At 49.2% G+C, this 71,538-nt stretch overlaps 1 protein-coding gene across 3 annotated transcripts; it reads right to left on the bottom strand.

The window, feature by feature from the left end:
• Positions 1–13,741: 13,741 nt before the first annotated feature.
• Positions 13,742–66,195, bottom strand: PMEPA1 (prostate transmembrane protein, androgen induced 1). 3 transcript variants are annotated; one of them, XM_055814378.1, is made up of 5 exons: positions 65,643–66,195; positions 49,424–49,462; positions 26,319–26,473; positions 19,650–19,703; positions 13,742–19,551 (listed from the first exon to the last, which is right to left on the bottom strand). In XM_055814378.1, the coding sequence occupies exons 1-5, from the start codon at positions 65,743–65,745 to the stop codon at positions 19,003–19,005; spliced, it is 900 nt and encodes a 299-aa protein (XP_055670353.1). In that variant the 5' UTR covers positions 65,746–66,195; the 3' UTR covers positions 13,742–19,002. The 3 variants fall into 3 exon arrangements, with proteins under 3 accessions (XP_055670353.1, XP_055670354.1, XP_055670355.1); XM_055814379.1 differs by having other exon boundaries at positions 13,742–19,548; XM_055814380.1 differs by lacking the exon at positions 49,424–49,462.
• Positions 66,196–71,538: the final 5,343 nt, after the last annotated feature.

Raw genomic sequence — 71,538 nt, 5'->3', positions numbered from 1 at the left:
ACCTCCCCCCAACAACTCAATTAACAAGCTGCCTCATTAGCATCCTATACTTAATTAACAAGTTGAATGAATAAGTAGCCTGGGCTGCTTAATTAATAATTAATTAGTCCTTGGTTAATAAGGACATCAGGAACTAGTTCATAAGGGAATCATTTCAATAGATTAAGGTGAAATAAAGATCTAAGGAGAAGGTGTTAAATGTCTGCACAGAGCTGGTGCTGGATCCCACCCCAAGACCAGGTGTCCCTCCCTGAGCCCCAGCTGTGGGGTGCCCCCTTATCTTCAAAGCCCTTACCTCCCTCCTCCAGCCCTGGATCCAGGTTGGAAACATCAAAATGCTCATTTGGTTCTCACTTCCACCGGTGATGTTCTCCAGTGGCTTGATGGCTTCTCCCCAGCAGGTCCCTGTCCCTGCTGGAAAGGAAGAGCTGGGGCAGGTGTCTCACCTGCTGGCACCGCAGCAATGCAAAAGAGTGGTGCTACTTGAAATAAGCAATAAAAAGGCAGATATAAGTACAAAATAGAATCTAAACCATCCTTTCTCTGCCCTGCAGTGGTGCATTATTTTCCAGGGAAGGACCGTGAATGCATTTTAGTAGTTGAAGTTTAAACCTGCTTTGGCCCAACCAACCAAAATTTGCTGGGGCTGCATGAGAGACCTCACCAAGCCCCTGCCCGTGGTCCCTGAGCACAAGGCAGCTGCGAGGGGTGCTGAGGGTCCTGGTTCCAGGAGAAACCACTGCTCCCTTGGGCTCAGGCAGTGCTGAGCTCAATCATACCCAACTCAATATGTTGCCCACAATTTGACAACACACATTTGTCATTTTTCAGTAGGAAAGTGTGAAGAATTATGTTGATGTTTCCTTCTCATTTTGATACAGTAAGTGTCTTGTTTCCATATTAATATTGATCTCAAGGTGTACATACATATATATATACATACACACACTGCATTAAAAGCATTCATATTATCATATAACATTTCAAATTTAGTTAAATAGAAGCAGCTGATTTTTCCTGATGGTATTGGTTTGAAATTTCCCATCCACAAACCATTTTGAAATCCCAAACAAAGAAAAAATCAGAGTTGTTATTTCCCACACAACAGATGCAGTACAACAATCTCTAGGAAAATGAATTTTTAGTTTATTGTTGGTTATGGTGACTTCTGTTCATGGCTGGTTTTGAAGAAGGTATTGAGTGTAGCAACAAAACACGTTTGCAGAGAGATAATTACCATTGTTTTCAATTATAATGTCATTTCCAATCCAAGTATTTCAAGACTGGGAAATACTAACATTATTGTTATTGTCACATTGATAAATTATGTTGTTGGTTTATTCTGAGAACAACGAATAATGGTGCTCAGCTTTGTCCAAAATTTGTTGGACAACTTGAAAAAAAATACAACATAAATCTGTTACTAACAATGACAGCAAGGAAGGGGAAGGTATTTGTTGGCAAAACACTCTAGACACAGAATCTATGAGCAAAACTGAACTGGAAATTCAGCTTCCTAGTAGAAAGATGTGAGATGGTATTGTACTACCTGATATTGTGGAAGTCAGTGCTCCTCACACCTCTTGTTTAGCTTTTTTTGGTGTCTAGTGTTTCTCTAGTGTCTTGGGGTGCTGTTTGCCCATGCGTCTGTAGGAAGGAGCTGAAAGCAAGTGCAACTTATCAGATAACAGAAGGAAGTTCTAGTTAATTTTGGATTCCTTTTTCTGACATAAATCTGTGTTTTCATAATGTCTCATCCCTACCTAAGAGCAAAAAATGCATAGTGCTGCAGACTTACCCCTGTTTTACAAAGGGTGGAAGGGAGGAGAAGCTCAGGGGTTTTGCCATGTCCTTTCACCCGCTGCCCCCTTCCCTGCCACAGCACAGGTGGCTCAGACGCAGCCCCCGACTCCTGACCAGAAAAAGCATCAGAAAACTGAAGAGTAGTCAGTGGTCTCTAACCCAAAGAGAACTGGGAGGGAACTTTTTGTTGTCTATTTGAAAGTAGCAATTATCAAAAAGACACAGTTCCTTTAAGTGTTACCCAACACCCAATGTAACAACAAAACAAAAATCTCAGAACAATACCTGCTGCACAGTCATTAGGTGACTGCTGTGTGTTCCATCAGAACTCAAGCCTTTCTCTGCAGCGTGTAGAACATGGATTGAAATCCTTCTGCATTGTCTTTCCAACAAGCAGCCCCTAAACAGACCCTCTGAAGTCTGTTTCAATGTAGAAATACAGGCAACTATTCTACCTGAGAAACATCAAGGTTTTTGACTGCCAGAGCTTGACAATGCAGCATAGACCCTGTTCCAGAAGATACAGGTCACAGTGTACAAGTGTTCTAGTGGCTTGAAACCATTTGGGGTTGACAATACTTTTTATAGATGGCAACTGAGTTGTTATGCCTGGTGAGCTTCGTGTGACTAGGATGTAGTATGTGAATGTCTTCCATCACTTTCAAAATATGAGAAAGAGACCTGTGAAGTTTCTTGCTTAAGGATTCTAGCAGGCCAGTAGCAGTAGCAAAGCAGATGTGCAGCCTATCCAGCAGGACATTTCCAATGTAGGACTCTCCTCCACTGGCTGTGGCTTTACAGAGCCCAAAGGTTCCTCTGCCTCTTCCCGCAGACCCCCAGGACACCGTCAGGGCAAAACGCGTCAAATGCTGAATGGGATTTATGCCTTAGCCAAGTTTCAGCTCTGTCACACACCAAGCAAGAAAGGATGGGGAGAAAGAAGAGAACGAAAGAGGCAGTTGACTTCATCCCCACTAGACTTCAACTAATGAATGCAAGTAATTGAGGTCAAGGACTCATCGAGTCAGCAGCACAGTTATAGTCTTGAGAACAAAAGCCTGCTTCCAAATGCTTCCCACGGTCAATATTGCGGTAACAACTTGGAAAGATTTTTGAACTATTCACAAGTTGCTGTATCAGTCACCTGGCATGGAAAGTCCCACTCTGTCATCTGCACAAATCCAATCACGTTTCTCTGCTTGCTTTACCTGCTTCTCATTACAGAGCACACATAACACCCTGGGTTTCTGGCTTTGCAATGCAAACAGCAGCAGCAATCTGGATGGCCATTGGAGCAGTTCTGACTATTCTCAGATGGTCCAAAATCCAGCAGTGATGCTAAAGACAAGCAAAAAGCTATCTACCCCCAAAGCAACTTAACATTTCCTGTAGCTATCATTTCAGGCAGAGATGCCCGTTTCCTAACCATCCTCATCCTGAATTTTGCCTTTGTGTAGTCATATAACAATGATTACAGATTTGGGAGGGACCTGCAGTCAGAAAAAGCACAAAGTAGAGAGTACACACCACTCCCATCACTCTGAGCAGCTGGGAATTGCAAACATAACTAAAAATTCCTGTCCAGTGAAAACTGTATTTACTCATCCAAAACAAATCCACATACGTCACCATTGCCAAGGGCTCTAGGTCCTGGTTTGGACCACAATGGACCACACTGATTCACATGCCTCCTAGATGCCTTGCCAGAAAACTGGGCTTGCTGTGGGTGACTCGCTCTGGCCTTGCAAAGACACAAGCTGACAATTTCAGAACTCAAGCAGGAAACTTTGCACATGCCCAGGAGGGAAGCCCGAGCCTCCTGGCTGGTGCCACCCCACTAGAAGGCCCAGAGCTGCATCTCCATCTCCCATCGGTGACGTCCCACAGGTTAGCACCATCATGCCTAACAAATTGGCACTGCCACATAAAAACAAGCCAGGAAAGGAGCAGATCTCCCAGGTCTTCCTGCAAAAATGTGACAGAACATGACATCCTGTGTGGTCACACTACCTTGTGAAGTTATATCAGCTTCAAAGTTGGGGACACCCAGGAAATCCTATCCTGTTTCTCATAGATGAGCTCTGTCTGTTCCCTGTGACAGGGGATGGACCTGCTTGGAGCTTCCAGCTCTTCTCCAGCTCCAGCAGCTGGATTTCAAGTGATCAACACCTAGGAACTTTTGCTAGTGAATCCCTAGATCAACACATCATCCCCTCTGAGGCTGGTGTCCCTGATCCCAAGATTCCTGCCTTTAGCCAGACATGGCATGTTTTACCCAAATGTAACCTCCCACCGCTGCAGCAGGGCATGCGATAAGGCTTGCAGATTGATTTTTAACCTTCTTGTTCTTCCCAGGCCTGTCTTGACATGTGGTTTTTTTCTCCTATTTTTCATGAAATCCAGGCCAGCAAGGAGGAGGGGAGAGTTCAGTGCATCTGTTCACCACTAACATTGACAAACAGCACAGAAAAGCTTTGCTAACCTGAAATGTATTGGCATATCTAACCAAAACCCACTTGATTTCCCCTGGAAAGCAAAAGCTGTGAAAGGCCATTGCTAGCAGGTTGCCCTTGCATGTGGAGTAATTGAATCAGGAAATGGGAAATGTGAGGCAGGAGAGCTTAGCTGTCATTTTACAAAAACAATTAAATGCATGAAATGTATCTTAATGATATAATTAAGGCAAAATTCCAATCTGCCATTAGTAGTGGCATTAATTATTGCAAGCACATTACATTCAGTATTGTTGGAATGATGAAATCCTTTGTTATGCAGCTTTATTAACAAGCAAAAAAAAAACCCCAGCACGGATTATCTGCTTCTCAAGAGAAGCTCTAACGCAAAATTACTTTTGAACAAACCTTGATTACTTTTGTCTGTTCAGGCTGATAGTAAGAGAGGTCAAAGCAACAGAGGGAAACTGCTGTAAAATACTAAATGACTGCTAGGACCCATCATGGGCTGTTATTGAAGGTGTGTAGTGAGAAAGTTGTATGAAGCAACGTTGACTAGTACCATCACGGACATGATAGGATGTTGCCACACACTTGCAAGAGCTATATCCATCCCATGCACAGCCTGGGACAGTTGTAAACATGGTGTACAGCCCAGTTTGCAAACCCTCCCTGCGGCCACCAGGTAGCTGGGACACTTGCCCTGAGCTGCCCCTGGCTGTGGTCTCACTTTCCTCCACACTCCTGAATTTCAGCATTTCCAAGACTCAGACCTCAGTGATCAGTCAATGGCTGGGAAGTTGCTCCATGTAATCCCCAGCTTTCAAAGGGGCCAAAAACCTGTGTGTGTGTGTAGTCACTCCTGGTGCAAGCCAAGCCCTGTCATCTCATGGCCACTCACAAATGTCATACAGGTAGAATTTGGCCCTCAAGCAGCCACTGAATATAACCATGTCATCTAGTGCTCCGTCCCATCTAAGTATGCTTTCAGCAGCCTCTTAATTCCTGGATTTCACAGCACCTTTCACAGAAAGCCCCAAACATCTTGTAACCCTTTCCATCACACAAGAAATGTAAACAGCTCATGTAAAGAGCTGGCTTCCCTACGTGCAAACCCTGCTTTCCAAATTGCACTGGCCAGGTGCCAGCCTGGTGGGGTCTTTTTTGCCTCAAGGCCCTTTGGAAGGGCCAAGCCACCCACTCAGCTCCCCAGGAGCTGCTGCTCCCCCTCCTGCAGGGACGTGTCAAAGCCAATTTTCTTCTTTTGGTTCAGTTCCCTCCCCAGTCAGGATTTCCTGCCTTCCACTCAGCAGCTACAGACTCAAAATGAAGCACGGCTGTTGCATTTTGACCATTTTCCTACATGTCCTAGAGGAAACCACCCTCCACTGGCAGGAGAGCCCACTGCTGGGCTAAGGCACCCAAAAAAGCAAAAGTGAGGGATGCTCCTGGGCTGGCCACTGACCCTGCAGCTCTCCTTTAACACACTGATCTACGCACCAGCTGGGTGAGGACTTGCTTTTACCCTCCTAAAGCAACTGAAATCTGTTGTCACCTTTGAGACATGGTTTGCAGCAGGGCAAGATCTTACCTGCCTTGTATGGAAAACAATGAATCACAGCTTTTCCGTTTTACAACTCATTTTACACTTATTTTTGTACTCTGCTCCCACCCACTCAGGCTGCCAGTTAGGGTTTGGGGGTTTTGAGGCAGTTGGTTTGGCACTGCAGAGACAAGGGCTTTGGAGCCAAGTACCTTCACTGTGGCGGAGTCACTGGTCAGTTGCTAAAAGGTTCTTGGATGTTGCTCAAAATTGTTTTACATAATGGGACAAATGGTGGAATTACAGATCTCAGAGGCTTGAAGATATCAAATCTACCTTTCCAACCAAAGGAGGAAGCCATCAATAAGATTCCCCATATAGGTACACTTACTTGGGACTATAACCAAGCTTACTAGACATGGAAGCCTGTTCGTAACAATTTTTCAACATTTGGCTCAAGAAACAAACAAAAAAATTAGAAAAATTAACCCCCTCCAGACAGCCACGCAACTTCTAGGTGATAACTGCCGGAGGACAAGCAAATGCATTGGCTGAGTGATTGTGTGGATACTTGCTGAAAGAGGGGGCTTTTCAATTACACATGGTTGATTTTCTACATGTACATCTCCCGTTATACAGGGAAAAATCAATTAGTGAGAGCCATTTGTTTCTGAACACATTGGTTGGAGAGAAACATTAGTTCAGAAACATTAATTTCTGGACAAATGTTTACAATTAAAATGCAATTTTGATTCCACTGAAGTCTTATACTGCCACCCTGTAGCTCAGCCAAATCTGGAGAAGAAACAGGACTATTCAGGAAAGGCAGAGCAGGGGTCGCAGTGGTGGGAAGGGCTGCCCGTCAGTTTGCTGCTGGGAGACTGGGCTCATTCTGCAGCTGAACCTTGTTCCTCAAGCCCTGAGAAAGTTCTGGGTTAACGGGAACCCAGAAGCAGAGAGAAAGACAGTGCACACAGATAGGACATGGGGATAGGCGATGACGTGATGCGGTCCCTGAGGATTTGGAGTTTATTTCTGTGTAGGACTGATAATGCGGAATTTCTTTACAAGCAACAGTATCTGTGCTGGATGACATTTCTGCTGTTTGCCCAAGTCCTAAAGTCAGGCCAGAAGCTGAAGGCCAAGACAGAGCGAGCGATGGGCATAATTCGCTGCAGTGTCAGAACCCCTGTGCACAGGCAGCACACACAGAAGCAGTGACTCATGGCTGTGCTTTTACCCACACATGGCACTGGAAGCTCAAGCAGCAAAGCAAACCCGATGCCTTTTCCTATAAACCAAGATTTTAAGAGAAAAGACAAAGCCTGTTTTCCAAACTCACATTTGGCTCCAGCAATTACTCACAACTAGTTACATTTGCTCATGACTCAGTCTGAGAAGACCTCGATTCAGGGCAGAAACCTCACCAAATCAGAAGAGCTGAGCGAACTTGAGCAATTTTTTTTAAAGTTGCTTCTTTATGGCTTTGCTTTTTGCTTCATAATGTGCTTTTCTACACCACAAGGTATCTTGGGTATATTCCTTGATAGTGTCCCTTTGTTCTGACACAGCTACTCAAACGCCACGCACCCCACAACGGAAGGGTTTCCTTTGAAGCATCGCCAGGCTATAGGCAACAGCGACCACATCCTTATGCGTACATAAATAGCAAGTGTGTGAAGGTGACTCGCCTTCCTTGAGACCTGCTGCACGTAAAGCACCTGCCTGCATCTCCTTCCGTAGGGGTTTTCTGCAATAAAAGTTGCTCTTCCGCCACAGGTTACTCATCGGATCTAAGTTCTCAGCAGCAGGGTGTAAGCACATCCAAGCACTGTGCAAATTTGCAGAAATTGTTTATATAAATAGTTTATTTGGGCATTTACAGTAAAATCTGGCCTGGAGAGGGTAAATAGAGTTTCAGTTTCATGCCACTCTTACAACATTACTATAAATCTAGTCATATTTAGCTTTTGGTTGGGTTTTTTTTCCCTTCAAGTGCAGGAATTATGCACTCAGCTGACCTTGCACTGGCACAGGAGGAAAGGAAGCTTTCCAGACCTCCTGTTTGCAAAGCAATAAAACGTAACAGGGCTCAGAGATCAGAGGGAAAATAAACAGATCCTCCTGCTCACCCTCCTCCACTCCCCTTTTTTTCCCCTCCCCAGCTTATATTTAGCTCCGTCTCCTCCATGCCCATGCGAGGGCTGCCCTGGGAGCAGGGAGGCAGGGCACTAGGGCCAGGCTCTTGGGGAACCTCAAGCTTTCTTCCTTAGAACAGGAAAATCGACAGACCTGCTCAGCAAAGCAGAGAGCAACAGCAGCTCTCACAAGAGGACAACAGGGATGGGAAAAAGAAAGCAGTGGGGCCCATCAGTGTCATGCATCATTTACTTTTTAACCTGATTCTGTTCACCTGAACCTTGTAGAGCATTGGGTTGAGATTCAAGGGGGAGAAGTCTGACTGTGTGCACTGTGTCTGGAGTGAACACATGCTTACAGCTCATCATCTTCCCTGATAAAGACACCGGCGCACTCACCCCGAGTCAAAACTCAGCCCAGCTGCCCCCTTGCACTCACACCAGCTCTACTGACTACCCCAGACCTACACAGACTCTCCTCAAAACACCACAAAGCACCCCAAAGAGGTTGGTCTTGTGTGACTATTTTAAAGCTGCTAAAGCATTTTGGAGCAATTCTTATCTTAATGGCCCCAAGTACTAAACCACTGTAAACACCTCTTGCAAAAAGGTATCTGCCTGCACTTGGTACTGAAGATATTAACGCTACAATACTGGAGCAGAAGCTGTGGCCACAGCCCATCCTCTGCTGGTAACACAAAGGGGACACAGCATGGCAAACTGGGAAAACCCACCTGTGACACTACAGCAACTGCCTGGGACTTAAAGCCACTGTCACATCCTGCTGAGTGACTCAGCAGAGCTGCTGCGGTCCCCAGGACGGCACAGCCATGCCACTCCCCGGGTCAGGTACATCCATTTTAGAGGTGTTCTGAAGTAACCCCACAGCTTCCATGGCATTGGGAAACAAGATACAACATCTATGACAAGCTTCCAGTGCAGCAACCCCCACTTTTAAATCTCCAATTTGTGCCTTGATAATAGTCACAGCAGCCAGGAGCAGGTGGGAGCCTGGTGCAAAGCCACCTGCCTGGGTGCAGCATGCTGCTCAGTGAGCAATGCGGTGGACGTGCTTTATACTTCGGTCTCCAGCCTCTCTTTTTAAAACCAGGCTGCTTATTAGGCTTTGTACTTCAGTTACTCTCTTAATCAAATGCAACTTCACAGAGCCACACTGATCTAATTGTTCCGTGTCCAGGTTCCCTGCCTTTGCAAGAGATAAATCCAAGGAGATGCATTTTGACTGGCATCCAAAACTCGCCACTGGCTGCTGTGATTGTGATTTATTGCTGTTGCTAACAATCAATCTCAAGGCAACTGTGTGCATTTGAACTGAGTCAGGACTGTGCAAGGAGGGAATGAACACCCACCAAGAGCTGACAACTAATGACTCCTGACCAGCAGTCAGCTCTCTCCCACATTTCTGCATTGCAAAACCTGCTCCAAATACACTCTGTAGACTGCTTCACATCACCTGTCCACTGCCTCGTCCAGAGCCATCAGTCTGGTCAGCCAGAGCTCTGAATTTCATTTATGAACCTTTTAATCTTCCCTGACAAGAGGCTCTCCATATGCAGAGCCAGGGAGGAAGCTGGGGAGCGGCACAGCCACCACCCCGCAGCCAAGGGATGCTCTCCAGCACACAGCAAGCCCCGCTCACACATGGGGAACAGCAGGTCATGCTCCCCCCGGGGAGGGCAGCCAGGGAGGAGGCCCCAGAGCTGCAGCAACCAACACACTTTCAGCCACATGGGAAGAAACAGCACACCCACAGCTCCTGCAAACACATGGCTCCAGAACACCCCAAAGCCCAGTTTTGGGTGCCCTAAATCTCAACTTAAAAAGAATAAGCACTGAAGCAGCTGCTTTTTCAGAGGATTTGTCTTTCCTTCTCACTACCCAGGCTGCTTCAGAAACCTCGGGCATCACAGAACCAAAACTCAGTCCCACCTTGCAGAGCTGCAAAAAGCAGTCAGGAAACACCCTCTTCAAAACCTCCTTTAGCTCCTACCTCAGCAAAAGAGCAGGAACAACCCCCAGCCAGCCACCACCCTCCCTGGAGCTGCTTAAATTTGCCCCCTGAGCCATGGCAGGATTGTGCCCACCTGGGTCGAAGCCCCCCAGCTGGGCCAGCTGCCCTGCCTGCCCACCCACCAAGCAAAGCCCCTGGGTCTTCCTTGTGCTGGGTTCCAAGGAGAGGGGTGGGCTCTCTGCAGGGCTTCTGAGAAGGGCAAAGGAGGGGGAAGCAGTTTTGACCCCATCAGACCTTAAACGAAGTGAACCTTGAGCAGTGCTTTTCCAGCCTGATCATGTCTAGGAGGACAAGGCAGGAATTATTTCCTCTTTTCTCCTGCCCAGTCTTTTGCTTTTGCTCCTAATGCCATTACACAGTCCTGTTTCATGCCAAAGCTGTGGAAATTTCTAGACTCTTTTTTAGAGGGAAAAAAGAAAAGGATAGCAGCAAGTGTTTGGAGTAAATTCCCATTACAGTCAGGATAGTTGACTGCAAGGATTCCTGTGAGAGCACGTTATTTTCTTAATAAATCTCAGTATAACCCATCACTGTGACACTCGCCATGAGGGAGAATTTGTGGTCCCAGTCACCTTACTTGGGGGTTTCTGTCCCTGGCCAGGGCTTCCCCACCCTCCACGGTGAGGCAGGTCTCAGCCTGCGCAGGGGCTTCAGGGCAGCACCACGGAGAAAAACAACCTCCAATAAATCAACCCAAGGGAAAAGCAGCCAGAGCAGGTTAAAAAGCAAGAGGCTGACTCTGGGTTTCACACCTTCCCCACCTGAGAGCACCCCAAACCACCTCCTCCATCTCTACTGGGAGGAATCACTGGCAGGGACCATCCCAGGGCACCGGCACTGGAGATGAACAAGCCCTGGGGGGTTCATTCGTGCCCTCCAGGTGCAAACCAGGCACAAGCTGCTGCCCGGAGCACACGAGAAATGAATCATCTGCTGGGGGAGCTGGAGTGGGGTTTAGTGCGGCTCCCAAGGAGGGTGATGGCGGAGAGACAGAGGGGAAGAGTTTGGGTTAGGACAAACAGATAAAATATGGAGACAAAAAGCGAAGGAAAAAAAAAAGCTGCTGTGAAGTTCAGACACTTTGAAGTTTGAATTTGCACCTTCCAGCGAGTGCAGCCAGGGAGGGCCAGCAGCACTGCAAAAAGGGTTTCCATGCTGGAAGCGCAGGGGAGAGCTGAATCTGATTTCTTAAGTCCTATTCAATTTGCAGCACAGAAATCTGTTTAAAATCAAAGGCTTTGCCACTTGTGGTTTCCAAAAGTCACACACACACACACACACACACACACAAAACCCAACCCCCCCCCCAAAAAAAAAAAAAAAAAAGAGAGAGAGAAATTAAAATAAAAGAAAAAGGGTTAAAAATGTGCTTTTGCCAATCAGCCCTGCTTCGGTGTCCCCACATCACCTCATTAGCTGCGGAAAGGTAACTTAGTAACAATATTTCTTTGCCCATTCCCACGCACTGCACTGGTTGAACTTGGCTTATTTTTTTTCCATTTAAAAAAAATTCCCCTTTGGAAAATGTGGTTTCAGCTGAGTTCCCATTTTCTGTGGGAAGATGTTGGTTTCAGCCATGAATCTGAAGATGAAAAATGTCATTTCGAAACAGTGATTCAAACCAAAGCCTGCCCTTTCCCCTGCCTCACCGCGCTCGGAGCAAGGTGGATGTTTCCCACTGGGACACTTGTGATCCTGAGGTTGGGGCAGGGGCATTGACCCCTCTCAGGAATGTAGTATTTCAGTGTTTCTTTCCATGTGGGGCAGAAAAGTGGTTTGGAGCCACTCGAGCCAACGCTGGGACCTTCAGCATCCCGCCACAGTCACCAAGCTCCTTGGGCAGCGGGGCCGTGCTGCCCCTCGCAGACGCAGCATCACCTCGGTCAGCTGCAGCGCTGCGCTGGCACAGCAAATCCACCCCTGCGATGGGGGCTTTCACCTTGCTTCGTCCTGACGGCCCTGATCCCACGAAACTCCCATGCTCACTGTTACATACCGAGGAAGCCATTGGAATTTTTATCCGTGTTATTCACAGTGCATGAAATGAGACATCTGTGTCTGTTCAGGATGGGGGCCTCGGTTTCCATGAGCGCTGTCAGCTCCTGCGGAACTCCCACTGTACCGAGGGTTAATCCTGGCCATGCTCGCACATGTGTGGCAGCTGAGGCAGGAGCAGCGCTAAGGAAAATTGCAATGAAGGCAAAACCCACGTCTTCATTACCTGCTTGAACACATGTAGCAGGGGGAGTTGCTTGTTTTGATCCATGCACTCAGGCTGAAACACAGCTTCTGCTTCCTAAAAGCTATCCTGTAGCATAGCCCCCGCCAGAGCTGCTGCTGGCCTCGTCGCAAGTCTGCTGGAGCTAAGGTACCATCCCACGAGGAAACAAATCCAGCCCTGGAGAGCCTGGCTTTGGGACAAAGCATCACTCTTGATGACCAGGAGGTTAAAAAGTCAGCTCCAAACACTCATGTAGAAGTTGCTTAGTCGCTACAATGGAGCGAGCAGGGTTCTGCTCATCTAAAACACAATTTAAGGAGTAAAGGCTCCTGGCTAACGGCTGCTGGTTTGTAAGTGGACTGGAAGGCACGGAATGCTGGCAGCACGGAGCAGTTCTGCGTACAGCACTCTCTCCAGTGCTTCCAATACACCAGCCTAAGCGCTCTGTGATGCCTCAAGAAGCCCACTCGCACCTCCAGATCATCACTCACCGAGTCACCCTGAGCTGACTGCTGGGGCCGCTGTCCCAGGGTGTAAAGTGGCAATGAGAGTGACAACCCATCATGCTGCTCATGAACCTCACCTGCATGGCAATGCGCTCTTCCTCCAAGCAGGACCTCAGCTCTTCGGGAACCCCTGGCTCCCTCGGGACGTGGGGATGGTACCAGGCTTGAAGCCCCACCGCTTGCCAGGGCCCTGAGCGCAGGTGGGGACAGTCCCCTGCCAAACACCCCCAGCCATGGTACAGCTGCTGGTACCAGGTATGTTGGCTAATCTGGGTCTAAAGGTAGAAGAGCTCCAAACAACTGTGTTGGGTATTTGCCCCACCAGATCCTGTGGTCAGTTACTGGTGAGCATTCCCTGAAGCCAGGAGAGCCCCACCGACGAGTCAGGCAATGGCATGGCATTAAAAGCAGCCGATTGCTTACCATGGGGAAACATCAGTGTTCCAACCCAGGGCAGCTTCTTTCCAGTACTGTATTGCCCTGGTTGTCTTTCCAGCAGCAATGCACAGAGGCCACCAGGCATCCCACAAAACAAACTGCAACTGGGAGGTGAGTGGCACAGTTCCAGAACCACAACCAGAGAGCTGGATTTGGCGTTGCCCTTCCTGGGCTGCAATTAAGCTGTTTTCAGTTATTACTAGTGATGTTTTCCCAACTGGCCATCAGCTTGGGGTTGTGTTCTAAGTAACTGGCCAGGCAGAGCATCCAGACGTCCCACCAAAGTCCAGAGGACCTCTGGGTGCTCACGGTGCCCCCAAATTGAAGCCAAGTGTCCACCACTTGCCCACCCAAATCAACGGGAGGGGCTACTTGTAAAAGCCAGGGGCCACTTTCAAAAATGCTGCCACCTTAAACAGAGGTTTGCGATCAGCCAGAGAGGCGGGGAGGAGGCTGGGGAGACCAAGGGCTTAGGCAGAGCCAACAGCTTCAAGCAAAGCCCGGGATTAATTACTGCACACTCCTTAGTCCCAAGAGGGAACCCAAGGTCTGGGTGAATCTATGGGACACCCTTTAGAAACACCAAAAGAAAACCCCCTGCAAGCAGTTAAGTTTTCAATCATTTTAATGTGATCACTGCAATTTGACCACAGTCTCAGAAAGAAAAAAAGTCACACAAATTATCTGTGCTTAGATTTGGGTCAATCTACGCAGTTCTTGTTGATTGATGGTTATTCAAGTTAAGACCTTCTGACCATCAGTGATGTTCTTGGCTGAAAGGCAGGAGCGCAAGTGTTGGACATATTGGTGCAAACCAGGAATGCTTCTTCTGGGATTAAAGCTGCGACACCTGGTCTACTCAAAAGAAAACAGAATCGTACATGCACACACGGACCGAGCATGCAAATACACCAGGAACCAGCTACAGCTTCATGGGAAAAAACATGTCGTGTCAATATAGAGGTTGGCCTGTTATTCAGAAGGCTACTTAACAAGGAAGGGGGAAACCCACACAAATATAAAAAACTGAGAATATTAATTTTCCAATATTAAAAAAAAATAATTGGAAGAGCTTTTGAAATTACATTGTGTTGGCAAACTTCGATTTTTTGGGTAACAAAGCAAAAGGTGAAGGCAAATTTTCCAAAGTATTGTAAAATTTATTGTATAAGTATTGCAGCTTTTAGAATGACATATAATTGCCACTATCGGTTACTGTTACACAATAAGCGTTTACAACAGATTTTTGTAAATTGGCATCAGAGTACATATTCATACTAAAACAGCAAAATATAGATAAGTACTGCATTGCATGTGCTGTCAATAGTTTACATAAGTTTAAACTTGAACAGAACTCAGGATACAGGACTGCCTATAACAAACTCCAAAGCCAACGCAATGCAACTGGAATTTTAAGAAAATATTAATACAATGAAATGTGTCTATAAGGCAGGCAAATTAGGACTTTAATGTTGTCCTTCATGAGCTTCTATAGTACAGCAAAAATTTGAAGCGCAGTTTCTGGAAAACTTTTTGTTTTTTATAGCTTTGTGTTGTACATAGAAAATCTCTGAGCGATACAGAGACAGAAGAGATTAAAAATTCATTCTGTTATCGCCTAGCATTATTAATGCTACACATCTGGATTCCGTCTTTTCCCAATCCTTAGTAAAAATGTTGGGCTTTTATTTTTCTGGTTTTTAATATAGCAGTTTTAGTGCAATTTTATAGTTCAATACACATAAAAAAGGGTGATTCTCCAGAAAGCAATGAGATTTCCTTATACCCCCACTTAAGACAGAATGAATTTCGTAACACTTGCGGAAATAACACACTAGATTAGTAAAGCTCAATCTTCAAACCGGTGAAATCGAGGGTTGCGAAGGGAACACAAGTTTTACCAGTGTCAGCCCCAAAGGAAACCCATCCCTCCTCACCATCCTGACCCACATTCTCATCCCAGGCCGTTAATATCTGGGGGCACTATAAGGATGCTGTTTGCCGTACTGTATGCCAAGAAACTAAGATTAACAACCCCTTTTAAAGCTAACATGACTTAAACTTTTGAGCAAAAAGGCAGGCTAGGACAAGAGGTTGCTAAGCATTAGCAATGCCTTGTTTTTTCTCTATTTGTTTAAAAATAAATTGTTCTAAAGGGGCCTGAATGTCCCTGCTGGCAGCTGCAAGATGCTAGAGACTCCTACGGAGCAGGACCGCAGCCCAGCTTCCAGCCCAGCCCTCTCCAGAGCTGCACGAAGGCCAGAAGGAAACGAGGAGAGACATCAGCAAGGGTGTGCAACGCAAATCCTCTGCCTCGCTGGCAATACGGGGACATGGGGATTGGGAAGAAATGGACCCCGAGGCCAAAAAGTAACATTAAATAGTAATAATAATAACAACAGCAACAACAACAACAATAATAAAAAAGAACACACCGTTATCTCTAAACACCCATTCAGAACTTGGAGTTGATCGGGGCCCCAGATCTGGTATCTGCACTCGAAATACACAGTTCTTGGGACTGCAAAACAGAGGGATGGGCAGAAGAAAGACAAAAGGTGACAACTTGGCTCCATCGAGGTGGACTCGAGCTGCACCCGCTGCCTGGGACCCCGGCTCCCCCCCCAGGGCACTGCACCGGCAGTGGGAAAGGTGGCAGCCTGGCATGTTTGTGCACGGCGGGGACGGAAAGGCATCCTTTGCAACAGAAATTTGGTGTCAATGAGCCACCTCATTTCATACTCATTAAATCCCCCAAACTTGAGAAAGAGGTAAATGAAACTGGACCCAGGAACTCAACCAACTGACCACTCAACTGCAGATGCTTGGGGTGATGCTTGAGAAATAAAAGCTCTCACTAGGAGTGGGCTGGGGAGAGAGAAAAAAAAAACAGGGAAAAAACCCCAGAGAATCAGTTGAAATATTGAGGATATGAGAGCTGGGTTTAATTGCACTACATTTTTAGATCCTCTCCCACTATCCCTCCGCACCTTTCCAGACCCCCCCACCTCCCGGAGCTCCCCGTGGGGTTTGGTGGCCAGGCAATGCCACACGACAAAGACAATCCGGTTATCAACAAACCTCCGGTCCCCATGACACTGACACCTCCATATTCACTGCTTGGCTTTAAATGTGTGATGCATATTCCACCCAAAACCTGATGAGGTTACCAGTTTTTTTTTGTTGCAAACAAACTAGTTCAGCTCACAGAACAACACCCCCCACCCCCCAAAAAACCCACAACAAACACCCCAACCCCAACAACACTATTCACGCATTTTGGCTCAAGAGGGCAGTAGATATCATATTTGTTTCTCTTTTGGTTGGTACCTCACTTATAATATCCACCACAGCTTCCTACCTCTGCAGGTAGGATAATGTGCATAAACGTGTTCAAGTTCCCTTGGGGACCGGGGGAGCGCGGTGGCAGGGGGAGCAGCCTGCCTGGCCAGGCACATCGAGCTGCTCCGGGGACAGAAGGGACTGGAAAATTGAATGCAAGGTCCAAAGGAGCAAGAGACCAGACGCTGGTTACTTGTGACGCTAAGGATGATTTTGTTTCCCCCTCCCTAAAAAGGGAGGGTTACTGTTTCTTTAATAAGGCACTAAATAGACATGTTACATAAAGGAAAGATACATTTTAAAAACTCGTATAAACTCATCAGTTTTGTACCTTTCGTGACAAACTATTATTCCTTTTCGTGACAAACTATTTATTCCTTTGCACTTTTTTTTTTCTTTTCTTTTTTTTTTTTTAGGTCTTCAAAATTTAGGGTACATGACTGTAAAGCTACGAAGATTTCAAGAGCTGTGGAAAAGCAGTTTGAAATATTGAGAAGGTACACAACTATTTCTAGGCAAAAATAAAAAAAAAGCAAAAATGATGATCAAACTTCAAGTTCAGCTATTCATCATCTTCTTTAAAATATATATAAATATTGTTCAAATGGTCAGAACTTCAAAACCGTTCTCATGGTTTGTTTTTTTTTTTTTTCAAGTAATAGAAAAGTTGCTTAAAAATAATAGTTATTGCCTTTATATCTTTCATTTATGTCACTCTACTAGATAGCATCCTGCAGAAAATGAAATCACACCCCCTTGTAAAATCTTCGCTCTCTGTAGTTCCCCTACCGACCCTTCCCAACATTCGGAGAGATGCTCTCCCAGCCGGGAGACAGGACTGGGAGCAGGTTTTTTCCCTTTTACTTTCTCTCTCTCGTGCTCTCCGGTTTCTCACTCTCTCACTCCATCACATACAAATTCACCATGAGGGTAAAACACCTACCAGACAATATAAAAATGTAAACAATAGCATAGTAAGACAAAATGCTTCCAAAACCAAGATAAATTAAAAGACGCACAACACCCGGCGGGCGGGAGGGCAGGTGGGACCGTGCTGCTGTGGATGAGGGCTCTTCAGAAGAGGTAAAGGGGGGTTGCTTCTAAAGCATTAAGCGTATTTCTTTAGCCTTTAATTAATATATCACAGGAGCAGATTAATTTCCATCTACTGTATCTGATGCCTCTTTAGCTAGGATAGTAAAATAAAAAGTAGTGCTGGCCAGAGGCAGCGAGCTGTGAGACACGGCTGTGCCCGTTTATCCCAAATAGAGGTTTGGGAGGTTAATACAAAATGAAAATTACTTTCACCACCACGACACTTTCCATGAGATATTTAAACCCCCGCTGAAAGGCAGCCAGTGGGTACATTACCATTTACTCCCATTAACTTCCATAATCACCGTTTTAGCTCCAAATAGGGCCCTCCAGTTGAACATTGAAAGAAATAAACCAAAAAACACTTTGTTCCTTCAGACACAGAAGTTTATTCTCATCCCCACCACCCCCCCTCCAAAAAGTTAGAGGTTGTAAAAAAAAAAAAAAAATCAAGTAATTTTTGTCTGCTTCAGCCATTACTGACTCTCAGAAGCAGGGAGTTTTTATTTTACCTTTTTACTCCAATAATCCTACCAGATGACATACAGACACACACCAACTCCTCTTGCTTTGTAGGGAATGTATAAAGCCGTGACTGTCAGCGGCCACGCGCAGGGACTCTGGAAATTAAGGATTTGCATAAGATGCAGTCTTGCTCACCGCTCCTCCCCAGGCTGGCATCTCCACTTCAGCGTTTTTCCACCCCCTCCAGCTACTTTGTTCTTCACTTCGACATATATCCCTTAACAGGTTCATGGTAGACATGATAGAGGCTTTGACCAACACAAGCACTGACGTATTTATATTAAAAAATAGTGCAAAATTTCAACATTTATATAAATAACTCTAAACCCCTGCTTTTGATTTTTTTTGTTTTTTGTTTTTTTACAATGTAATACACGCTTTTTGAGTTGGCACTCAAAAAATTGCCATTTTTCTTCTAGTTCAGAAAACAACTTTTTTTTTTTTGAATAGGCCTCTTCTAATACAAAAATACTCCTGCTCCTTACACATACACTTTCTCTTATTTTTAATATATATTTATATATTTATATTGCAGATCTTTAAACAAAATGTTTTTTGTGCAAATATTTTGTCTTTAAAGATAAGTGAAATAATCAAACAAAAAAAAAGCATTCACACAGCTCAACTAGAAACAAAAAAAAAATGGACTACAGTTGATTTTTTTTTTTCCTTTTTAAACGTCTAGACACAGCTCAATAAAGAAATGTTTTTGCAAGCTTGGTAGGCTTGTGCATTCAGACCAGACATAACAAGTAAATATTTATACATGGAGAGATGGGGAAGGGCTTTTTTTTTTCTTTGCTCATCTTCCTCAACTCTCTCTCTCTCCTTTTTCTTTTACCCAGAAGTGCAGAGTGTTTCATTTACTTTCTTGCTTTTTTTTCTTTTCTTTTTTTTTTTTTTTTTTTAAAAGGGGTGCCCTTTTTGTTTCTCCTTCTCTTTGTTCCACGCGGTTGTGCTCTCAAGGCCATTGATTTGTGAATGATGGAGTCTGCTGCCCTCCAGGATAGAGGGCATCCCGTTGTTGTTCTGCTGGTGCTGGTAAAATGTCGACCCAGGGTAGTGCCCTATCACCTCGCTGTACGTCGGCGGTGGTCCCTCCATCCTACCATTGCTCCCATAGCAGGTCGCACTGATGCCAGAGTTACTGCTCGGGGGGCACGGCCCCCCATACACGGAGTTATCTATCAAGTCACTGTCGAAGATGGTTCTGTTGGGGGGGGCCCGGACCGATTCTCTGTTGAGCTCCATTTGCTGCTCGGGGTCTCGCAGCTGCAGCGTGCAGGGTCCCTGGTATGGGGGGGGCTCCTCGCCGTCCGACAGCGAGATGGTGGGTGGCAGGTCTATCTCGTGCTGCATGTAGGGGTAGGTTGGCTGGAATCTGTTAAATCGGTCCCTCTGCAGAAAGGATGGCACTGCCAGGCGGTCGCTGGGTCTCGGGGTGTAGATTTGCTGCTGGAAGGGAAAGAAAAATGAGAAAAAGGGCAAGAAGCACGAGCCACCGCAAGCTGGGACAGCTGGGAAGGCAGCACTCGCATCCGCATCGCTCTCACCTCTGTTATTCCATTCCCCGAGACGGTGCTTTCTGAAGGCCACAGGCTTCCCTCCTGCATTGGAAAGGAGAAGAGAGCACAGAGTGAGTCTGACTGCGGGCAGCGGTTCAACTCCTTCAAACAGCTCGCGCCAGGTTTCACCCTGCACCAGAGCCCAGGTAAGGCAGGGCCACGGCCGCCAGCAACACACCGGTGCCCTGGCTGCAGCCACGCACAGCACCAGCACCACCCTCCCCACGGCAGGCAGCCAGCTCCAGCGGGGCATCAGCTACTGCTGCCCAGGCTGGGCACCCTATGGCTATATGCTACAGGTACTAGTGTACTGCCACCAAAAACAACACTTCCGATTAAAATTTCCCTCCATTTTCACCTCCATTTACATTTAATAGATCACTTGCAGAATGAATGATGAGAACGGCACCAGCAAACAACACTCTCCCAGTTGCAGACTTCCCCCCTCTCACCCACGCCCACCCAGCATGTTTCTCTCCCTGGTTCAAACATGCCATAGGAGTATTTTTCAATTTGTGATCCATGAGCCGTGGGTGATTCACAAGACATCAGAAAATGCTCCACGAAATAATGACAAGATTATAATTAAAAAAAAAAAAAAAAAAAAGAAAAAAGAAAAAAAGAAAAACCTCACACCCACATTCTGATGCACATAATCAAGGAAATCATGGGAAAATAAAGATAATGAGTGAATAACCAAATGTTAAGTCTAAATCTGATTTGGCTAAAAAAAAAATAAATAGTAATATCTGTAGCAACAGGATGGTTCTAAAGTATTTTTTCCCCAAAAGGGTAACTGGCCCTTGGCTCAGACTGAGAAACCGTGGTCTAGAGGCTTCCTTGCACTGCTGCCAGCATCACCCTGATCCTGCGATCTGAACCCAGGTGCCAACCACCCCAGGCACGATAAAGCCACAAAGCCAATTCCCCCCAGACCATGAGGTTACTGTACAATTCATGATCAAAACAAACAAACAAAGGTTCTTCCCATTTGCTGATGATACTCTGAGTGTACACAGTTCACCCTAGATGCTTCTGCCTTCAGAACTAAAATATTTAAATATTGCTAATATTCACATAGAGCAACATCCCTTCGGTAGGCAGGGCTGGAGGAAAACCAGCCAGAAGGCTCCGAATTACGACCTGGAATAGCTGGCACTGCTCATTTCCTTGCAGGTGAGTCTCCAGTTCTGGCACCAGCGAGTCAGGCAGAAGTATTTACCACCAGTGGAAAAAAAAAAATGCCAAGGGCATTTCTCTTCCCCTTTTTCCCTGTAAAGCATCCCACCCAGAGGCCATCCCCAGGCCCAGCCTAGCAGCAGGGCTCTCCTGAGGAGCAAACCGCAACTGCCGCTGCCATGAAAATGCCCATTTCTACAATAACGGTGCCGGTGGCGCGGACAGCCTGGTGCCGCGGTGAGAGCCTGTGAAGAGCTGCAATGGTACCGCAGCCCCAGGGACACCTTCACCGATAAACTCAGGAGGGATTTTGCCTGCCTGATGCTCCCTGGACCTCACCCAGCTGTGAAGCACATCTGGCCTCGTACTAGGCTGCGGCATGCAATGGGAACTGTTGCCACGCACCTTTGTGGCTACCTCGGTGAGCAGCTGCTTGGCACGGCCGCTGTCCCCAGCAGTGCCCCCACCAGTGGGCAGAGTGGGGGGCCCTGGGGGCAGAGACACCCCAAGCCCTGTGGCAGGAGCCTGCGTACCCACGCATCCCACAACGCAGCACCAGCCCTGCATTACAATCTCCAAAACGTCTGCCCATTATATCCCTCCCCCCTTTTTCTTCTTTATTCTCCCCAACTTTGGAATATATTTTCTCTTGTGGCGTCGCACACGGTATCAGATATGGAGAGAATCCCATCAGGTTCCTGTTTTTGAAGCTCAGTTCTGCACATAAACCTCAAGGCAGTCCTGTTGCCAGTGCAAGGAAAACAGTGATTTATATGGAAATGAGATGGCCCAGATTCTTCCCACTTCTCAGGGTTTTTTAGGGAACATCTCCTTGGAGCAGCAGAGGTTAAGTGCCGCAATACCGGCACCATCCATCCCCCGCTGCAGCTCATGAATGCGCCGGTTGAGCTGTGTGCCGCATAGCCCTTCCTGAGCACCATAGCCCTTCCTGAGCACCGCAAGGCTGCTTTTTATACAGACCTTGAGACTTCACTATGCAACTGTTTACACAGGCATCAACTGTTTAGTCTGCTCCGCTTTACATGTACTTCTTGCCTGCAGGGGTAGTCAACAGTCAAATTCCCCCAGCAGCCAAAAGACCCAAGAGAAACTGCATATGCCACAGACCAAGTCCTTGCTCCTAACCCCCTGCTCAGCCACAGCACCAACACCAAAAGGCACAGGGAGGGTTTCCAGCGTTCCCACGCACACTGCCCTGCCAGCCCTTTGCCTCATCCCCAAGGATGCCGGAGCAGTGGGCAGGAGCGGGAAGCACTCCCAAAATTGTGTTTACTTTGCCATGCCCCCGTGGCAGACTTCCTAAGCAGCGAGTACCCCGCTGCCTTCTGCTAGATGTTTTATATTTAACTTGGCAGTGGGCAGTGCCATGGCAATATCCCATCTGCTTCCCCCTTTCCCGGGAGTGATGTCAGCCAGCTCCCGCGAGGGCGGCTGCAGCCCGGCACTTCCCAGTGTGCGGAGCATCGCTGCGCTCCCCTGGGGCTGCCCGCTGCGGCTGGCGACGGCAAGGGCACGTGCACACCCCGACCCCAGCTGCTCCACACAGGCAGTCCCCTACCCCCATGTACCTGCTGCCCCAAGCCCGCACCCCACATCCCACCCAGGCACGGAGAAGAAAAGCTCTGGCTCACACCAGCGCATCTGTTTGTACAGATGAGGTCCAGGCACGAGGCTCCGGGTGACACGTGGATGCAAGAGAAGCAAACCCCTACAAACACCATTAAAATGAGATCCACAGTGAGACAAGGAGCAGGCGGCAGACCCATTTTCTGCAGGAGCTGTATCTCTGCAGCTGTTATTAATCACTTCTCCCGGGACTGCGGGGTTTGACCCGACAGGCTCACATCCCCACGGCTGACTGACCACAAGTACGCTCGCCGACACAGACCTGCTGCGTCACACGCTACTGTGAAGCCCATCTGGGTAACGGCACATCTCTCCTAAAAACTCGATAGTGGGATTAAAATTGCTGGAAATCGATAGTCAGAGGAGGGCAAAGCCCCGGAGACAGAAAACATACATACGTTTAGCGTTCATGCTTTGGCCATGGGATGGCTACACAGCCCCACTGAGCCATGCAAAACTGCGCTGCACATGAAGGAGCAGTACCGCTGTAAATCCTCATCCTCGGGGTTCTCATTGCTCATCCCTGATTTCCAGAATATTTAGGACTTGAATTCATCTCAACAATAGCTGAGTTTTCTAGACTATGGTTTTCTGAAATGAAAGCTGAGATTCTGCTGTCTGATGAGCAATACGGCTGTAAAAGCCTCCGCAAGTATTCCAGGACTCACTGCAGAACCTAAAATTACTTTTTAATTTCTTTTTACAGATCAATCTTCGACTTTTATAGAACCGCTTGTTTTAGTAATGTCAGAGAATTTTCTCTGTAAAGCTGCATGGTGCAGATTAAGCCTCTGAGCCCTCAGGAGGACTTACATTTTCCATTTTGGGGGCCAAAGGTATGTTTGGAAACTGCATTTAAACCACTTTTTCTTGGGGGAGTGGGATATCACTGTTCCAAAGGTGCAGGGACAGTGGCATTCTTACTGTAAAAAAGTTTAAGTGGCATTTCTTAAGTATTCTTAGTTCTGGAAAAACAAAGTACTTGTTATAAGGAGACAGAGTATGAGAACACTGAGAACAGTGATGGAGAAACACATGACATAATACAAGAATTCCTCGCTAGCAAGAACCGCATTAAAAAAAACCTTTAGGGAAATTAACTTCTCCTTCAGTTGTAATTTTTGAGCTACAACAACAAAGAAGGACAACTCCAGCAGACCTAGCAGCGTCCTGACCATGGGATGAACTACTTTAATATTTCAAAAGATGAAAAGCATGTACACTGCTCCGGTGCCCGCCCATGGCCACAACAGCAAAATGAAGTCTGGGATTTAAAAAGCCCAACACCAGTTCAGTGCAAGTTTAATGGCTTACATGAACTGGTATCCAGCTCGGCACAGCCTCTGCCTGCCAGCCTTCAGTGATTATTTAGACTGGAGCTGTTTTCTACAAAAAGACACGCTGTGCCGAATCTGAAAGGAACTACCTTTAAGATCTTTATTATAACTGATCCCACTGTACCGAGCTCCCACTTAACACACAAGGGGCTTCTCCGTCCCACCGGGAGGGTGCTCAGGCCACAAGGAAGCCCGGCTGCCACCCCATCAACGCTGCGCTGGCAGCACAGACGGCGGCAGGGAGAAGGGGAAGAATTATAAAGAGGAGAGAAAAAAAAGCCCCAGAATGGTATATTCCCGTTTCTCTCCTTAGCTCTGAGGAAGGTTTTGAAGACTCCACATCCCCACTGAGGTCCAGCAGAGGTGCTGAGAGAAACCTTTGCTGAAAAGCCATTTAATTGCTGATGTGTCTGAAGGCTGAGTAAGTAATGAAGCTGTTTCGGTGTGCGGACTGGGCCAAAAAAATGCATGGAAATTTTGACCTGGTGATATTTTATAAAGAAAAAAATAATTAACAAGAAAAAAGTTTTAGAAAGAAAAAAATTTTAGAAGAAAAAAAGGCATTGTTTTTTAAACAGTCAACAGTTATTGATTCGACTTGAAATTTTTGTTCAATCTCCACGTGATTTTCTCTTCTCTTTCCATGTTAGCCTTCTCTCCTCTTTTTAAAGAAAATACAAAACAGGCCACTTCAGAAAACAGAAACTGGTATAACAAAATAAAAAAGGCTTGATCTGATATTTGCTTTGAAAATGTAAAATGAAACAATTTTGTGTTGTTCAAGTAAAACATTCTGAACATGATAAGACAGTGAAAAAAAATCTGAAAGCAGAAAACAATCTTTCTGCTATTTTTAAGAATTCCTGTGCCTGTAACATTCTGCTAGTGTTGGAAGCGGGTGCATGGGGTGGTAAGAAGAGAGAAGATTTCTGTAACTCCGGGAGGAGCTGGGATAGACGCGCGGGGGTTAGCTCTGATCCCCGAAGAGGGCAGGAGCTCGAGCGATCACCACCCTCGCACCGGCTGGTTTAACACAGGATCACGCACTCCCAGCACCTTGACCTTGTTGCACAGCATCAATAGATGACCATGAGCTGAGCTCACTCCAGAGACATGCTCCATCAACCACAAAACAAAGGGTGGTTGAATTGAGCTTGGGGGTTGCACAGCTCTTCTTCCCAAGAGGAGTCTTCCTCACTTTGGCACAGAGCGTTCGATAAGGGACCTTCGCCAGCTTGTGTAAACGTGACAAAAAGAGCAGCTACAGAGCAGAGGGAAAGGCTGCACCCTGGGTGTCTGCTGGCTGGGCAGCCTTCAGCAGTGCTGTACTGAAGACTTATTAAATAAAAGATGCTACATATCTTTCTCTCACAAAAAAAGAAAAAAAAAAAGAAAAGAAAAAATATAAGGAAAAAAAAAAGCAAGCTATCCCAGTATTTCAGCTTTTTCCTGCAGTGAGCATGGATTTGACACAACAGAGCACAGCCCCACTCAGACCACCGCACGGCAGCACCGGTGCGCCCAGCCTGCCATGGAAGCCTGCGGAGGGGAGGGCGTGAGTCAGTGACCTTGAGGAAGCCCTATCGTTTAAAGAGCTTTAAAAGCCTTCAACATGAAAGCTAAAAAACCAAGTATCAGTACGAGATATCCCTGCACTGAAGACAGAGCCATGTAAGCAGCGGTGAACAGTACATGCTAGCCCTCCAAGAAAACGTGATGCCTTTTCTCTGTAGGTTCTGGTCAATCTCTGAGCTGCTGCATTTGAGGAAACTGCATAAACCAACATCTGCCTTAAGGCTGGGGAGGCTTCCCCTTGGGTCCCCATCACAGGTACAATTAACATGTTTCTCCTCAGGCTTTTATGAAGCAGGGAGTCTGGGTTACACAGGGAACCTCTTGAGCATCCCTTTGGAAAGATTTCTGCTTGTCTGGTTGACCAGTGTTTTCTGACTCCTGCATCACAGTAACAGCAGCACTGCTGGTGAAAACTGCAGAAAGCCTTTCAGGATTTCCTGGTCTCTTTGAGGCAGGCAATACATTTTTTATAGTCATTTGAGACACTCCAACTGGAGCCATCAAAGGACTCAATAGTTTGGGGTTGTTAAGGGCAAGGCATACGCACCCGAACCAGCTGAGGGTACGTGGTGGTTTCAGGAACAGGACACACCAAGAACAGCCTCATGTTGTTACTTGACCAATGTGAAATCCAGACTGCAAAGCTCAGGGCAAAGCCAGAGGCTATGGGTGTCCATACATTACAATATACAGCACCCTAAAGAGCCAGAAGCATCCCTGAGACGACCACCCCCAATAACAGAGACAGAATATGATGCCAGACCCAACCTGGAGGGTGCCTTTTTGTGCAGTGCCAAGTGGCACGTGGGCAAACACCACCCCATAAATGAATGCCTTCGGCTCCAATGCTTCCCCAGTGTCACATCACTGAGCAAACGGCGCGGGACAACATGGGTTGGAAGAGCAGAGTGTGACTTACTGATGAGAGGTTCTCGTCCCTCCGCCTGCCCTGGCTGTGCCGGCTGATGAAGGATCGCGCAGAGAGTTTGTAGTGGTTCAGCAGACATGTGATCACCACCACCATCACCATCATCACCACCACGATTATGATTATCTGTACAAACTCCAACTCCGCTGCAAGAGAGAGAGAGACACTTTAAGCCACCAGAAAAAGCAGCATTAATTAAGCACAAGAATTAACGTAGCCAAGACACCAATGACACCTGCATCCTTCCCCCATAAAGCTCTCACATATGCCTATGTGGGCTCTGTATGCTTTGAACCCAACTACTTACTAAAAAACTCATTAATTCACTTCTTCATTGCCACAGAAAAGTCTCTAGGGGGGATCTTTAAAAACAATCTACAAAGCAGGGTGTTTCCATGCTACCGTGCAGCCAGGACATCCCAAAGCCCTCCCAGCTTTAGTCTGCAGGATGCCCCCTCTGCCAGGTACAAAACCAGCAGCATCTCAGTGCTGAGTGTGCCTTGCTCGGGGCCATGGAGCCAGGAACTGGCGTAATTCATCCTGATGAAACAATTTAGCTAAATGCAAGATAAATTTCTGCAATTCTCTTCCCATCACCACCACTCTTTCCTCCATGGAGGACCGGACTGAAATCCTCCTCGGCACACGCTTGCACAGGCACGTGTCCGCTCTGTCACAAGGGTTGGACAGTGGCACAGGGAGCCCATGGCACAGCACAGCAGGCACCAGCGTGGGCAGCCCCCTCCCTCTGACGCCAGCCCATCTGCCACAGGGTGCAGACAGGGAGACCTCCTGCTCTTTGGTGAGATGCCAGACGGGTGCGACATGGCTGCCCATGGGGGCCACATCCCGGAGCTCCAGACATCCCTCGGCTCAGGGCTCGGCCAGCTGACAGTGGCAGCTTGAGTGGCTTGAACTGGCATAAAGGAAAACTGCCAAAAATCCTCCAAACAAACAAGAGCAAGCAAACAGACTGTCCAGTTAACTCCGGAGCCACTTGGCAGGAGGCAGTAAGAAGTCGCTCCTAAAATTTCCTAAGGAAATAATTCCTCACACCTCTCTGAGGCTATGGAAAATTGAGTACTGCAGGCAAACGTAGCACTGGGGTCATTATTTCCATGCACTTGGCACCCAGAGAGCAGATGCCATCCCTGAACCACTCAGTTGCTCCCCTCAAGGCCCCTCTTGCCCAGGACCGGGCAGTAGCAACTCCAGTGCTCATCATAAAGGAGGAGCCAGATCAGCAAAATTCAGTCATGCTGGGGATTTAAACTTTGTTTGCTTCTCAGTAGGGACAACTATAAAATCCAGTTTTGGAAAGCTGTGCCCTCAGCTATCACAGATGCTGCCATCTGTATTTTATCTACACAGACACACACACGTATATATCTGTAGATACATCGGAAGCCACATCATGCCTCAAAGGGCAGCATCACACCGCTCGTACCAGCTGGGGTGGCTTCTGCTGAGTCAGGCAAATTTAATTTTATTTTTTTAATGGAAAGTTTTCTCCTGGCAGGTGGCATTTAAGTGCCAGTAAAAGCAAATAAATGTCAGGACAACAGTCCAGGTGGTGAGCGCTGCCAGTTACCTGGGAGCTCATTCTGCTAAACAGCAGCTATTTCTGCCATTGCCCAAAATGCTTAACCAGCTCTGCCCACCACCTTCAAAAAGCAGAATTATGCCTTGAAAGCAGGAGCCTTGTCTGTCACTTCAAAGTTAGATGTATGAATGACTTGGAGCCCATACCCTTACAGCACCCCTAAAACGCAGCTGCCTCTACACTGTGAGACTGCATGTGGGGTAGGAAACATCGCAAAGGAATTCTGCCTTAAAAATGCCTTTTAGCTAAAGGCATCTTCTTAAAAAGGAGCTTCTGGGTCTTTCCCAGCAATCCCAGCAAGGTGCCCAAATGCCACTGTGAGGGGAAGATCCTGGAAAAAAATATGTTCCCAACAATTTACGATTCAGCTCCAAAGGAGCGGCACAGCTTGCCCGTGGGAACAATGGGTGACCAGACCCAAGAGCTGCCATGGGTGCCCTGTGCTGGAAGAATGGGCTGAAACAGGAGCTCATTCCTTCTAGACACAAATGAGATTGACCAGATACACAAACGCGCCAAAACTTAAAAGGCTGGGAAAAGAGGATGATGCAAAACCATTAAAAAAAGGCACAGTGTCTCTTCCCATGTTGCCCCCACCACGTAGGAGTGTCCCTGCACAGCCCAAAGGCACGTCCAGTTCCAGCTGCACCCAGAGGCACCCAGAGCATCCCTGCTAACCTCCAGCACCCAAGCAGCAGGGTGAAGCCCCAGAACCCCAGCCAGCCATAGCTCCCCTGGGTGCTCTCCAGGCCACCCACAAAGCCAGACCCCAGGGGGGCACCAACCCAGAGCCTCTCTGCCTCACCTACACGTGGGCAGCAGAGCCCACAGACTGGAGAACAGCCACCCAGCTTTTTGCGGAATTAATTACAGAAAAGACAAAACAAAAAACAACCACAGTTTTTTAGGAAGATGAGTCAATTTAGCCTCAAAATGCAGCATGTGCTTTGGCCACGGTAAGAAAACACAAGAAAAAATATAAATTAAGCCAGTGATGGAAAACTTCCTTTTCTGTTGAAAGAGGTTATATTTCTGAAGAAAGCCAGGACCAAGGCAGCTGTAAAGGAAAGTTCCTTTCCTGGGACAAGAGGTCCCTTACATGAACAAACAAGAAAAAACCACTCAACACATTTTGTATTTGGCTTCCTTGCTGAGCTGCGCACGCTGCTTTGTGACAGGTGAGGTTTTGGCCATCAGGAATCGCTGCCCTATTTCCTTCCTAGGAAGGAGCACACACAAGATGGGTCATTTACAAATGACCTAAGCCAAGCTTCCTGCACACATGTACAGGCATATAATGAGCAGTGCCCGAAGCAGAAGAAAGGGTGGGAATTCTGTCAGGATCCAGGACAAAACACCGGCATCACATCCATCCCCATCCAGTCCTGAACGCTGGTTATCCCGGCTCTGGGACTGCTGTAATTGGGTGTTACAGAACAGTTGCCAAGGTAAGTCACAGTACGATTACCAGAACGAAGGGGACACTGCTCTCCCGCAAGGATGCTGCTCCTGCCCTATCTCTCCTGGTCACCTGGACAGGCTGGACCCCCCAGAGACCACAGGGTGAGGCCAGGAGGTGCAGGCAGTGTTTGGCCATGCTTCATGCCTTGCTCTTCAAACTCTAAATTGCGTTACTTCAACACTGAATCTAGTCTAAACATTACAGCCATCACACTGGCGTTGTCAGCAGAGGAGCGATTTTCGTATCTCACTTTGTGGGAGGAGGGAGAACAATTAAGCTGCAAATTAACATTCTGTAAATGCGTTTGGTGAAATGTGTCTGAACGATAAAACCTGATCAGCTCCCCCCACTTGGACCTTGGCCTTTTCATACCAATGGCCTGACTCTTCTTTGATCTCTTTCGTTAGCATGGGGAAGCAAACAGCTCAATCGCTGCAGCGGAGGAGATCTACCCATGTCCTGCAACACAGATGAGGGCCTGAGCATTTAAGTACCATATATGAGAAAGGTATCTGCCCCTGTCTTCTTTGGTGGTGCTGCTGAAATGAGAACTTCTTCCCAATGCTGTACATATACATGAAGTGGCCAAACCCACCAGGAACCTCCGCTCTGCACCAGGAGGAGCGCAGGGAAAAGCAGAGGGCAGCCGGTGCCCAGGGTTCTGCTCTACCCCAAGCCCAGCCTGCGAGGAGCAGCACAGCCTTGCAGCACCTAGAAGCAAACACATCGGGTATGTTGAGGGTTTAATCCCAAGAATGCTCACGTTGCCCAAGCTGGCCTTTGGAAAAATAAAACAAAAAATCAAACCAAACCAAGAGAAGTCCCCACACACTCAATTTGTGCTTTTCAAGTTTCAAGAGACTCATACCCACTCGAGGCATCAAAGCTGCTGCCAACTCTCCCTCTGTTTTAACTTGTCTTCGTGGGCTTTATTTGCAGAAGGGGGAAACAAACCCCAACGCACTGAAAAGCTGGATATACTTGGTAAGATTTTATCCAAGCAGCTCAGTCAAACTAATGAAGAAAGATCATTAAAATCCCAAACTTTCAGTTAATACGTTATTATACAAGTGCAATTCAGCTGCTATGCTAATAAAAAGCCTTTAGGGAATGAAAAACAAGCCAAACTGCAAAGCACATAATTTATAATTCTACTGGTATTCTTAAAAAAAAACAACACACACAACAAAACAAGAAAAAAATACTCAACACATTTTGTATTTGGCTTCCTAATCATTGTCACTTTTCAATTAGAAAAGACCTCATTCCATTTCTCTCTGTAATTTTCCCCAAGGGAAGTGTTATAAATGCACTAGGCTTTACAAGATGGGCATATTCAGCCTCCAAATGCAAAGTAAGGTCACACTAATTTAATTTTGCATAATTCTTATTCCAGAATACATTTCAAACTAACAGGTTCAGACATCACATTGAAGTGACACAACCTGCTTTTCTGTATTTTCTGTCTAGACGCTGCAGCTCTGGGAGTTGGTCAGCATGCGTGCAACTGTTTTGCAACTAAGCATTTTTCCCCCAGATTCTCCTAATCCCGAAACTGGATATTCGTGATCAAGTAAAATCACTTGTCATGTCGTATTCTTCACGTTCGTTACTCACTTGCCACTTTAAACCACATGCGGCCTTGAAAGAGGGTTTCACAGTAGATTATAGCGTTACATTAATGAATGATGGGAGGCTCCGCCACTTCCTGGAGCCTGCGGGCTGTGGCCGCTCTCCTGCTCAGAGGGTTTTTGGGGAAGGCAGGAGGCTGATGACCAGCCACCAAGACGGCGAGGGACTGAAGTGTCTGAAACCTGTTCAAACAGCAGCCGGTGCTGCTGGCGGAGGTGCAGGGGCACCTCGGTGGCACCTCAGTGGCACAGCTCCTGGGGCACACAGCCCCACTCTTCCCACCCAAGACCACACTCAGGGCTTGACAGCGGCAAGGTGCCACCTCGGAGCTTCCTCAAGTGCATACGAACAAAATACTTGGCACTCACGGGTTTAAAATTCATTAGCATTTCTGCAAGGAGGGAGAGCTATTTGAGTCAACGGTGACACGGGGAGCACCGAGCCTCTGCGCACACGCAGGCGGTTCACAGCGGCCCCAGGGGAGGGGAGGCTATGATACACTTCAAATGTATTCCCTTACTTTTTACAGCTAAACTACAGTTCATAAAATGCTTACGATAAACTTTATTAATGCTCTTCCTCCCACATAAGAGTATCACTGCTGAAGATAAATGCTCCAAAGCACTGGCATGTATAAAGAGGGGAAAAAAACCCCAAACACCTGCATTCTGCTGCAATTACAGGTACTCCCGCTGTCATTTAAAGTGGACAGAACAACTTTCAAACAGGATCTCAGCCAAGATGACCTTTGCTTTCAGCTGGGTATAAGACACACCTGCAGATCAAAACAGTTATCTATAAGCTTCAATTACAATTTCTATATATATTGGAACCGCATATCGTGTGAGAAGCAATGAGAAGGAGAAGTGAAATTACTCAGGAGATAATGGCTAAGCTGAACAAATGCACTAGCCACAATTCATAAGAAAAAAAAGTTTAAAAAAAATACGCCAGTCATCATAAATTCTGTGGTACACTGTACTAAAACCTAAGCCTGTTTTGCTGAGACAAAATTAAAGCAAGCGGAGAATCCCCTGCAGAAACTTTGCTTCTCCTATGTTCGGTTTCATTTCCTCTGGGTATTTTTACCATTAAAGCCCCCCTTAGTTCTGACTCAAAACATTGCTGGGACACTTCAAGCACGATGAGGCCAATCACAAGCTCACACAGAGTATCAAAAATATGCTTTTCGGGGTGTGGAAGAAAAACTGCTGTTGCTTTCACACTCCGGTGGACATCAGCCTGGTGTGAGGCAACCCAATGCCCTGCTTCACACCAGACGAGGAGATAGCTCCCAAGCAAGCCTCGCTGCTGAGAGTTCCTGAGCCACCAGTTAACCTTTACCCAGGACAGATGGGATATGCACTTCAGCTTCTGGATTCTCCTGTGACAGTCCCTCAGCATCACAGCCCCATTATCACTCATTCCATTAGCATTCTTTGGGAAAATACATCTAGAACTGTGTTTTGAGGTTGCTCCACATGCCTGACAGAAAGGAGAGCTGGTAAGAGGCAGGCAAATCCCTCACCAGGCTTCGGGAGGGTTGGGCACAGCCTGCTGCTATGGGGGAACTTCCAGTGTTGCTCCAACATCCGCAACAGCACAGGTCACAGAAAAGGCAAAATATTGGGTTTAAAATGAAAGGTAACTCCAGTGGTTTCCCCCAGTCTAGAAACTAATGTGAACTTGAAAAGCAGAAAAATCTAAAAGGAAGTGAGTAAGAGTCAGGGAGACTAAAAAGGGGCTGAGAACAATGCAGACCGTGCCATTTCAGAAGTTTCAGAGAACTGTGGAAATAGTATTTCCCCCTAAATCTCTGCTGTGCCACCACCACCCACACGGACCTTTGCTCCCAACAGCCCAGCTCCTGGCTGGGCAGGAGGGGTGCTGACCCAGCCCCGGGTTTTAGCCCACAGCAGCGCAGGGACTGTCTTGTTGAAGACCCTCCACAAACACCTGCAATCCAAACTAAGAGAGTTCTTGTCTATGCTGGGACATTACTCTGCAACCCAGCTGTATGGAAATTTCCAGATTGGCCATTTTCCACCATACATAGAGACTATTTTTAATTAAATGTCACTTACGTTCCCAGAGAAACATCCTGTAAGCGCTTAACACAAGAGCCAAGGAACCCCGCCGCGCATTGTGCCTTCATCTCTGGTCTTCACTTTCCCCAAGACACTTACAACGTTTACACCAAGACCGAATGGGATCGTTTTGTACAGAGATTCCTCCTGCTGCCTAACAAGCCTCAATAAAACACGCAGAAACAGAGTGAGACTTTTCTAACTTTCCTCTTCAAGTACAAAGAGATGTAATGAGGTCTCGCACAAATCTGGGCAAACCTGGTCTTGTGCATCCTCCAGAAGACCCAGGCTAAGGATGACTTTTAATGGCAGGTACCTTGAGCTCCCTGGCCCCATCCTGCCCCTGCAGCATCCCGACCACCCCAGCGAGGTCTTAGAGCCAAGCTTTGGCCACAGCAGTAGAGCCATTATAGCCTCAGGCAGCAGAGCCACAGCCTGCGGATGAAGTCAATGCACAGATATAGGGGGCTGGCGTGGGGAACGATGTAAAGGTCCCTAGGAAGCCAAAGAAGGTAAGCAGCTGGAGCACAGCTTGTCACAGGAGATGCACCATAGCAAGGCAGAGGATTGCTCACCCTGACCCCAGGCACCTAGCTCAGCTGCCAAGCAGTGAGCCCAGGCTCCCAGCCCTCCACCGCAGAGGGACAAAGTCTTTCCCTGGGTCACTCAGCCCAGGAACAAGACCCTGTTCTGACTCTGCCTTGGCTGAGGAACACAGTTCCTCCCGGGACTGCAGAAGAAGCATGGCCCTTGGTGCAGGCATGGAGCCAAAGAGCTCATCAGGGTACAATTACTGGGCACAAACCTATTGTCATGACTGGGGAACCCACAGCACAGGGGATGTGACCCCTCTGCCAGCGAGCAGCCCTTGGGTGAACACCTGCCTCCTGTGGGGTGACAGCAGGAGACCTACTGACACCGTGCAAAGAGCTAGGTGATGCTCAAGAGAAAGTGAGAAAAGCATCTTCCTTTCTGCCCCCAAAGCCTTGCTCCAACTGCGAGGCAGCACCTTCTGCCCCTCAGTGCGCACGGCCACCTCATGAAGCGCCTGTGGTTAATTAGGGAGCCTGGTTCACGCAGGTGACTCAACACTGTGATTCAACAGATTCCGGTCGAGAGCCTGCAAATGACGTGGCGTGGGGCACCTTGGTGGGGACAATCCCGCAGCAGTGCCTGGTGAGCAGCACCAGCCTCCGGCACAGCCCCCGGGGACTGGAGACAGTCGGGCCATGTCTGCTTCTGAAGCTTATGAGGTCTGTAAATGAACTGCTGCCTACCGTTAGCTAAATATGGTGTCACTGTAATGTCACGCCGCATGTCCCAGCTTCTTCCATAATCCTTGGGGATTTAGGATAAGTTCAACTGACTGCAACGCCCGGTCCTCCATGCATACCCTTCACTCACCAGAAAGGAAGGTCTCTATACACACACACACACACGCACGAGCCTTTCCAGACACAGCAAAATTAACCAGATGAATTAATGAAAAGCGTTCACAAATCTGCAGCGAGCCCTTTCATCCCCAATTTTCCATTAACACCTCTGATATCCACAGAGCTGCCCTGGCTGCATGACTCAGAGCAAGACACAGCAGAGCTGTACACAGCCCCAACCGCAGTTCCCTCTCCTCCCAATTTTCTCATCTTTTCATCCACCCCCACCCTTGGGTATCTTCTGTTTGAACAGGTTCCTTGTAGCCCTTGATGGCAGCACTCTAGTTACATAAAAAAAGCATGTAAAAGACAAATAAGGGTGCCGCTACTTTTCGACTGAGCACGTGCAGATGAGTTTATTCAAGAGTAATCAGGAAGGTGGTGGGGAGAAGTGTCCAAATCAGACTGGCACTGGCAATAACTTGAAGCTTGGTGATGAAAAGCATCCATGTATCCTTCCTCCCTGTCTGTGATTCCCCAAATTCTGCACTTAGAAGCTTCGTGGGATGCCAAGCAGGGATGTCGAAGGATTTCAGCCAAGAACAGTTTCAGGCTAGTAACCTTAAAGGCTTCTCAACAAGTCTGCGCAGCTCCTCAAAGAGCAAATAGAAAACTAGTCTTGGAATAGGGGTGGACCAAGGTCCCCTTCTTTCAGCATCAGTAAATATCTGTCAGCACCCAAAACCTGGGCTGTTTCATTAGCATTCTATAGCGAGCATCCTTCTCGGCCACTGGTCCAGAGGTCCCTGCCTGCTCCCCTACGAACCCAGGGGCTTTGACAGGCAGGAGGATACGACCCAGCATTTTCTCCAACAGACCTGGGCTGCCGTCTTTGCACGAAACTCATTGCCAATGGGTAGGCAGAGACACTGCCTTAAACTAGAAGTGATGGGTCTGACTTTCAGCAGTTCTCAGCACCCACATCTCCGGCCGAAGGCAGCAACAAGGGCAGGGGCTTGGGCACCAGCAGTGCTGCAGAGGAGGCGGAGGAGGAGAGACACCCTTATCCATTCTGTCAGCTACTTGACAGCCTGGCCTGCTCCCCTCCCCAGTCTTTGCTGACATTTCAGAGCACCACAGCTTCAGCAGTGCCCAGAGGCACCACTGAGAACAAGGAGACGCACAAGGACAGTCCTTGCCATGCACAGCTGAGAGCCTACCGCTACCTTGCATGCCCCGATAATTAGGGCACAACACAAGTCCTAATCACTTTTGGAAAATGAAAGCTGAGGACACCCTGTACTGCCTCACTTTACACATACCGACACGCCGTCTTTTGCAAGCAGAGAACCAGAAAGGCCAGAGCTGACATTACTGAACCGGTCTGCAGCAGGCTTGGACCAAAGCAAGGTCCACAGAACTGGGCTGATGTCTACCCAGTCCTTGTGCTCCGTTTAGAGCCCTGCCTGCCCCAGGAGCATGCATTTTTGCCTGCTGGCTTCAAGCATACTTTCAGAGAGTAGAGGATAGAAGTTACAGCAAAATTTGGGCACACTCTGGAGCAACATGTGGCTCCCTGGAAGGACCCAAGGGTTAAAGTCAGCAGAATCAAGTCCAGCCAAATCGTGGTCATTATGCCAGATGCTCATCAAAGCCTCTGTAAAAGGATGTGGGTTAAGCAACGTAGCCAAAGAGTGGACCTCATTTTTTCTACTCAAGGCTAAAGAATGTGAATTTGAGAAGAGCCATCTGAATCTACTCACCCTTCTCAGCTATGATTTTACAGCAGGGAATAAACTCAACTCCTCAGTGAGCAGCTGCAGGGGCTCGGACTCTGCAGCATCCCACAGCAGAGGCAGCAGGGTCAGCACTTGGGACATGTCTGACAACAGTTCCTCGTCCTCTCCTGTCCATACATACGGCATGGAGGAAAATACCTTGGTACAGCAGCAACACAGCCCAGTGCAAGCAGCTCTACCCTGGCACATCCTTCCCACCCTGCTTGGAAAAGGGACATGCCCATTATGCTAAACATTACATCTGCACTGCTCTAATTTAAGCAAGAACCAAAACAGCTCCAGGCAACAGCTGGAATCCAAAGGCTGCCAGAGAGGGTGCAGCACCGAACACTGCTCCTGGTTTACAGAGGCCATTTCATCCACCAGATGCTGAGCTCCACTCGTTAAAGAGACCAATGTTCTCTCTCTCATAGGCCGTGGTCAGGGAAGAAGAGATAAAAGAGCAAAGAACTTCAGATGGCAAATTACTCACCCTCCGCCGCTTGTCTGTTAGGTCATCTTAGAAACAATCAGACCAGGCGAAGTCATTACTGCAATATTCCTGCATTAGCATCTGCTACATTTATCTTCTAAATAATACCTCCATAAAACCACAAGCCCATCAGATTGTCAACAACTGTATTTGTTTACAAGGCAGCACGGAAAGTACTGGAGATAGACACAGAATATGATCTTGATACTGATATTGCCACTGCTAGCACGCAGCAGCATCATCTTGAAGCTGGAGCTGCAGCAGCAACGCGAAGGCATCAAAGAGAGCAGGATCAGGCCTGTGACCACAGGCAGCTGGGAAGAGCCCATTGGATATGGTCCTGCTTCATGCATCATCAGTAAACGCTGAACTGCATTTCCAGGTTCAACATGGCCTGTTCTGATGCAGCAAGCAGAAGTAACGCTGTGCAAGCTAGCGATGGCAGGCTGCGAAGGGGGCAGGAGGGCAGTGAGCAAGTGGGACTCAGAAAAGGAGCCAGTTTGAGCAAAAAAACTGCTGGAAAATGGGTGATGGGGCCCCAAGAAGTCACGTTCATAGCGTCAATCCGTGGGCCATAACTGTGCATTTCATATAGTTAGTTTTCTTCATTTGCCACCCCGGGTAATCAAGCATCACATCCTCTGAGTCACTGGCAAAGGATGGCCTCATCCCGCACCCCCACCCCCTTTTTTTGTGTGTTTTAAAGGAAATGCCCCCATATCATGCTTGCAGCAACGAAGTATCAGACTGGTCAGCCCTCAGAAAATACTTCAGTCCTTCCAACACAGTAACTGCCCTGATCACACCACCACGCCTGTTTTTAAAAGGTGACCTTCCCGAGCTAGCACGGCCATGGTGGCAGCTGTGGGGACCGGGACCTGCATTCAAAAGCCAGAAGGGCAGGATCAGCACAGCAGCACTCAACTTTTACATGGAAATTGCAAACGTGAGAGCTGGAGTCAGCAGCTCTCTCAGCTGGGACACCTCCCGGCTCTGAGCAGAGACCTACCAACTGGAGACTGGTTCAGAGAAACTCCTGAAGACATTAACCAGCTCCCTCAGAGCAACGAGAGCTAACGAGGTTCTTTGGGACACTCAGACTCTATAAAATCTTGCACGAGCCAACCCCTCCGCTCCCTTTTTGTGCCTATTTCTCTCACCCTCCCCTTTTCCAGGATTTTGCGACCACGTATTTTATACACAGTCAGCCTGATCCCAGCCTGCTGAGATGACTGGAAGGAGTACATTGCTTTTGAAGTTACTCCCAAGGGTAAGAACAGCTAAAATGGATTAAAAGAATAAAGTAATTCTGATTTTGCACTTAAAAGATAGGCAAATTTGCTTGCTGACTAGAAAATGCCGAGCAAGGCTCATGGCCCACCAAGCTGAGAACAACCAGAGTATCTCCTGCTCCCCAAGAGGCAGCACCACGGTGTCTGGCCAAGACAACGTTTGGGGCTGGGGTGAGGGCAGCACGTCACCTGCCACCTGGAACACAAGCATCCAGAGAGGGACACAGGAGCAAGAGTTTACCATTTGCAATCGCATATAGCATGAGCAAGAAAAAAAATTTAGAAAAAAGCGAGTGAAAAAACACCGTACACACTATCCAGACCAAACCCTGCCAGCCGACCCGGAAAGACCAAAGAGGTTTTGTTTGTCAGGGGTATTTCTACAGCTAGTAAAAATAAGCACATTAATAAGTAAGTATTTTCGTATACCCTGGAAACGCTCCTGATCAATATGTGGCTTGCTACTGTAGAGGTTGTTTTTTTTCCTTCCACCCAGCAGAAACTCATGACAAAGGAAAGCACATCTCATTTATGAACTTAGCTATAAATACTTTTGCTAACTGCCATTTAGGAATTTCATTTCCTGCTTGAGCAAGTCCTGTTGAAAGAGGCAATTACCAAATTTGTTTCTAGTTATAGAAATAGATGTTTGTCGCTGCCCACATCTGTTTCGACAGACAAATTGCCAGTTGCGGACGCTCCAAGGAGAGCAAGTGCTCCATCCAGGGAGGGCTTTGCCACCTCTCCAGAAAGCTAACAGCAATTACAGGGATTGGGTTTCCGAATCCAGCGCTGTCTGAGCCCTGTCTCCCACTGCAACGGAGCTGCCTCGCACTGACAGGGCACCTGCAGCTTCACAGTCAGCCACAGCCAGCCGCCCGCACCGCGTCACCTGGTGCACACCACCGACCTGCCCACCCTGCTGTACCTGCTCCCCCCTCCTGCTGCTGCGGAGGCACTAAGGAATATGCGTTTCATTAGTCACCAGGCCCATCAGAACAAGGCAACTTCAATTCTGCAGGTCACAAGGATCCCATACGCTGTATTTGTTGTGCACACAGAGAGGAAGGCAGCAGCAAAGCATCCTCCTCGCTTGCAAAGCAGTGAGATGGCGCAGGTTCTCCCGCTCTGTGTGGGACACCCCACTGTGAAACAGCCAGCAGTGCTGGCACAGTGGCACAGGGATGGAGGTCTATGGCTGTCATCGGCACGGACTACAGTCTCTCCCAACTGAACACAGTATATACCGAGTTCTACCAGGTCTCCCTCCCCAGTGTCCTCCCTTTCCACTTCCCTCCACCCTGGCTGTCTAGAAAGTTTCCATTTCCACATATTCATGGGAAAACCATCCATCAGCCAATTCCCAGCGTGGTGAGCCACAGCCCCGCCAGAGCCAGCTGCGGCTCAGGTGCCCCAGTGCCAGCACCCAAACCCTGGCATAGTGCCCAGCAAGTCCTGCGGGACCCGCGCTCCAGCAGCAGCACCCCGAGAGGGAGACAGGGACAAGCAGCAGTGCCCATGCCATCTTGCCCCAAGCACGACACCCACGGACTCACACCCAGTGCCAGGATGTGGCAGCAGCACAGCGAAGCCACTAAACGTCACAAGCCGTGGCTGGGGAACCTCTGCTCCTCTGGCATTTTTCCTGTGTGAATCAATACGTGGCTCCCCCCACACCACCTCGCTTACCAACTCTCCTTGCAATTTGGGAGGGATGCGGGGGGACCCAGCCGTGCCCCCAGCCCCAGGCCACGGCGCTGCAGCTCCCCCGGGGTCTCTGGGCCACGTGCTCCGGGCAGCAGCGCCAGGGGCTGCCCGGACACAACACGCCACTTGCAGACGGGTGTCGAAACACAGGTTAAGCAAGTTGGCCAAAGCCACACAGGTCACCGATGGGGCTGTAACTGCCACCGGATTTCCTCAGCCCTGCCCAGGGCCCATCAGCAGGACACCTCTCCCTTCTCCGCCTATTCTTAAGTGCCATTATCATCCGTATGATTTCGCAGCTTTTGCTTACAAAAGGAGCGACCTTTCACAAGACAGATTACTCCCATGGAATGAGGACAGTCTTAAGTTACAGAGATAATTATGCATTGCAGAAACAAATATGCAAAACGCATGCAAATGCAGAGACACGCACACCGTGTTTGGTCACTGCAATATTCCAGTTCAGTTCTTGCCCCGGTCCGAGCACCACCAGATGGGAGTGAGTTCATGTGCGTGCTCACACAGAGACGTGAAAAAAAATATTTATATTTATACACGCGCACACAGCAGAGCGAATGGGGGAGGTGAGTAAAAACGCCCCAAATCTGACAAAAGCAGAAGCAATAAATGTACTTGCACCTCAGCTGCAGCAACAGCCTGAGGAAGGTCTAACTCCCACAGCAGGTCGCCGGGAAGGCACCGTGTTGCGGTAGTTTTGCGGTAGTTTTGCGGTAGTGCGCGTCCAAGCCCGCACCAGGCCGCTCCGCCCGGCTGCCCTGGCTCAGCACTGTCGGGTTCGGAGCGCAGCACGGGGCCGGGTTCCCACCCCCACCCCCCCAATCCCCGTCCCCTGGCCCATCTGCGGCCCCTCCCGCCCGCCCCATCGTGCCCCGCACCCCGTCCCCACGCAGCCCCGCGACGGCAGATTGATGGCGCGGGGCGGAGGCGCAGAGCCGCCCCCCGGGTCAGCGGCCACAATGGGGCCGGGGGCGGCCCGGGGAAGGGGCGGCCGGGGGCAGAGCCCCCCAGCTGGCCCAGCCCCGCGGAGGCGGCTCCTGGCCCGGGCCGGGGCTGCGCGGCGGCGGGAGGAGCGCGGCAGCTGCCCCCGCACCGGGCCGCAGGGCGGCTCCGGGGGGGACGGGGATTGGGGGGGGGGGGGGGGGGGGGGCGGGGGGGGCACGGAGGGGCGGATTATCCACGGACACCGCCTGTCCCCTTTTCACTGCATTTAACAATAAAGCAGTAGCTATAGCAACGGGGTTAATTAATGCATCTCATTTGCATAACTAAAACTCCGAACCCATTCAAACCTTGCTGATATTTTCATTCTTAAACCCGGCCCGCAAGTCTGCGCTCCCCCGGCCCGGGGACCCCCGGGCACGCAGCCCCCCGCCCGCCTCCTGCCCCACATACCTCCAGCCCCCCGACAGCATCAGCGCTTGCCAACATGCAGGGGGAAGAGAACAGAAACACGGGGGCTGAAGCGCCCTTCAAAAAATAAAACGGGGGGAAAAAAGTGATTTTCGGAGATGGAGGAAGCAAAGCGCATTCCGAGACAGGGGGGTAAGGAGATAGGCAATGTGGAGGTTTCAGACTATCGTATAACCAGAGGGGGGAAATGTCTTCTCACCACAAACATGCATCTGCATGATGTCTAGACAGTCATAAAAAGGGCAATTAAAGTACTGCAGGCTGCAGTAAGCTAATGTCTCCTCTCCCAGTCTAAACAGTTGAAACATACTGTACTAACTTCGGAAAAAAATATATATAGGATAGAGAAAGACAAGTTTGTAAGGAAAAATGTTTTGAAATTCAGTTCTAAATAAGCCAGTAAATTAATTCAACCTTGTCACATCTTTGCCTTATAACATATCAAATATTCCGCCTGCGTCCTGTCTAGACTGCGATAACAAAGGGCATTTAAAGCCCTGCAAGATGCGCTGACAGAGTAGCCATTTAAAGATGCAGTATTGCTTTCTCCATCTAAAACGATTTGTCAGATGGAGTTAAAATGAAAATGATAAGTAATCACTCTGGTTCACAACCATTTCAAAAGACAAAAACCACAAAAACCTCACAGCTCATAGATATAAATCCCACTAAAATCATTCCAATGTATCATTCCAGTGGGATTTGTTTGGCCTCTTTTTTTTTTTAAATGGCATTTGCTTATTTTTTTTTATTTTGTTAATCTGAGATGTCACTAGCTTTTTGCAGCACATGCATTTCTAAACAGCAGTGTATTAAGTTCGAAAAAGCCAGCTCCAAGTATTAATTGATTTATCGATATAAAGTGATGACCTGTGGAGAGACACTATTATAACTCCAAGGGTTAATAATGAAAATGATTTTTTTTTATTTTTACTTAAAAGCAAAAGCATAAACTATCTCACATGAGAGAACTAGCTGGTCTCCATCACTGAGACACAGTTCAGCCTGGTCAGTCACTGTACTCGGGAGAGCAAGACAGAAAGTTAAAGCAAACTGCGCGTGTGCACAGCATGGGTTTTTTACTGAGAAAGGAGTTTTCTGGAAAAAGCAAAACCAGGTGTAATCCTGTCTAACACAAGAAAAATTCTCCTCCCTTCCTGAGCTTTATCCTTGGAGAACATAAATCTCCAAAAAACCCAAATACACAAAATAACTGATCTGGCTTCACAGGAGAGCGAACGCTGCCCACAACAGAGCAAGCGCCCGCAGGCCTACAGCCAGCCTACAAACAGCCACGTTCAACGAAGTGCAAGACAGGCTCTTAAAGATTGTTTTGTTGTGACATGGCAGCATCAGATGCCCAGGTGAGGGAGGGGGACCAGGGTGTGCCCAGCCCCGGGTCCCCCCGCACCATCCAGTCCTTCCCAGGGGCTGGGGGCACAGTGTGGAGTCAGCCCTGGAAGTTCAAAACCAGGTTGACTGCAGCTCCTCTCCACTCCTCACCCTACAGCATCCCACCACCACCACCTCGTTTGCACCTCCCTCTGTCTCCCCACCCTTGTTTCTTAATTATTATTTTAATAAGACTGTTTCCAACTTCACTGTTCATTCCGCAATAGCCCAAGGGCTACAACTGTTCATTAGACAGAATTTCTGCTTTAATTGCACTGACACAGATGTGTAGGTTATCTGGAAGAAATTACTAAAATGAGCAGTAAAGAATGGGGCTGGATGCTTTTCCTCCCTTATGGAGAGTGTAATTTAACATTATTCCATCCCACGCCCCATACAAGCAGCATCATTCGGAGCACTGCGGGTTTGCAGAATTAACCCTACATTGCTCCCGTGGCCACGGTGCGTACAGGTGTGCTTTGCTCTCCACGCCGCGCTAGGGTTTCCACAGGGCAAAAAGCGCAGGTTTGCCTCTGGGGGCTGCAGAGCTGGCACCAAGGGTGTCCCACACCCCCCCGACCCACTGGGCTCCGCAGCGCAGCCCCTCCACAGATGCAGGCAGCAGAGTTCTGCAGCAGCCCCACTGTCCTAGGAGAGGTTAGCCCAGCTAACCTGGCTCTCCACCACCACCAGTGGGATGGCCCACGTCCCCCCTGCATCCTCCAGGCAGTGCAAGTCGGTGATGTTCACCCGGGAGTGGAAGTATCCAAGACCCAACAAAGCTCTAGGGAAGAAGTTCAAGCCTTGACCTGACCATAACTCATGGGTTTTGCCATAAGGATAGAACAAGGCCCCAGGAACGCTCAGCTGTGGGCACCCTGCGTGCCTCTGTTGTCACGGCTTTTGGCGACTCCAGAATCACAGCGGCTCGGTGAGATATGGAGCACCAAACGCTGGTGCTGCCCGCAGTGCCACCACTGCCCAACAGCCCCTGCCCATCCCAGCACCACAGGTGCCAGGACTGGGGTGTAAAACGGGCTCCCTTGGTCCCCCCTTACCCTCTGCAAAGAGATAAATCACCAGGCATAGAAAAACGTCACTGCTTCTGCTCAACAGCATCCAGGCTTTGAACCCGCCACGGTTCTGCGGCTGTCAAATCAGCCATGGCGTTTACATGAACTTCCTCTGCAATTCACGTTGGCCAGAGCCAGACACATAATGGCCTTGGAGTCACGGAGAAGGAGCCGCCAGTGTCACCTCTACTTAAAAGCTCTATTTGAGCTTCATACACTCATTCTTTACACAGACTACGTAAGCACACACAAAATGCAGAAGCAAACCAGATCCAGAAGCATTTCACTTTACCAAGAGCGCTGCCTAATAACGATTTCAGGTTTTGGCTCACTGTTGTTACTTAACAGATTTTAATTCAATAATAAAAAGTATGACCCTGCCAATTTTTTGTTAAGCCTTCTTGCCTGGAAGAAAAAAAAAGAAAAGTAAAAAAGAAAAAAAAGAAGACGAAACCATGCATGAAACTTGCTACCAGCTTATTTACTGCACCATTCCCCGCCCCCCCCCGCCCCCCCCCCCCCCAGCAAGGGGTCACAGCACGCAGGCACCCTGCAGACCTGGCAAGGGTGAGGCTGCGGGAGCCCCCAGCCAGCCGGGGTGGGCTGCAGCAGGGGAACAAGCAGATGCACATCAAGGGTTCAAGTCCCATCTCTGAATATGTCTAAAAGCCATTAAAAATGTCTCCTTCAGCAAAACTTATCTTTGATTTAAGGGGGAGGGGGAGGATTTCACAAATGTTTCATGTCAAAAAAGTCTGCATTAAGGGAAAAAATGTTTCCTTTGTTGCTAGGGGACTTATTTGCTTTGTATCTGCTGAAAACCTTTAAAATTCCACCGTTGCATTTTAACAAAACCCCAAGACTGAAGCATCTAACGTACTAAAAAAAAAAATCAAGAGACAGAGCACATCAGTTCCATCCTTCATTTTTAAGTACTTTGCTCAGGCCTGACTTCGTTTTGTATCTTGGTCCTCGATGCTTTTTGGCAGTTTGCTCTAGACTTACTGGCAAGGGCTAAAAGGTTTCTATTTAGCTGGTGTCAGCTGAGCATCTGTGCCTGCAAGAACTGGAGTGGCAGTGATCCTGACTGCATTTCAAAAGCACATTTCCTTTTGGGAGCTGCCACAATAATTTTAAATTTGGGGAGTCGAGTGACTCCTTCCAGGAGGCTCTGCCGCAGTCCCAAGGGGAGTGCCCAATTCCAGAAAGGATTCCTGACCAGTGGAGGGAAAAGGAGCTGGGAACGCTCCCTAACCTGTGACCCTGATAACAAAAGGCAGGGAGAGCGTCTAGACCTTCAGTCTGACGGCGAGTGAAGGCGAGTATTGTGCTGCCGGCACAGAGGGGCTGCCTCAGACAAGGCAGGCACACAGGCGCTGCGGGACAGGAGCAGCGATGCAAACCCAGCTGCAGCCATCGCCCCCCAAACGCACCAGGCTGCTGAGGGAGCGAGGCCACGGGCAGCCCACCCTCCCTAGCCAGCGCTGGGGTTAGCCACGGCTCTTGGGGCAGCTCCCAGTTCCCAGTGCAGCTGGACCCAGTGGAGACGAAGGAGCTCATTGGATTTCCAGCATGACTGGCCCTGGCTTTCCCTTTGCTTCCATGTATCCTCACACTCCCAAATGCAGCCATCCTGCAATTCCAGCTCCATGAAGCTTGCTAACAGGAGACAGCAAAAAAAATATGCTTCCTTCCATGGAGCCTTTATTTTCTGCTTTCTCTGTCTGTCTTGCTTAAAAGGGGGCAAACCAAGACGTTCCATCTCCGCTAAACCTATAGATCAGCTCAACAGTCAGAAAAGTTGAAGCCAAAACTCAGCTCTGCCACGTATTCCTTGTGTGACCCTGGACGAGCCCCTTGGTTTCTCAGCCTTGTAGGTCCCCACAGATGAAAATGCAAATACCCCAAATAAATGCTAGAGCTAATGGCAGGTTACTGCCAGGGAACTGCACGGAGAGAAAACAAAAGACCTATTAAAAGCTCTCCTTCCTTTCTGCCAGAACGAAAACACTATTACCCAGTACTTAGAAAGATGCATTAAAGGAGAAAGATCAGCCGGGGGTTTAAGGACACCGCTGGCAGAGCAGCAAGGGGAAGCGCTCCTGGCCAGCCACCCGCCATGCACCCCGTGCACCCTCAGGACAAGGTTTCCCCGGGGGTGCTCCCATGCCCCAGCCATGCCCTTGGCCATGCCCTGCCTGTGCCGCTGCGGACAGTGGGAGCAGCACCTGCCCCGAGCAGTGCCGGCAGGCAGCGGGGCCGGTCCCACACCGAAACACACCAACCCGTAGGTCAGAACTTCTGGCAAAACAAAAATAATCAGTTTCGCTCTTCCCAAAGGAAAGGCAACTACCTCTTAGAAACCAGGTTTTCTGCCAGATGTGCTCCAGCCCAGATGTACAGACAGCAAAATCAGAGTGACCCACGTGTACAAAGCTGGTGGCACTGCTGTGGTACCACCCCAGCCATCAGCATCACTCCACAGGGACCCACAACCCTGGGCACAACCAGCAGCCACCTCAGCCAGCTGCAGGGGATCCTCCTTCCTTGTGCCACCCCCCAGGCTGGACCTGTGGAGTTATAGCCTGAAGCCAAGCAAAACCAGCCCCGGCAGCTGAGATAGTTTATATCACCATTAAAAGCCCACTCTCTTCTGATGAGAGAAGTATTAGCAGCTGGTGGCAAAACCACAGCACTAAGAACAAGCCAGGAGATACGTCATCTTGGTAGCCACTTGATACCAATCCTTCACCAACGCACCCTGCCTCATCCATACCTTTCTACCTGTAAAGCAGGTGAGGGACAGGGAGCTGCATCTCCCCTGCCTCCATCACTTCTTACCCCATTTCCAAACATCACCCCTCCTGCAGCAACTCCTTCCCCGGGGCACCCTGGCACCAATGCTGCCTGCAGAGCTGGGAGCTGCAGCAGGACGCTGCGTGGTGGCACCAGGGCGAGATGCCATGCACCTGCAGTCTCAGCGAGGTTGAGCCCGAACTTCCTCGCAGCTTGGCACCCGCCATGGCAGCAGCTCATCTTCTGACAACTGCATGTGATTTATTTTTGGTACACAGGCACTGGGAGACTGAGAGATCCTACATTGGGATTTTATCAGCAGAATGCAGCTATGGAAACAAACCCATTTAGACTAATATAACAAAATGCCCACAACATAAAAATAAAAGAACGATGCACATGGGCATTTTCCCAGGGGAGCACTGCAGTGAACACAGAGCCTGACCCAGCTTCTGGGAAATGGGGGAGGTCTGTGTGTCCACCCCAACAGAATTCCCTCAGACCTCTACGAAATCAGCAGACCACGCATTTTCATCTAGTTATGTATTTTGCCTTATGAATTTTGTTTTGTGAAAACCCTCTACCCTGCCCTTTAATTTTAAAGAGTTCAAGGACGACTCCTACATCAGATGAGTGGCTCCTTGCTGAGGGCATCTCCCCTTCACCCTCCGTACTCATTCCCAGCCACCCCCTGCAAAAAGCAGGACAGCCACCACAAAACCTGGCAGAAATCGCAGCCTCCCTTTTTGCTCCCCGTGGGGACAGCAGTGCCTAACCATGCCCTGGTGCACAGCTCTGGGCAGAGGCTGTGCTCAGCCAAACCGATCCCCTCTCAGCAGGCAAGAGAGATCCACAAGTCATTTATAGATATTCAAGAGTCTGGCATCCACACCAGAGACATCTAGGAGTTACCTGGAAGATGCTGGAACAGTTTAAAAACCCAAGGAAAAAAAAAAACCCACAATGAAAGCTAAACCTGCCTTGCTGTGGTCTCGGATGGTGCTCCCTGCCCAGGGTTTGTGTTTTGATCCCTGTGTGCAGGACTTCAGCCCAGGCAGCATAGGGATGGGCAGGGACATCTCTCCCCAAGGGTCCTGACTCCGCAGGCAGCACCCGGGCATTCCGCGAGGAAGCGGGTGGTGGAGGTGGCGATGTCTGGCAATACTGGCCCAGGCTGAGGCTGCACGCAAGGATCCAGACAACAAAGGCGAGGCAAAAAGCCATCTGATAGAGGCAGCCGCCTCTGGCAGACCGTGGCTTTCAGAAGCCAGGGGAGACTTTCTGGGCACGAACTGATGTCTGCAAAGACAGCCCCTCGCTGGGAGCACCAGTAAGCTAGCAGCAAGGTCGCTACAGTGTGCTACACCATACTCCAAATAGTATCCATCTAGTAAGATTAAAAAACCTCAAAGAGTAAGGGAGTTCAGCAAAGGAGCAAGCAACTGGAGACTACAGGGAACAACTCTACAACAAAACCCCAATATATTTAATTTTATGTTATTTATATTCTAAGAAAACTGCATGTTCTCACATGCATCTTTGCCTCCCTCCCTGAGGCACAAACATACACACAAAATGAGACAGGGAAGACCAGGGAAAGCAGGAAGAGCAGCACAACAAGAGGACATCCCCACTCACACGCTTTCCTAAATCACAGGACAAGAAAATGGGTGCAAGTTTTACAACAGTCAAGCAACAGCAAACACCTTTTGCTAGAGTGAAAACACCCCGAGCTACGCTGCTCAGAGCAGCATGACACTGGTGCTCTCTCCATCCGCCCAGCTTATCTGCTGAAATCTGTTGTTTAAGGCATTAATATAAAATAAATACAAAAAAATCACTGACTGCTGCAGGACAGTTTCCCTACAGACTGGTGCGAGTGTCCCAGCACCTGGGCTGCATCTGCCCTGCATCCACAGGCTGCTCTCAGCCTGGGGCTCCTGCTGTTCCCCTGCCTGATGTCTGCACCACAGAACGCTGCTGGTGGGACTGGTGGTGTCTCATGGCTTTTTTGCATAAGCAAGGACTATGGTACTGTGCAACCAAATTCTGCCATCAGGCTTCAAATAAAACAACCGAAATAATTCTTTTTTTGTCTTGTTTTAGATTATGACTTTCACTAATAGATGCTTGATAAAAGCCTAATGAATGATTTGTAGGCATTACAAGCACATTAAAGATCTGAGCATGGTTATAAGCCAAGGTCATAAACTCTATTGACTTCGCAGGCTCTGTAACAATTGATTAGCCATTTATTAAAATCGTTTATTCACCACTTGTTAACACTTTATTTAGTCTGTTCTCCCCCAGCAGGCTTGGGACACCACATGTGAGCAAAGGCGCCTTACTTTTGAGGTACTCTCATAAACTCAATTCTAAACTGAGAGACCCATAAATATTACAACAGTGTCTTTTTAAACCAGCAACGGCTCTTTTGCAAACAGGTTCAGCTCAAATCCAGCAGCCTGGTTCCACGGGGCTCCTGACATCTGGTTTTGTCTGTTCTGAACACGGCAGCCCCACACTCGACAGAAGTCCAACATGCCATGTCTTAAAAAGATTCAGGTTGTCAAATTACTTTCACAAAATACAGTGAAAGTTTTTTTCCTTGATGTAATGCTGCTCATTAGCTTCCCAGAGTAACAGCAAATGGAAGAGTGCTCATGCTTAAAAAGACATCGGCTTTTGAAGCTCTTTCTACATTGAACTGCAGAAGAAAAAAAATTCCATCCAGGATTACCACAGTGCAGCCAGCTATTGATAGACAGAAAATATCAGGTTTGCACAATCAGCCTCTGAAGACACTGCTGCATCCCCGTCCGCACCCCGAACAGCAGGTACCTGCTGCTCTCAGGGCAAGGCAAGGTACCACCTGTTCCGTCAGGCGAGTAACCAGGGTGTTTATAGTACAGCAGCTGCAATCATGCAATCAGCCTTCATAATTAGATCTTGGCAACTCTTGAAATACTTCACTTACCCAGTTTACCTGGAAAGGTGCGACCTAAACATTCAGTGCCTGGAGACATTTGAAAGAAAACAGAAAGCATCCGTCAGTGATGGCAGCCACCTCCGACCGGCTGCAACACACCCCCCAGCTCCCCTCCTGGGGTCCCATTCTTTGAAGAGCTCCCCCACAGCCAACCGTGGTTGACACCTGCACCCAAGCCCACCACCTCCACAGTAGCCAGGAGTACCAAAAGCACTACAAGCTGGGTGTCATGACCCCCAGTAACAACCCATGCTTCTCCCACACCAGAAGCTGCAGCACAAGGTCCCATTCCTCTCCGGCCACGCCACTGCACGGGCTCCCTCGGGTCCGCTCTCCTCCAGCACTCGCGGCCAACTCGCCTGATGACATGCCGAAGCCTTACAAAGGTTTGCAAAGTTTTGGGGATCGCTCAGCCCACCCCAGAAGCCTTCCTGCCATGTCCAACGCTGCTAGACCACCCATCCGTGGCTCCGGGCAGTGCTGCACGTTTCAAAGGCTATTTGCCATGGGCTGCCCCCCTGCAAACACACACAGCTGAGCCCCAAGGGCTACTGAGCCGCAGCGAAAGCTGTGGGAGTCCTGACACGCCACCCCAGCGGGGAGCAGGGGCTGCAGGGTGCTGAAGAGGAAGGACCCACAGCAACACCTCACACAACACCCCAGATGCAACGCCCAGTAGGTGGATTTTCAAAGCAGCAAAGAGTTTGGATTAAAAGACAGCTCGTGACTTCCCTCTCGCCTGTCAGCAAGCTGTGCGCGACTCTCTGCAGAACTGACGGGCTGATGGGACAGGGACCCCCAACCACCCCGGCCCAAGCTGGGTACTTGACGCGGCCGCCAGGCACTGTCGGAGGGGTGAGCACACCGCAGCCCCGCCGGGGATTCTGCAGGGACAACCCACGTACTGGACGTTTTTATGAAGCCCTTAAGAGCTGTCTGTCACTGATAATGGTTAATTGGTACTAATTAGTACCTGCCACAGTCTGATGCCAAAGGCCTCCTACTGGCCTGTAAAAGTGGCCTTTAACTGGAGACCAAGGGAGGCTCCCAGCTGCACGCACCGCCAGCCCAGGCTGCCTCACCTCGGGCGCCCACGCACGCCGCGGGTGAGCAGGCTGGGGGGCTCCTCACTCCCCAATAAAGCTTTAAGAAGTTATTTCCCATGCACCCAAGAGAACAGCGATAAGCAACTTTTTCACCCCAGGAAAAGACGAAGGGCTCAGCGAGTCGCTGTAAATTACTGCAGCAGCTAAATACCCCGGGATCCGCCGGCGCGGCATCAGCTCACTGATTTTTAGTCGGGCTGGTTTAGAGCAAAAGTTCAGATGTATCACAAATCAATGCCGTGCGTGCGGGAGGCACTCAGAGTGACCATGACGTGTGGCGTCACCTGCAACCCAGAGCATCCTGCGCATCCCTGCCGCAGGTGGCACCAGCACCAATCCCATGGGAAAGGAATGGCAGCCAAACACCAAGGGCCCAGCCAAACACCAACAAGCAGCAACGCATGGTGACCCCCCCTCTCCTCCTCCTCTTCCTCCTCCTTGGTCAGCTCCTGCACAGAGCCCAGAGAGGGGTGGCAAAAGGAATGAAAGGCCCAAAAGAAGAGTGGAGGCGGAGAGAGGGGTGGGAGACCAAGGGAAAAGGAGAGGCTGAGAAAAAGCGGGGGCTGAAAGAGGGTGGGAGGTTCACAATGGGTAGGGGGGCAAAAAGGGGTGGGAGGCAAGAAAGAGCTGGGAGGCCATGGGAAAAGTAGAGGCTGCTGAATACTGGTAGCAGAAAAGGGGTAAGGGGCCAAAATGGAGCGGGGGGGCAAAGGAAAAATAGAGGCTGGGGAAAAGTGGAGGCTGAAAACAGGTGGGGGGCAAAACGGTGTGCAAGGCCCTAAAGGAATGAGAGGCTGAACAGGCACAGGAGGCCGAAGGGAAAGTAGGAGCTAAGGAAAAGTGGAGGTCGAAAAGGGGTGGGAGCCCCAAAAGGGGTGAGAGGCCAAGGGAAAGGTAGAGGCTGAGAAAAAGTGGAGGCCAAAATAGGGTGGGAGGCCAAGGGAAAATTGGAGGGTGAGGAAAATGGAGGTGAAAAACAGGTAGGAGAGCAAAACGGCATGGGAGGCCAAAAAGGGAAAACTAGAGGCTGAGAAAAAGTGGAGGCTGAAAATGGGTGCAGGGCCAAAGGAAAAGTAGAGGCTGCAACAAAAGCAAGAGGCCAAAAAGGCCTGGGAGGCCCAAAAGGTATGGGAGTCCGAAGGGAAGTCAGGTGTTGAGAAAAAGAGCCTCTGTGCCTGCAGCTGGCCAGATCAGGATCAGCTGTTCTCCGGTTAAATTTCCAAAAGGGTGGAAAGGAGCCGCCGTGCCGCACCGGCAGCCCCGCAGCACGGCCATGCCCTGGCACACTGGGCACATGGCAGCTCACCCGGCTTTGCCAACAGCCTGGGATGTGTGGGAGAAGCCAGCCTGAACCCTCTCAAGTCCTGCAGGATTTTAGGATGCTGCTTCTCTCCTCTCTCTGAGCTTGCCTGGCTCTCAACTGTTCACGTTTGGCCTTTTTGGTTCAGCCATGCATTTTGCCATCTTTTAAAATGTAAATGAGAATTTGCACTTAAAAGTCAGTGCTTTAACTTGACCAGAGCCACACTCAGCTGTCCCTCCTTCCTCCACAGATGTATACATTTTTATTTTTTTTATGCAATCGGCAGCCAGGAAGAGATGCAGGAGTGGCTGAGCAGTCGGCACACACTCCCTGTGGATCAGCGCCCGGAGCACTCCTGCAGCCACAGCCCTGCCAGAAGACTCCACGCGAAGGGCGGCTCACGCTGTCTGCCTACCAGCAGCAGCAAGGAACCAGTAATTATACTGGCTGGACCAACACCTGCTAGTGGTTTTGTCTTACACTGTTTGTGCAACGCAACAGGCTGCCAACAAAACAAAGATGTACTTAGTCTAAACAGGTGAAAACATGAAACAGGGAATGGAGCTGCCACGCTGTCCCACGATGCCTGTGTGCAACACATGCTGGAAAATTATTTTTGGCTTAGTGTGAAAGAAAGCTCCAAAAGCAGGTAGAAGCATTGCATGCACTGAAACAACAAGTCTTAGCCGTAGGAGGAGGGAAGAGGACTGCCTGTAACCAGAGGCCAGTTCCTGGGCCCAGCCTCACACAGTGGTGCAGGCCACCTGGATGCTCTTTGCTGGGCTGCAACACCAGCACCAGAAAGCCCAGCTTGCTGGCAGCACAGACAGAAGAGTCCCGCTGAAATGGGCATCCCACGCGAAACAGCACACAGGACATGGCAGCCCTTGCCTGCCCACGGCTGCCTGCAGGTCGGAGCTGCTCCCGAAAAAGCAGCAAGTCACTGTAGAGCAGAAGCGCCCATTCCCACACAGGCAGGGGACTGGACCCCGCACGGTGTTTCTCACCCACAGCTCAGCAGCGAGGTGGGGGCAAACACCCCAAAGGACCAAGGGCAAAGACCCTAAAGGAGCACTTGGGCCAGCCTCAGCTTTTGCTGCCTTTCTTCAAGGCAGGAAAGACATGATCAGTTCCTGACACCCAAGATATGCTCCCCCGTCAGCAGATGGGATTTATTGTAGATGATTCGTCCTGGAATAAAACCATCAGCCCCACCTCTCACAGCCTATTTACCGAAAGCCACTAAACATTAAACAGAGGCAAAAAGTGTATCCCAGCAACATCTGGAATGTATCCCTTCCTCCTTCTGCAAAAAAAATAAATCACGCCCTATTCTTTTTGAGAAAGAAAAGTGATTATATAGAATTATAATGCTGGAAGGAGATAGAGAAGAGCAGAGATTTTCTTTGAAATGCTGTTTGGACAATTAAAAAGGGATAGTTTCAAAGAAGCAGCAAATCCTATCTCAGCTTTTTCTACCCTGTCTCACAGTGCCAGGCTTTTCTCCCATGTGTTGGCTAAGACACTCTCAGGAAAGCAATGGAGTTTCTTCACCCTTGCAAGACCTTTAGCTAGAAAGAATAGCTCTAATGCTAACTGGTTGAAGATACATCAAACAAAAAAATCATTCTTCCAATTCCTGCCAACAACATTCAGACAAGCCTTGTTTTCTATGGAGAAAAGCTACTTGGGGACCAGCTTTCCAAAAGGGGATGGGCCAGTCTTTACCCAAGAGAGCTGACGCTCTGTCTCTCTAGACAGAAGAATGGAAAGGCTTTAAATATAGAAACAGGAAAGACTATCTGGATTAATATGAGGATGCAAGGTCAAAATGCGGTATCCTCCACTTCCTCAGGCTCCCGGTCCCAGAACAGCCGGCTGACAGCCCCACAGCATCACCTGGCCCCAGCCGCGACTGGGGAAGCCTCGGGTTCGGAGGGAAACCCTCTCCAGCCTTGCCCAAGGCAGGGAGCAAAGCAGTTGCCCTCACACCAAGCCTACAGAAGTGCTACTAAATTACCCAACGACTTTAACTGCATAGATCAGGCTGGAAAACAAAGCTGCAGCTCTTGGCATGTGCACAGTTAGGAGGGTACAGCTGCAAGAGTTTTGCATTTTTCAGCTGCAGGTAGTTACAACCACAGCCAGAGACACCCCTTCGCCTGCCTAGCCCCGACAGCGGGTGGCTGAGTGCTGTAGGGAGACCCAAGGGCAAACACAGGCGAGAGGAAACCACAGCTCTAGACAACTTTCAAACAAAGCAGAGCCTCAGCGTATGACAGGTATGTCCAATTTTGCAAAGGAGCGCAGGGCTGTTCCTAGAACAAGTCCCATTACTCAGGCTTCTCAACCCCCATCTCCTCGTCTGCTCAAGGACTGGATGCGGGATTTCGTCATGACATTAAACTCAGAAGCCATAAAATCACTGTGCAAAAACCCAATTATACCTATTTTCGTAACAGCCAATTTAAGCCTGTATTTAGGTCCCCTCACATATCCTTAGATTACATAAAGCATTTCTTCCACTTGAAATGTAGCTTTCTAATGGCCATTTTGCTTAATTTAATAGATGCTTAATGTGGGTCTCCAAATCTCTAGAAGCGTAACCAAGGAAGACGCATGGCTGCAAGATAACAGCGTGATCCCTTCCTGAGCAAACAGAACAGGAGAGGATGAAAAGCATCTCCTAACCCATGAACCTGCTGTGACTGGAGTGCACTTGCGGTCTGAAGAGCAGCAAAACCCCATGGTCAAGTCAAAAGAGAAATTCCTGAACATCTGCACGCAGCTGTTAACCCACTCGAGACCAGCCAGCACTGTGCAGGCTGCACAGCAGGACAGATCCTTTCCTTGCTGCATAACCAAATTAGCTGAACTGAGCCCACTCAGGCATGCTTCCCTCAGATTTGAAAGAGCTACTTTCTGAACTTAAATTAAATAAATGCAGTCATTTAAAAAAAAAAAAAAAAAAAAAGAAGAGCTCCACTAATAAAAAGCTCATAGTGAATCTATTAAATTGAGGCTGTCCATTACGTTTATTGTTCCTTACAATTCAGGCCTGGATGGCAAGTCAGCGGTTGTTGAGAAGTATTTATCGAGAAAACCCATGAGAATGATGAGGATTAAAAGCTATCGGCAAGACAGAACATGTTTGTAACCCCGTAGTTTGCTCCATGCCTCACTCGGAGCATGCAGGACTCCCACCAGAGACCTCTGCCCCTCTCCTTACTCTTGAGCCCATCTCTGGCGCATCAGTTGACAGGACAGCCATCACCTGCATCCACAGCAAAAGTTGAAAAAGGTGCAATTTGTATACACTGCTACGAATAAGTCACACTACAGAAATATAAAACATTCACTGCATCACACACCAGTAATCAGTATCATTAAGTGTTACACACCTCGTGCGTGTGTCAGCACGCTGGAGAGGGAGACACAGCACTCAAAAATGCATTTTCCAATTCAAGCAAAGTCCCATTACAGTAATATAAGCGTAACAATAGAAGTGAGATTACTGTTTAATATATGGGAAATCATTGCAATTTAAGATAATTTTGCTCAGAGTTGTGTGAAGCAAGTGTCCGTAAATCGTGTTGTTCCTTAAGTGTCCTAAAGGCAGCATCTAGCAGGCCAAGGGACTTTCAGAGCTCAGTGCTAAACAGCATAGTCTGTATATGCTGTTCAAAGTTACTGAAGCCAAGAGACCACCCTTGGTAAGGTGGGATAATGGTGGAAAGAATGAAAAAAAAACACAAAAAGAGCAGGACCTGCTCCTCCAGGAACGCAGCAGAGGTTCAGCGAAGCTCAGCCCATGCAGCACAGCCAGTGCAGGGAGTACTGATGCTCTCCGACTCTCTAACTGGGTCTCATTGCACCGATACCTGTGGAGGGCACAAGGAAATCCAGCCTGGTTTCAGGTCTGGAGCGTGCACCCAGAACAAGCCCAAGCCTGGGTCATTCAAGCTGCTGAGCCGTGGGTTTCATCCCTGCGGTGCAAACAGCCAGCCAGTATCCTCAGCACCGTGGAAAACACAGCATGGGAAGGTGAGGGAGGCTCAGGTCACAGCTTAGCTTGGCAGGGGGGGATTTTTGTTTTTATAAGAAATAACATCAATCGTAGTATTAAACCAAAAAACACTAAGGGGGAAAATTTCCCAGCTCACTCAGCACGGAGCCCAACCTGCAGCAGACCCACCGGCGAAAGGCTGCAGCGGGCAGCTTCCCCGGGACTCGTCCTTGGCAGCCGAGGCCACAGGTGCGTTGCACACGGATGGAGGAGGCGGCAAGCAGATCCAGGAGGATGGCTGTAGGGACTCGGGCTTGGAAATGTTAGTCTTAATGCTCAGCGGTTAGACGTCTTTTGGGAATTCATCCAAATGGCACTGCTTCCTTCCCACTTGCCCTGCAGGTAAATCCAGCATGTGGCTTACACAATCTGTTGACTTAAATAAAGCAAGGGCAGAAGAAGAAAGCTGTTCAGACATCAGGAAAGGCTCATCAGTCCTTTGGGCAAAAGTCTGGGTCACTTCCCCCTCCACAGCATGCTCGGTGTGTCGGCCAGGGCCCCGTCCGCCTCCACGAGAGCACATGCAGTGCGGGTGCAGCACAAACGGTCACAGCATTCAAAATACCAGTACAAGGACAACAACGACATGTTGCCAAATTCTTCCATATTTTTAGCCAGCACTGATGCTTAAGTTCGATTTACAGAAATGTAAATCCATGAACTCTGCTCCAGTCAAGCCCTCAGAAATCCAACGGAACAGAGCGGTGACCGCAGGGGTCTCGGATGGGGCCATGCCCGCTCCTGAACCTTGTGGCACCGGCCCACCCGTGCCTCCAGCTTGCCTTCACAGGAACCTTCATCTGTCCTGCAGACACGGGATGTTTCTAAAGCACCATGAGACCACCATGCGCTCTGCAAGCGCAAGATCTTGTTGGATACACCTGTCTCAGGTGCAAAACCAGCTGCAGTGCACAAGACTGAGGAGTGGGCAGGCACTGGCAGAAAGTGGCTGGGAGCGAGCCCACCCCCTGCCCTCATCCATACACCCCAGGAGTGCTTCTTGCCCCTGCTATTTTCTGTTGCTAGTCTCAAACCCCCTCCTCCTCGTGACCAACTCAGGCACCCAAGTGCCAGCCCTGGAGACCAGCTCCCCTACTTGCGAGCACAGCAGGAGCAAACTGCCTCCCCCAAAGCAAAAGACTAAAATCCAAACAAAGCAATTCCGACATGGCTGCAGCCAGTGCTGTTTTGTTATCAGAGTGACAAAGGGGAAAACTAATTCTCTCAATTAGTGAAATGGGATGAAAGTAGAGGAAATCTACCTCATAAGATGCAGGTTGTCTTCCCTCTGAGATTTTAAAGCACTGAAAATGCATTTGGAAGGAAAACCAACTCGCCTGACCACCGCTGTCTCTACTAAGATGATGTACTGCCATTTTGCCTGGTGTGCAAATAAGAAACCCTACCCCTGATCATCAACAGCACCTTAATTAGTATTAGCCCAAATTCTGCACATAAAGCATATAACGACTGAGGTCTGCAACAGCAAAGAGCCAGACTTTGTTACTACAAACATTCACAGGGCAAGCTGACGTCTAAATCTCAAGGAAGGTAGAAGAGACTACCATAGCAGTTACGGTGGTGAGCTCCTCAGCAGACAAGCTGGGCACTCAATCCATCTCTCATATCAGACCTATGTTAACATTTAAATAGGACCTACTGATCTTTAGCAATGAGCACATGTGGTTTTGAGTAATGGTTAGCGTTACTTAACCGGTTATATTCACTAATGTAATTGACACCTATTCCATCATCCTTAATACACCCACTTCTTTCTCTGATACCATAAATAGGTTAGAAAAGTTTCTGCAGATGGCCATGACCCCATTTGTTTGTGCACTTAGCCATGTATGAATCACTCTTGGCTTGTAGCAGCACTCTGGAATTACTGAAAGATAACTAGTCGGCACAGACACCAATAAATGAATCATGCTTTCCACAAGACCAAACCTTTGGGCTTTTACAGACTCCAATTACAAAGTAAGAAGAAAAGAACAAAGAAATTACTCAGTCTATTTGCACAAAGTCATGCAGAGTTGATTCATAGTTTTACAGAATTATTACTGACAATCATTTGTAGGGGGTTAGAGTAACAAACCAGCTACTTAACATATTGGACAGAATGAAGAGATGGAAAAAAATCCCCAAACCACGTCCTGCATATATTCTCGAAAAGTAGTATTGATTTTTGTGCAAGTACGTCTTTTCATTCTCGGTATGCTCCAAGCCCAGGGGTTAATCAGCTTTCATCCTCCAAGGCTAAATTCTGCTTTGCTGGGTTGCTTGGGCCAAGTTTGCAAATGTGGGAAATCCTGTTGCACCTGCTGAAGAGCACAAACCTCACGCCAGCACAATTCCTCAGCACTGCGGCCATGACCAGGGTCTCATGAACGGATGAGAGAACTACCACATGCAAAAGCACCCGTCTTTCTAAATGCACATTTTCAAATACATACTGCAAGTGAAAAATTAGTCAGTCTGAGGCATTTTATTAAAGATACATGTGAGACTGAACACATTGAGCACAAATCTGTGAACCATTTGAAAGCACTATGGACATCCACCAACACTGACAACCTGCGAGGCCAGTTTCAAAAGACGTGCAAGGTATCTTTACGTTACCCCACAGCCTGTGACAACAATAACACACACCACACAGAGAAAAACACACCCTCTTCTAGACAGAGCATAAGCCTAGCCTTGCATCAGGGAGAAAATGGAAGTATGACTACTTGGAGAAAAAAGGGGTTACTGTACTAATTATGACATCAGCCATGCTAACTTGCTGTATGCAGTGAAAAAGTAGCATTAATTCAAAAAAATCCAAAGGTGATGGTGGACGTGGTGCCAACTTGAGCCTGCAATACACACCAGTGCACTGGCTGTAGCATCTCTGAGCGTGATGGCTGAATGTACAAGTCTCAGGGCCATGCAGTCTTACATGCTCCAAACCAGCATCCTGTACTAGAGAGATATGCAGAATAACAAGGAAAACGTCCAACTGAATGAAGTCACTGACAGTTTGGAAAAGGATGTAAGAAATATATACAGGATGCTATTTGTCTAAGGCCTTCCAGTGATGCTACCCTTTACATGTTACTGAAGACCCAACTTCATGGGCTAATTTAGTTTGCAAATGAAATGTGTGCCCTCTTCTACACACCAGCTGACCTTGGTTCCACTAGCAGAGAGCTGCCAGCCTGGTACAGCTTAGCGTCACAGCTCAGGAGAGTCCAAAACCAGCACCAGAAATGCTACCACACAACTCCAAATCAATTTGGGAAAACTTGTCCTCCCCCCTTAAGGCTGCTGATTTCCCAGGAGAGGTATAAACCCCACCCCAAACTGGCTGCAAGAATGAAAGATGCTATGCAAGATTTAAATGAAAACCTTAATAAACATTCCCAATTCCTACCCTCTCTCCTACTCTACCCATACTACATAACTTAATGAAACAAGCTCTCTTTTATAAAAATACGTAGACAACAACAACAACCTTCTCCCTCCAGTGAGAGTTTATCTAAGGATGTAGATAAACTGTAGGTAGAAGGGGAAGAAAAAGGTTCTCAGTAGCACCACTACAGCAGCTCCGGGTTGTCTTTAGAAAGCTTGAGTCACTAGAATCAAGGTGTTCAGGTGCAACGCAAGACTAAAAGGATGCATGTGCTAAAGAGTAACATGTCCTTTAGAAGGTAAAAAAAAACTAAATCAGGAACCTGCAAGATGAGGTGGATACTTAGATAAATACTGTACAGCACACCACAGCAAAAACGCCAATGCAAGTTTAGGTTTCACACTGGAGGTATTTCAAAAGATTTGCAAAGCTTTGATAATATTTAACATCTCTACTAATTTCCTTTCTGGTGTAATCATAGATTTACTGTAGTAGCCAAAAGATCTGGGATGAACTACAAGTTCTAGCTGGCTCCGAAGCCAACAAGAATAATGTGTGCTGTTACTATTTTCTCTCAAAACATACCTCTGCAAAACTGACTTGAAATGAGAAAAGAAATTGTGAAACTGTCATTACAAAGAAGCATTTAAAATGCAGATCAAAGTGCTGCCTTAGAAGCTGTATTCCTTGCCAAATCATCAAAGCTCTCTTTACTCTCAATAGCTCCCCAAATCCTGATTTGGATGATAAACCCCTACAGCTGAAATTTATCTGCTTTAAAAACAAACAAACAAACAAAAAGCCGAAAGCCCACAACTCCTTTCTCTGGTTACCAACTACTTCATTGACCAGTTCGTTCTGAACTACTTACTTGTATTATTAAACCAGTTCACTTTCACAAATGTGTTACTGCCTGTACACACACACAGACGGTACCCCGATACTTTTTCAAGCACTGAAAACTTGTCAGCTCTTGGGGGTGTGTATGTATATGGGCTCACCCTGTGAGCACCAGCAGCTGAGGTGCTGGTTCCTGCCACAGCAGCACCGTGCTCAACGCCGGCATTGCTGTTCCACTACACCCTGCAACTCGTGCATCGCTCCTCAAGGAGCTAAGAGCACTATTACGTTTAGTGCAGCAAGGAAGCAGCAATGCAAGAGCCCACATAATCAGCTCTGAGCGATGGAGATGATGGGTCAGATCCTGCTCTCACAGAGGGGAGCCTTGTGCCGAAATTCTCCCTGTTCCACTTCGGGGCCGGACTCGGCTGTTCTGCTTGCAGCCAGAGCAGGTCTCTGATGTGTTTCCTCACCTGGGATCTGCCCAAATGACCTACCTTCTGCCACCCAAAAAATAATTATAAAATAATCACCTGGCAATTTAGCCACACAGACAGGAAGAACACTGCATAAAACATCCCCGTCGACACTAATGAATCCTTTGCTTTATGGACGTCTGGGAGTGTGCTCATGGTGTGAACCAAGTTTCCACTTAATTGCAGCAAAGTGGCCCTTGTACCTCTCTCCTCGCAAGCTTTCCAGCCACACTTTATTACTTTGATGAAACACATCAACAACAGATGCACCGTGTTATCGGAGAACTTGAGGGATCTGATAAGACAAACCACACACGGGATCTCCTTCCAGTTAGCAGACTGGTAGTCAGTTTTTACATGAAATGCCATTGCAAATAAATGACCTTTTTTAGCTAATTAGGGTTACCAAATTCTGACGGTTGCTATTACCTGAAACAAGACCAACAGACATGACTGTACAATGAGTTACTAAGGAAAGAAGCTGGATTATAATTACTGTCTATTAGTGACACCATGTATTTTGGTACTTCCCTTGGAAAGGTCTCCTCACATCTATCCATTTATAATTTAGGTTTACAAATCCATTCTAAAACTGGATTTATCCAGCCACCAACTGTCATCCTGGGAAATCTAAAAATACGAGTGTAGTTGGTGAGCAACAGCAAATGAAGTAAGAACATACATTTGTAGGTACTCTTCTCTCCATCTGCAAAGGAAGCAGAGGTAGTTCGGCTAATTCAGTATCCTGAAAATTCAGAGGTGAACCCAGGCACTACCTTGGGAATTCCTGGCTTTAAGGAAAGGAACACGGTTGCTGTTTCCCACATGCCCTTCAGTGCCAGTCCTCTCACAACCAGGATCTGAAAACATACTAATAAATAAAACAAAGGCAAACCAACGGCTTATTCAAGGGGTAGAGAGGATTGCTTCCTGGCAGAACGTGACAGGACCTGCTGTGTCAAACATTCTCCTCTGAATATACCCTGATACTGACTGAAATGGAAGAATTAGCCACATCTCGTCTCCACATTATATATGGTCACCTCTGACTATACAGGATCACCTCTGCTGCCATGTGTGCTGGTCCTGCTGTGCAGCATCACACAGCCCAGGTGTTCACCCACAGGAAAAACCCAAAGTGTGACTATTTTCCCTCCGTTTCCTCCTCTGTGTCTTTTCATTCTCCAATTCAACACAGATTATAAAACACTAAGATTAAAATCACTGCCTGAAGGCACAAAATAAACTGTAATTGTACGACCCCTGTGCTCTGCAGGCTCAGGGAATTAGGACTGTCCCTGCTGCCCTGGGTACGGGAGCAGAGCTGGGACTGCAGACAGCCAGGGTCCCTGGGGACAGCCAAGGGCACACACAGGCAGTTCTCAGGCCACCATAAGCACAAGCCATCCCTGCTTCGCTCCTCCTCAGTCGTACCTTGGGATGCTGATCTCGGCAAAAAGCAGCGCCTGTCATGGACACAGAGCCAAAGCCAGACACAGGGAACTCCCCGGTTTGGCTGAAGTCAAACTGAGATGCCACAAACTGAACATCCTCTGTGCAAACACTCTCTAGCTTGCTGAAACGCTGGTAGCAGCTCTGGCTTCCCTCCACGTCCCTACCTCCTGGAGGAAAACTTGGGGGGGAATAAAGAAGTACACGTTATTATCCACTCTGCCCTGGAAGAAGCCGTAACTGCCGCTGACACAGTGTCAGGAAAGAAATGCATTTGCCAAAAAGGCAGGCTGAAGTGGAAAGGAGATGTGATCCCTGGTTGAGCCACCTGTGTTTGGTTTGTTATTAAACCAAAGAATGTGAAAACCTAGAAGTCCGCGCTTGGACAGAAACCCGCTCTCACGGTCCACTCACCCCAGTCCGCCACCGGCCAAGCACGCCACGGCAACACCAGCGTCAGGGCGCTGCTGCCAGCACGGGGAATGGTCTCATCTCCACGGGGAGATGCAGTGACACCTCTCAAACCCCCGAATGCCTCGGCTAACGTTACCGCACAAGCAAAGCCTCTGCCAAGGGCGACCCAGCCCAGAGCCAAGACCTGCACCTTAAGCCACCCTCCCGCAGGGATGCCCGGGTGCCTGCAGAGGCAGGACCTCCAGCCTTGGCGTCAGACCAGCCAGGAGGAGCCCCCACGGGATGCGAAGGCACCCTGGGGTAGGTGTGAGGACCCCCACCACCATGACCACGGCGCTGGCCACAGTGGGCAGGCATGGGTGCTTCGCTCCCACCCAGCCGGCAGCAGGACCGAGCTGCCCCGGGAAGCAGGCAGGCTGCCTTGCTCCGCTCCCTGCGCCAAATAATTAGTTATTTGCAGCCTCTTCCACCACGACAATCACCCCTGACCTCTTTCACCCAGCCGAAGCGATTAGAGACCACTGCTGCAGACGTCTGGCTGCTTAACACTGCCTGGCATATTGGAGACTCTGCGCCCCCGCCCCCAAAAAGCCCTTTTATAATCCTAATCTGGGAGCACCACACACAGAAACCAGCTGCTTCCTCCACCGCAGCGCCACAGCCTGCCATACGGAATAAAGCCTGCAAAGAAATATTTTTGGGTATCAGTTGTACAGTTAACCTAATTAGAGGGTTAAATTAAAAGAGTTTACAGTTATGCCACTTTCCTGAAGCATTCCTGCATGGTAACTTTTGGCTAGAAAATTAAACAGCATCTGGTGGTGGCTGCTCTGAGGTTCCCTCAAAAGTCATATTAGAAAAAGAGAAATAAAATCAAGCGACTGGACGGGGGGAAAAGCTGTATAATGAATTTATGTCAGGGAGGCTCAAGTCTATCCTTTCCACTGAACCCCGGTGGAGGAAGCGATCAGGTAACAGCCCCTGCAGTGCAACCAAAGCCCTCCCGTAGCACGGAGGTGAGCTAACGCTGCCCACCATCAGCGGGAAATAAATAAATAACACCAGCGATAAAGCAACCTATCTGAAAATAAAATAAGGAAGGGCAGCATGAAGGGAGCTCGATCCAAGGCTCTCGGGAGCTAATGGGAACTCAGCGTCTGAGTGGCAGGACCCCAGAGCCGAGTGGCTGGCACAGGGGAACAGGCACAGTGGTGGCAGCGGATAAAAGCCGGGGAAGGACCTCGGGAGCCATATGGCATCAGGCACGAGGCTCCCGCCAACCCCATCCATGTTCAGGCAAGGTGTCCTCCAGCATACTTCTCTGTCCCCAGCCTCTCACACCCTCATCTGTAACCGGCACCTGCCTCCTACCAAGCCTTTCATACGCTGAAAAAAATGGGGGGGGGGGGGGGGAATCTAAAATACACTATTTCTGAAAAGTCAAGGAATGAAATCAAAAGTCTGAGTTGTTGCAACAAAACCTTAAGCCAAGAGCTGGACAGGAAGAGAAGCTTTTTCTTCAAAAGGCATTATACATTTTAATTCACAACTTTTATCATAATCATGAGCCTTGATCAGACACAAAGTCTCTCATCCTTGCAATTCTGTGGGACACAGTTTATGTTCACCAACCAGCTGACACAAAAAAGAACTGTATCTTCATTATTTATACACTGCTATTGGTATGCACATCTAGCCCGGCCTGTTAAAGTCAGGGAAGAATAATGGTCTATTCAGTACCGGTAGTGTTAATAAAATCAGGCAAATCCAGCTTAGTTTTGTCTGAACACGAATGAGATTAAATCAAGATTAAATGTGCATACAGTACAAAGGGTATGGTTTATGCTAAAATTCAGAATGAATGCATTTTAGTACCCAGTATACAAATGCCTACAGACCTTCTCCAGGACTCAAGACACCTGAATTAAAGAACGATGAAACTGGAGAAGGCAAAGGCAGATGACACTGGACAAAAGCCATCCAAAATACCAAGGGACAGATGCTGGCTCTAAAATACTGCTCTGCAACCCTGCTGGAGGTAACGGGGCAAATCCTGCACTAGCAGGAACAGGCGCAGCTCAGCTGACTCTCCCCTACACGCACCCAGCGCTGCCCCATCGCCATGCCAGGAAGAGATGCAAAAACCAGACTCTTTCCCAAGTTTGCATTTTGGACCATTTTGCATTAGTCTGTGCTGGGGTTAGATTTCCCGGCACAGAAGAAGGTGTTAAGCGGGGTACAACCCTGAGAACCCACCCAGCCTGAGACGCCTTGAAAAAACCTTCCCTTTACAGAAAACACCATTCGCTTTCCACAACCACAAAAATTAACTCCCTTCTCTCGCCTCAGCAATAATATTCTCTCTCACCTCGCTGCGCTCCATTTCCAAGAGGGAAAGAGCAAAGAGGAAAGGAGTGGGTATTTAGGTCAGGCACTGCACTCACTGCTACTCTGCGAGAATTAGGAAATATTAATAAAATAAATAAAAAAGGCGAGTAGCCCTTCGCAACGAAAAGCCCCCGGCGGCTGGGGGCAGGGGAACAGGTCCCCAAATGTGAGCCGGGGTGTCCGGACAGCAGTGCCCCCCCGCCACCAAGTAACGAGAGGGGGGGTTTACAGCGGGGCTAGTGCAGACCGCCGGGGCCGGGGTCCCCGACATCGCCCCCGGGGGAGGGAAGCGCGGGGGCAGGGGCTGCGCCAGCCGGAGCATCGCCGGGGCCGAGCCGCGGGGCCGGGGCCGGGGCCGGGCGCGGGTGGGGCCGGAGCCCGGGCGGGGCGGAGCGGGGGTTCCGCACGGCGATGCCGGGCGAGGGGCAGCGGCCGCGCTCCGCGGGCAGCCGGGGGAGGCTGAGCCCGGGGGAGGCAGAGCCCGTCCCGCCCGCCCCCGGCCCGGTGCCGCGCACTGTCACGCCGTGTGGCACCCGCGCCAGACATCCCACCAGCAACAGATGAGCGATCAGAGCTCGCACGGAAGAGAAGGGGGGGGGGGGGGGGAAAGCAACCTTTACACGCCGGGAAAGCGCAGCGCAGGGTCCCGACGCTGCCGGGAGCCCCCGCGGAAAGTTCCGTGCCCGCGGCGGGGGCACGCCCGCACCTCACACCCACCCCCGGGGAGGCCGGGGCCGGCCCCGCGGCGGCAGCAGGACAAGTACTTACTGATCTCCATGCTCTGGAACAAAGACCTTTTGCAGTTGCATGTGCAGGACACATTGGGCTGAATAGCTACGGCCGTGCTGTTCAGACCCATTAAGTTATACATTTAAAAAAAAAAAAAAAAGAAAAAAAAAAAAAAGAAAGAAGGCGACGGCGACACAAAGAACTTCACGGCCGCCGAGCGCTCTCCGGGCAGCACCACATAAAGCCGGGGCTCCTCCTCGGCGCGGGGGGGCGGGGGGAGGGAAATGCAGCTGCGATCAAAAATTGGAAATAAAAACCCCAGCGCGGCGCGGCGCAGCGCCCCCCGCAGCGGCTCGGCTCGGCTCGGCGGCTGCTCCGCGCCCCCTCCGGCCCGGGAAGCAGCTGGGCTGGGCCGGGCCGCCGCAACCCCGCACTTTTGTGGGGCGCGGCGGAGCGGCGCGGTGGGAGCGCGGTGGGAGCGCGGTGGGAGCGCGGCCCGCCCGCTCCCCGCTCCCGCTCCGCTCCCGCCCCCCGCGCTCATTCACGGCCACGGGGACGCGGCCGCGCGCCGCCGCCAGCCGCGGGCGGGCTCCGTGACGTCAGCGCCAGACGGGGACTGCCCTTTCCCCCGCGCCGCCGCCGGGCGAGGAGGGAGGGAGGCGGGAGGGAGGCGGGAGGGGGGGGATGGGGGCGGCGGGCGCGCGCGCCCCGGGCTGCCCCGCGCGGGATCCGCGCTGCCTCGTGCAGGCTGGGCCCCCCGGGCCGCGCGCGGGCGGGGGCGCCGGTCAGGTACCGCGCACCGCGGCGGCTCCCGGGGCGGGGGTCTCCCCACCCGCCCCGCGCTCAGATGTGCTGCTGCGTTGGCTGCCCGCGGGGCCCAGCTGCACGCGCGGGCCGCCCCCCCCCCCGCCCCCCGGCGCGGCACGGCACGGCACGGCGGCCCCACAGCGCCCGGGCCCGGCCGCCCTGCGGGGGGCACCCCCCGACGCGCCCTCGGCCGCGGGCACGGCCGCGCAGAGCCGCGGAGCCTGGCGCCGGCCGCTCCCAAACGCAGCGCTCCAAAGGAAAAAATGGGAAAGCCTGGAAAAGAAGCGGGGGGGGGGGGTGGGGGGGTGACCTGCAAGCGTCGATTTGGCCACGGCTGAACCGGGTGAAAATTCTGCCCGTGCTCCCGCGGCTTCTGCACGGCGCAGGAGCGATTCAGGCAGAGAAATCCCCAGGTTTGTTTCAAACCGCCCGCTTTGAAATGAGTGACCCCATTCACATTTTAGACAGGGGAAAGGAAAAAGCCATCATCTCTTCTCCAAGTGCTTGGTGTGCCCAGTTTTAGGCAAGGCAGATTTTTTTTTTTTTTCTCTGGGAAATAAACCTGTGAAAACAGAGGTTTATAATAAAAATGCTGAAACATGCTTAACCATAGTGGTGCATAGCAGCTCCTGTAATCCTTGGTGAATCCTGTGGCTGGGAGATAAAGGCAGCTTCGGTTATCTTCTAAGAAAGCATATTTTCCCATCATTCTTGATAGCTCTGATTTAGGATTTGGAAGTGTCTGAAGAGTCCCCAGCTGGGCCTGTGCTCCCAAGAGATGCTGCCGGGAAGCCACCGCTGAGGGGACAGGCTCCCAGCCCACAGTTTGTACAATGCTCTGCACACCACAGAATGGTGGTGCCGGGAGCCAGGTCAGGCGTGCTGGCACTCACTGGTAAGGTTTAACCTTTATTTCCACCTCCCAAAAAATGGAATTTGCTTCTACATGACTGTTTACAAACCACTGCTGAATACGCGCCTGCGCTTTGCTCCTGCGGCCCCGTCCGGTCCTGCGAAAATGCCCGAAGAGAAGGAACAAGGAATTGCCAGGTTGTTTAATCTTTTACTCTTTGCCACTTGACAGATGGCAACTCCCAACAATTACTAATCCAAAGGAAACACGGAAGAGGATCGTGCGGCTCAGATAGAAACGAGCTTTGAGAAGTTTGTGCTTCCCCGTGCGGAGCAGAGGTGACTTCTCACACCAGTGCCCTGCCCCCAACGCCGGGCAGCGGTGCCAGGGGTGGCACCAGAGGTGGGGGCTCGCGAGCAGGCCTGGCAGCGTGGGGCGGGGGGGGCAATTGCTTGGAAAAAATCTACACTAGAACTGGAAACAAAGCATTTCCAGTCGTGCGTTTGTGTTTTGTTCCCAGCCTCAGGTTCCTCATCGGCAGCACAGGAGGGGTAATTCTTACCGGCCTTCTAGCCGACTCCTTTAGGTTGCTCCTGGAGTCTCAAGTTTCTTCTGTGCCAGGCGAATTTCTAGAAATGGGTCATGACAACGTGAAGCAGCGTCACCCCTGTTACAGGGCCGCGGGCCTCGGGCAGGTGGGAGCCCGCAAGCCCCAGAAGGGCCAGCTTGAAAATTAAAGTGAGGCACGCACACGGTCATAACTTAAGACTAACGCTTTATCAATAAATAAAGTTCAGATAGCTTTATCAATCAACCCACTTTTATTCTTATTTAGCTGGAAATATTTTTTTTTTCTTTTTCAAACACTTGGCAGCTGCATATTAGAGACCCTTTTTCCAATGGACCTTGCTTGACTGGCCAGAAAAGGTGGCTGTAAGCTAAAGGGAGGCCACCAGCTTGCAATGCACAGTCCTTTGCACTTACAATGCATAGCACTGTCATGACTAAGGCAAGGTGAACACTGCACGCTTCCTCGTGCTGTGTGAGATGCTGGCGGACACCAGCCCCGCCACTGCTGCCGAGCCCTCCAAGCACATCAGCTGTGCGGATGCAGCCACAGTTCATTTGATTCAGAACTCGTGCATTTTAAGCCACAGCCACAGTGCATTCTTAAATGGTCTTAAGCAAGTAAGTGCAGCTTTAAGTAATATATTATTATTCTGTGGCAGGCCAGTTCCTTGACTGGTGGGTTACAGAGTCCTTCTGGGCTCTCTCTGCTGCAACACGCATGGCTTTGCCTTCCATAGCCGGGCACCGCATCACCCATGGGCCCAGGGAACGGCAGAGAGGGCAGCACCGTGGAAGAGCACGGCCAAAGACCTGTTTACAGGCAGGATGAGCTGGGGATGGGCGCCGTGGCAGAAGGAAGCTTGGTGGAGGCATCTCACAGACCCTAACCAGCACTGAGGGCTGAGCAAGCTGGGGCTGGGGGGGCCTGGAGCCCTGGAAGAGCTGGCTCTGGTGGGGGAAAAGGCGTCCACCCTCACCCCGTGAATCAGCCAGCTTGTTCTAGGGGGAGTTTTCACAAGTTTGCAAAGTTGTGGTGGATAAAGGCTCCAGTTTCAGATGCAGGCTGCTGCAAGTTCACACATCTGCCTAACCTTCTTTAAAAATAAAGAAAAAAAAAAGGAAAATAACTGTTTGCAAGTTGATGCTGGTTTAAAAATGCACTGTTTACCACCATCCCGATTTCATCTGAACGACTCATGTGGCTTTAAGAACAATCAGCATTTTTCCACCATGATTTAAGAACAAATAATTAAAGTCATCCCAGATGGGCTTGTAAAAATTAAAAGTACATCAGCTAACTTAAACACTTCACCCTGTTCTTTGTAATAATGCTATTCTCCCTCCAGCCCGCTGCCGTTTGTAGGAGTTTCTTTTGTACCAGCAGCAAGTACTGCTCAGCTGGGGGATACTTCCAGAATACACTTTTGTTGATTTTGGCTCCTGTACTCTGTAACTGATCTGCTTTTTTCAGTTTCTTTTTATGTTCTCCCTAGAGACACCTCTGACGGCTCCAGGACGAGGCTGGCACTGCGAGATCTCCCTTCGCTTCCTGGTTTTGCCACAAAATTTCAGGGTGAGCCGGGGCTGCTTGCTGTGCCTCGGGCTCTGCAGCCATGGAAAGGGACGCGCAGGAGCTGCAGTAACATCTGAGGTCCTTGGACAAACTGAACGACACGGAAAAATCAGTCTGCTCTGGCAAGGTTTTGGACTATAATATAGTTTCACTCGTTGCCAGACCAGAAGTACAGGCATTTCCCTGGGCAGCCACATTTAAATCTTTCCTTTTACTCCTCACTGCAACAGTTTAGTTAAAGATCTGAGCGACCCCGCACAATCATTACAGCGTGGCACTAAGGGTAAATTCATACAATGTAATTGGAAAGAGAGATCCATGTGAGAAATAAGTAACCCTAAAAGTCAAATCATGTTCTTCCAAAAGTGGTTGAGGCGATCTAAGGAAAAACAAAACAAAAAACTCCCCAACTCCCCAAAGCTTTGTTAACTAAACAGTTGTCCATTAAAGAGACCAAATATTTCACAGCATTAGTCTTTGGATTAATGTTAAATCGATATGCACTAACGCAATAGGGCAATAGTTACCATGGTGAATAATTCTATATTTATTTTCAAGCAAGCTTTATTTCTAACAATTCCAGACATGGTTTCCACTTTCTGGTGACTAACCTCTTAATTTAAGTTTATATTTTTTAACTGTTTGGTACCAGAAACTCGCGTTTTCTCCCCAACAATTAGAACAAGATCTCTGCTGTGTCCGAGAACAAAGCCAGGCAGGGACACGGATGCTCGCCAGTCTTAGCTAACGGTTTGTTTGCCTTTGAAAGTCAGTACGGCTACATCTCAGGTACCATTTAAAGTCTACAGGATCCTGTGGATTAAATCTTTGGTAGACAAGCCCTCATCCTTGTTTGCAATGGCAGAATCATTTTCTTTCGGAGACTTCACCCCTTTTGCTCAGTGTCAGTAGCCTATCTTGAACAATATCCCACCTAAATGGTGGCGAAATACCCTCCCTTGCCCTCCCTCCTGCTCGCTGGGATCCCCTCCCCAGCCCCCTGCTCTCTCCCTCCTCCCCAGCTGAGGCCAGGACCCCTCTTCCTTCCTTCCCGCGGCAGGTCACTGCTGCCATCCAAGTGCTTTTTTCCATCTCTGCACAGCGCTGGGTTGGGTCCCGTCCAGGAGGTTTTGTTCCCAACCAGAAGGGCTAAAAAGTCAATGAGTATTTGTAATGAAAATTTTTACTGAAGCCACCAAAATGTTATTCCAACCCGTTCTGTCTCATTTGGGGCCTGATATAACTCCAGCTAACGTCACTGGAAAGACTCCACCCTACCTTTACATTTTATTGGAGGCACTGGTAGGAAATGTATCACTTCACTAACAAAAAATAATCACCCTCAATTCACAGTTCCCCAGCTGAAAACATTTCATTTTCTCGTGCTGGGAAATCCAGGATGGCAGATGTAAAATAAAACAGTGCTAAAGAAAGAGTTTTAAATGCATAAACATAAAAAAATCCCCGAGTTTCCTTGATGGAACAACAGGCATTTTGGCGAGAGGAATGGCACACTGGAAAGCGAACAAGGGTGACCGTGGACTCCCCGACGGGGAGCTGACGTACTGAAGTGAAGACTCCAATCTCATCCGAGGAAGCACTTGAGTAATTCTGAAAACCAGCTCTGAACCACTCACAGCAGCTTCACTGCCGGCTCCTTCTGGAGAGCAGTTTAGAAGTGGAGCAGCTGCAAACAGTTCATGGATTGCATTGTCCTGACCCGGTGCCCACAGACACCCACACGCAGTGCCATACATGAACTTGAACCACACGTAAGTGCCACCTGAACTTACTCGTATTTGCAAAAAACCAGTTGCTCTGTGTTCAGGTTTTGTTTCTTGCATGACAGGAGGGACCAGAGGAGCCCAGGCTCTGCCCAGTGGTGTTCTGCCTTGGAAGCTCCAGGCCGGGCAGCCCTGCCCTGTGGGGGCAAATGCCACTATTGCCCCGTGCTGCCCACCTATCACGGCCGGTGCCCACCGGGGTGGCCCTGCCACGGGGAAGGGGAGGAAGCCGGGGGGCGGCGGGTGGTGGTGGTGATGGGGATGCCCTTCAGAGCCGGCCCAGGGCGAGCCCTCGCCCTCCTCACCCCGTGGGTGGGGGGCTCCCACAGGGGGTTCGTTGCTTGGGGG

This window comes from Falco peregrinus, chromosome 9, assembly GCF_023634155.1.
Source record: "Falco peregrinus isolate bFalPer1 chromosome 9, bFalPer1.pri, whole genome shotgun sequence".
In the NCBI taxonomy this organism is placed as follows: domain Eukaryota; kingdom Metazoa; phylum Chordata; class Aves; order Falconiformes; family Falconidae; genus Falco; species Falco peregrinus.
The sequence above is the reverse complement of the archived record's forward strand: the minus strand, read 5'-3'. Positions and strand labels throughout refer to the sequence as shown.

Coding starts and splice junctions, on each gene's coding strand:
- PMEPA1 (XM_055814378.1), bottom strand. CDS start 65,745: ATGTATAACTTAATGGGTCTGAACAGCACGGCCGTAGCTATTCAGCCC. Junction 49,463..65,642: donor GTTCCAGAGCATGGAGATCA/GTAAGTACTTGT, acceptor AAATGTCTCCAG/GCACTGAATGTTTAGGTCGC. Junction 19,552..19,649: donor CGGGGAATGGAATAACAGAG/GTGAGAGCGATG, acceptor TTTCCCTTCCAG/CAGCAAATCTACACCCCGAG.